General features: G+C 38.5%; 1 protein-coding gene across 2 annotated transcripts; it reads right to left on the bottom strand.

The window, feature by feature from the left end:
* Nucleotides 1–19,320: 19,320 nt before the first annotated feature.
* On the bottom strand, nucleotides 19,321–44,126 carry PBDC1 (polysaccharide biosynthesis domain containing 1). Of its 2 annotated transcripts, XM_072955854.1 has the most exons (9): nucleotides 44,037–44,126; nucleotides 37,022–37,155; nucleotides 31,189–31,304; nucleotides 25,171–25,434; nucleotides 25,022–25,087; nucleotides 23,747–23,806; nucleotides 23,073–23,213; nucleotides 22,023–22,134; nucleotides 19,321–19,709 (listed from the first exon to the last, which is right to left on the bottom strand). In XM_072955854.1, the coding sequence occupies exons 4-9, from the start codon at nucleotides 25,198–25,200 to the stop codon at nucleotides 19,501–19,503; spliced, it is 618 nt and encodes a 205-aa protein (XP_072811955.1). In that variant the 5' UTR covers nucleotides 25,201–25,434; nucleotides 31,189–31,304; nucleotides 37,022–37,155; nucleotides 44,037–44,126; the 3' UTR covers nucleotides 19,321–19,500. The 2 variants fall into 2 exon arrangements, with proteins under 2 accessions (XP_072811955.1, XP_031527446.1); XM_031671586.2 differs by lacking the exons at nucleotides 31,189–31,304; nucleotides 37,022–37,155; nucleotides 44,037–44,126 and having other exon boundaries at nucleotides 25,171–26,294.
* Nucleotides 44,127–72,089: the final 27,963 nt, after the last annotated feature.

The following is a 72,089-nucleotide window of genomic DNA, read 5'->3' as shown; positions in this document are numbered from 1 at the left end:
ATTCTGACTGGTGTGAAGTGATACCTCATTGTAGTTTTGATTTGCATTTCTCTAATAATTAGTTATATTTAGCATCTTTTCATGTGCCTGCTGGCCATCTGTATGTCTTCTTTGGAGAAATGTCTATTTAGGTCTTCTGCTCATTTTTTGATTGGGTTGTTGTTTTTTTTTTTTTGATATTGAGCTGTTTGTATATTTTGGAAATTAATCGCTTGTCAGTCGCATCACTTGCAAATATTTTCTCCCAGTCTTTTCATTTTGTTTATGGTTTCCTTTGCTGTGCAAAAGCTTGTAAGTTTGATTAGGCCCCTTTGTTTATTTTTGCTTTTATTTCTTAAAGGAGAAACAAATTTTAACAGCAGACTTAAGTTCTGAGTTGGCTATTTCAACAGAGAGATGATATCAGGGATCCAATTTCCTTGCATATCATAGAAGTGAGGGCTAACCAAACTTCCTGTATGTGCCACAAATGCAACCATTTCCACTTACTAGCATATGCTCAGGGTGAAGGACAGGTATATACTTTACAGTTCCCTTTTCAGTTGCCTTTTGTCTGATGTTCATGTGCCCCAGTGTTCTCTCTCTGATCAAATGAAGTAAAATTTTAGTTGTACCATCACACTGAGAGTTTGTTCAGAAGCTGAGGCTAGATATGTAAATGAGCCTAGATTTTCTAGGTCTAAAATTTGTAGCAAATTAAAATTCTAATTTTCCATATCACTTGGTTTAATATTAGAATGTTATATTTGCATAAAGATATAATTCTATAAGCAAGTGTGGGGATCCACTCAGAACTCCAGGGTTGATCTGAAGATTATTATAAGATGAAGGCATTTGGGAAGAAGCCTTGTCAGATCTTTCCTTATCTAACTAAAAGCAGAAACTTCTGAGAAATGAAGCTGTCATAAATTCCCTCTTCAGGGCAGCTTTTGCTTCCAGGAAGAAAACCAATAGTAAACCTACACCATAAATTCCCTCCCCCAGTGGAGTTTTATAGCCAAGAAGATCACAAAAAGACCACTCACACTTGCATGAACAAGCATTATCACAAACTTTCTTATATCTCATTTGTTCTTATAGAACTCATTTGTTCTTTCCATGGAGACCTTTCTTTCCTCATTGATTTTCCCTGCTAAATTAAGGTATATAAGTCCCTAACTTTCACTATTTATTGAGCTATTTCTTTTGTATGCTCTTGTATCAGTAAGAATAATTTTTCCTCCTGTTGATCTGTCTCTTATCAGTTGAAATCACAGGCCCCCCACATATGAATTTAAGAGAGTAGTTTTTTCTCCCCAACACAAATGACTGAGTTTATCCTAAACACATATCACATATATACCATACTTCCCTATCCCAAATAAACCCAGGACCCCCCTATAAAGACAATAATGTCGGTGTCAAGGTGGGGCCTAATTCAGCTGAAGGATGCAAACTCCAGAGGTTCAAATTTACATAAATTATTTTGAATACTAAGGCCATATGTTTGTTTAAAAACAGTGAGTCTTAAACCAACAGAGGAGCTAACACTGCCTTTGCCCAGTTATCACTGACTCTAAGGAAACATAAAAATCAACAGTGTGTGGCACCAAATAGGGGAGACTGGACAGGAGCTCATTAAATATCTACCATATCTCACCCCCATTTCATTAAGGTTCTTCTCTTAGGGATTTGCCAGAATACACACTACCACTTTTTCTTCAAATTCTTACGTTTTTTTGCTACTAATTGGTAACACCTGAGCACCCATTTTAAAGCACCTTGCATTCTGAGGCAATCTAAAAACTCAAATAGTCCTTGGTTGTCAGTTACACCGATAGCCTTTCTTTTACAACATAATGCCATGTTCGCTTACTGTATTTCTCAAACTATTGAATCCTTATTTCATACCACATTTTAAAAAATCTCATTTTTTTCTTTTTTGTGAGCTTCATTTTAATAGTTTAAACACATCCTTTGAAAGTAAGTAGGATTTATACTAAATAAGTTCATTCCTTATCTGGATAACAGGTGACATGAAAATAAGAACAGTTTTACTATCTTTACTACTCAATTTGTTGTCATTATAAGCTTCTATACTTATATACAAGTAAAAGTAATATAGCCCTAAAATAAATAACATTTTCCCATATTCAAACTGAGTTTGATAATTGAGGGGATTACTTCAGTGAGTGAGACTGATGAAACAGCATTTCTTCCTGAGGTATTTGTATCCCCTGTACCTTTCCTCTAACAGTTTTATGAAGAACTGGATCAGAATACTCCTTCTAACTTCTAGTGCAAGAGTCTTAACTACATAAAATGAAGAATCCTGAAAGAGGAAGAATTTGATGGAAGCCCATCCATGAATTCTAAGGAAGTGATAAATTAAGCCATCAAGATGTACAAATATCAGAGAGAAGATCTGACTCCACTTTGAAGACACAACTTTAGCCCCAGGAAATGACTACAGAAATCTTGGGGAATATGTAAAGTCAATATTATTTGCTGTGATATCATTTTGAGTGAATAATATCTACTTGAAGGGCAGTATATCGGAGTAATTAAGAACACAGATTCTGAAAGCACATTATCTTGGTACAAATCTTGGGTGAGTCAGTTATAACGTTCAAGGCACTGCAGTTAACACTCCATGTGCATCATGTCATTAAAAAAAAACTATTGAGACAAAGGCTTGATCTCCAGAATATATAAGCAGCTCATATGACTTCATAAGAAAAAAACAAACAACCCAATCCAAAAATGGGCAGAAGACCTAAACAAGCAATTCTCCAAGGAAGACATACAAATGATCAATAGGCACATGAAAAAATGCTCAATATCACTAATTATCAGAGAAATGCAAATCAAAACTACAATGAGGTATCACCTCACACCAGTCAGAATGGCCATCATTCAAAAATCCACAAATGACAAATGCTGGAGAGGCTGTGGAGAAAAGGGAACCCTCCTACACTGCTGGTGGGAATGCAGTTTAGTGCAGCCACTGTGGAAAACAGTATGGAGATTCCTCAAGAGACTAGGAATTGACTTACCATATGACCCAGTCATCCTGCTCCTGGGCATATATCCAGAAGGAACCCTACTTCAGGATGACACCTGCACTCCAATGTTCATAGCAGCACTATTTACAATAGCCAAGACATGGAAACAGCCTAAATGTCCATCAACAGAGACTGGATAAAGAAGTTGTGGTATATTTATACAATGGAATACTATTCAGCCATAAAAGCCAACAACATAATGCCATTTGCAGCAACATGGATGCTCCTGGAGAATGTCATTCTAAGTGAAGTAAGCCAGAAAGAGAAAGAAAAATACCATATGAGATCGCTCATATGTGGAATCTAAAAAAAAAAACATAAATACAAAACAGAAACAGACTCATAGACATAGAATACAAACTTGTGGTTATGAAGGGGGAGGAGGGTGGGAAGGGACAGACTGGGATTTCAAAATGTAGAATAGATAAACAAGATTATACTGTATAGCACAAGGAAATATATACAAGATCTTGTGGTAACTCACAGCAAAAAAATGTGACAATGAATGTATGTATGTTTATGTATAACTGAAAAATTGTGCTCTACACTGGAATTTGACACAACATTGCAAAATGATTATAACTCAATAAAAAATGTTAAAAAAAAGGACACCTCTGCAAAAACATGGTTCTATGCCCACACTTAGATATAAAGAAACCTGGGAAATATAGTTGTTATTCTGTATAGCCATGTGCCTAACATAAAAATCAGAGATTCTCTATAACTATGGAAAAGAGAGACAATGGATATTGAACAATAATCAGCAATCTCTGAAAAAATTTCTACTGTCCATATTTTTATGGATAATTCTCCATTCTAGTTCCCCTTAAATTATTACTCCCAGCATTAGATTAGGATGGCAAAAGCACATCACTAAAGGAAATAAACTCATGTCAGAAACTCTAAGCACATTGTATTTGCACATTGTTTTTTATGTTGAAAATAGATTTTCTTTGCTTGGTTTCCCTTATCATTTTATCCAAGATTTTTATTGGACCTCATCAAAGATACATATTCACAATTGTGGCTTGGGATCAAGAAACCTGGCTTTCTAAACTTGCTCTTCTAATTGATTACCTATGTGGTATTAGGCAAGTCAAGTATTTTAAACCTCATATTTGTCACATACAAAATTGGAGCTGTGTCTTGTGCCCTGCTTATTTCAGTTCACCTCCTGGATGTTGTGAAGATTAAATGAGATAATGAATGCAAAAGTACTCTTTGAACTATAGAGTCCCAAAGTAATGGATTAGAATAAGTACTCTTTTAATGGCTATAACAAAGTTAATGTATTTGTTCATTTCACAAAAGTTTCTGATTCAGCAGGCATATAGAGCTATACATGGTACAGGAAGTACCTTGAAATAAATCAAATCACCTTAATTTTGCAATTACTCCTAACACCTTCAAGCAACAAAGGGCAAAGTATCCATCTAACTGAAATTTCCTGGTGCACGATGGCCAACAGCAGTATTATCTCTGCCAACAGCAATATTGCTAATGGGTCTTGGCATTCTCAGTTAGTGCAGATGGACTGTCTAGGTGACAACTTGGGAGTTGAAATATTTGTAACTAAACCATAAGATCACCTGAAAATCACAGGACATTTTTTGAAGTTGGCTATTGCAATTCCCTCTAATTTATCAAGTACACAAATAGAAATTGTTATTGAAAAAATATTTTGCAATTCAAGGTCATTTACACAGTCATGTTTTATATACAATTAGGACAGTTTCAAAAATATGCCATTAGACTTGCCATGTTATGTCTTAACTTTGGGAAATGCAATCTTCTGTAATGAACAGTGTTCAGCTCAGCCTTTTGGCACACAGTGGTAATCACATAATATTCTTTAGGCCCTGTAGATGCTGGAGACCTAGCACATCTTCATCAGTCTGGATTGGAAATATATTGAATAGGTGTTTGCTCTGCAGATTTTCATCTGTCTGATTACAATCCACTTCATTGATTTCATCAGCCATCAAAATAATCATAGTGCACAGTAAGCTTTAGGCTCAAATTTCAGAATTGTTGAAATTTGTATTTGTATTGTCCACATGCATTGAGTACTAATGATGCCATATGGCTAAATTTGCTTTTGCTCAATTCAGGTCAATATTTGTCTGAATAATCTGTTCTAGCTTATCAAAACTGTTAGTTGGTTGTTTCAGGTAATTTTAATAGTATAAAACAAGCTCTATGAACTGCTTCATACTAAGTTGTAAATAACTTTTTAGGAGGTCCTTTATCTTAACATATAATGCTTGCTAATTACAGAAAATGACCTGATGACTGAACTGCATATTAACATAGATTGTTCTCTTATGGATTTTATTCAAAGTATGAATTTATTTGATTACTACCACTTACTCTACCTTCCCCAAAATGCAAAGCTTTACTAGTAAAGGTACTATTGAACAATACATCTAAGCCAAGCGCCTGAAGACTCCTACTTTCTCCTCTCTTTGCCTTGTATTTAAGAGTTCATTTCCTTAAAAATGCCATAATGATGAAGGTTGTTACTAAGAGAAAGAATGCTAAGCCTTCTTTACCATCCAATTTCAAAAGGAACAGAAAATACATCTCCTTTTGATGCAGTAAATGCACAATGTTAAACTTGGTCCAATTAAATTACTCTCTAGTTCAGAGTTATATAGCTGGTGTTCAAATTTAATGTCTGATGAATTCAAACCCCACATTCTTTTGACTAAAGTCTGGCTTAAACCCTGAGACTACGGGAAGAAAAGGGGGAAAGTGAGAGAATGAGGGGGAGGAAGGAATAGGGGAAAGGGAGAAAGAAGGAGAGAACAGAACATAGGCACCATTCCAAGATTCATAAGTGGCTCCAAAAGCTTAAATGCTACAGGACGACAAAGTTACTTCTCCCTTTATCCCTATCCTTGCTCTCAACCGTCTCAGCCTGTGTCTTGCTCTCAAAGCTGGAACTGAGATTCTCTTCCAGTTTCTCCTGGTCTTGCTGACTGCTCTGCTCTGGGTAACCGTAGTAATAACAAGTGATTGGGAGCACACAGAGCTTTCAATCCCACTGCTAAAAGGACAGAAATTTGATGCAGGAAAGGGGATCCCACTACATTACATTTTATGTTGGAAGAGAATGAGGAATAGTTAAAACAGAGGGAAGATCAGTCCTGACATGTCAAGTTGGAAGTCTGATCACTAACCATTCATAAATAACACACACACACAAAAATAGAGATAAAGAGATAGATAATAGAGATAGTCAGACCATAAAGATTCCTCATTATCCATGCAGATTTAATAAGTGAAAATTTTCAATAAGAGTGAAGTGGTGTGTTGCAATTTCAATAGAACCTTTATATTATTTTTAAAAAACTGTAGACTTACTTGAGCATAATCATTATATTTCTATCTTTCTTTTAATGGAGATTTCTCTCAAATTTTTTTAAATTACTCTTCTTAAAGACTTATTGTATGTTACTGAAATTTTTATTTATTTTAAGGCATTCATTGTTACTATTGGTTGGATCTTGCACTCTAAAAATAACTTATTCTATTCTATTTTTCAATTTACGCCATATAATTGTATGTGGAAAGAAGTAAAGAAAACCAAGACACTTGTTTTTATTTCTTGATGAAAAGATATATGTGATGTAGATAGGCAAATCTAAGCTCATTGGTTATTTGAACAAGCAATCCCTTTCCAAAAAGAGAAGGTTTAAGGAGAGAAAGAGATTCTTTTATAAATCTGAAAGGAATATGAACTAGGAGTTAAACCTGGGTCCTGGTCTATTAGTTTGCTAACATGTCACCTCAGAGAAATCATATAACTTTTTTGATATCTAGTTTCTTCATGTGTGTTTTTCCTTTCCTACTTCAAAAGGTTATTTCTAAATTTAATTTATACTGTGTACATATGAGAATGCTTTGAAAATGATGTAGTATCTTAGAAGGAAAAGCAAAGTAATATTACTATTGAGGTGAGAGGTGAGAAAGTGAAAAATTAGCTGGGACTAGGAAAATAAAAACCTGCACTGCCATTCATCATGCTGGCATAGTAGTCGTGAAATGAATAAGGCCAGCTGAGAAGTTAACAGGAAACAATTATTTCTCCCTAAAGCACATTGCAGCTGAAAAGTTTCATAACAACTCCTTCCTTCAGTGACTACTGCTTTCTTACTTGCTAAGAAACTTTGTCCTGTAAAATCACAGACTATTAGAAATGTTGCTGTTTGAAATTATATCAGAAAGAATAAAGCATCCAGCTTTTGCCTAGAGAATCTAAGTTACTTTGACCAAAAAAGCTGCTATGAAATACAAAACAAGTGCAGAGATTTAGATAAAGAGTTTCTGGACAAAATATCACATATCTTTACGACCTTCGTAGATTCTAAAAAAGTAGAATACTTGGTCAAATTTTGCATGCCAGGACTTGATGATGACCCTTGTACACACAACCCCATTTTGCTTTAAGGCCATCAAGACATAGCTTTCTCTCTCTCAATTTCTCTCTCTTTCTCCCTTTTTACTTCCAGTTTTATTGAGATGTAATTAACATACAGCACTGTCTAAGTTTAAGGTGTATAGCATAATGATTTGACTTACATACATCATGAATTATTGTCACAATAATTTTAGTGAACAGCCATTACTTCATACTGATAAAAAGTTAAAGAAACAGAAAAAAAATGTTCCTTGTGGTGAAAACACTTAGTATTTACTCTCTTAATAACTTTCATTATAACACATAGCAGTGTTAATTTAGTTTATCATGTTTTATATTAAATCCCTAGGACTTACTTATCTTATAGCTGGAAGTTTGTACCTTTTGACTGCCTTCATCTAAATCCACACCCCTCCCCCACCCTGCCTATCATAACCACAAGTCCAGTCTCTCTTTGTATCAGTTTGTTTGTTTTTGAAGTATAATTGATCTACAACACTATTAATTCCTGTTACACAGCATACTGATTTGATACTTCTATACATTTCAAAATGATCACCAATGTAAGTCTAGTTACATGTCACCATACAAAGATACTACATAGCTACTTACTATACTCTCTGTAGTATACATAGCAATTTCTCTCTCTCTCTTTTATATATATATTTTATATATAAAATCACATATATATATATATATATATATATATATGATTATTTTAAGTTGCGGATCTCCTAAGTTCAAACACATTTTAATAATCCTGCATTTTTAGTGTCTCCCCCACATTTAGTGCTTCTGAAATCACGTTTTACTTTTTGTTTTGTGTATCCCTTAACTACTTATTGCAGATAAAGATAATTTTACTACTCATGTCTTTTAACATTCCTTTTAGCTTTATACATGGCTGGTTTACTACATTAACTGTATATTGGCCTTTACCAATGATATTTTTCCTTTTGTAATTTTCATGTTTCCAGTTGTGATGCTTTTTCCTCTCTTTCTGAGAAAAGTCCCTTTAACATTTCTTGTAAAACTGGTTTGATTGTGTTGAATTCTTTTAGGCTTTGCTTGTCTGTAAAGCTATCTCACAGTCCTCTGGTCTCCCAAAAGTAAGCTCCACTGGCCTTCAAAGACATTCTGGTGGCTTGTTTTCTCAGTGCAGGACCTCCAGGCTGGAGAACCCATGTGGAGTTCAGATCACTCGCTCCTTAGGTAGAACCTCTGCAATGTAATTATGCTCCCATTTGTGGGTCACCCATCTGGGGGTTTGGGTATTGACTATACTGTCTCTGCCCTTGTACCCATCTTGCTGTGTTCCTCCTTTATATCTTTAGTTGTAGAATATCTTTTTCGCTAGTGTCTGGTTTTTTTCTCATCAGTATTTGCTCTGTAAATAGTTGTAATCTTGATCTACCCATGGGAGGAAGTGACCTCAGGGTCTTCCTACTTCGGCATCTTGGCTCTGGCTCAGCTTCATTTAAATTTAACTCTATATTTCACCTAAACTCCTATCTCCCCAAATCCTATACTAATTCCATATTTTCCTTTGGAGAGTTGCTCCATGATTCCACTGATGTGCTGTCTCTCTCATTGCATAGGGTCGATAATCCTAACTTTGTCAGGCTACAGGTTTGTTCATGATTGTCTTATGCTGACTGGGCTAAGGCAGAGGTAAAAACAAATGATGATGCAAGTAGAGAACAAAAGATCCTGTAGGCAGAATAAGTGACTGCTTATATCCTTAAGATCACTTTTCTTGGTCCAAGATATAGTCCAAGATGAAGCTTTAGTCATCACATTCTTGTTGCAGGTCATAAAAAGAAGGAAAGACAGAGGGTAGAAGAGAAGCGGAAGGGACCTCAGTGGATGAATTAGCTTCCTTTAAGCAGCTTTCCTAAAAGATCCACAAAACAAAGTTCAGGTTACATCCTATTAGCCAGAACTTAGTCATATGGCTAACCTTAGCAATAATAGAGGTTATTAGTAAATGTCTTTTAATCCAATCACCAATCTGTTCAGCTAGAATTTAGAGTTCTTTCATTAAAAAGAAGGGAAGAATGGATGTTGGATATGGATGTTGGATAGGCAACTCACAGTCTCAGCCACATGCAAACCACTGTCAGGCTTAAGCAGTGCATGACTCCATTAACACAGACTAAAATGTGAATGGCATCCCCTGGAATTAGTTGCTCAATATGGTGGCCTTGGTCACAGAGCATTTATAGATATGATTTGGAAGCCATATGAGTAAGAAGGAAGTAAAACCAGGAGAGGAAGAAGTGAGAAATGTTGCCAAAATTTTAAGCCAGAATGATGGGGAAAAAATTGTTATGAACAAAAGAAAAATGTGAATGCACAAGGAGGCACAAGTTAGGGAAGAGAGGAGAGTAATATGATTGGTTTGAGATAGCACATATACAAGTCAAATGGTTTCTGTGCTGTAGGTATTTTTTAAAAATCTGGAATCATAATCATAGTCATATTTCACGTTATAAAGGTGAGCTCATATACCTAGTGTTACGACTGCAAATTCCTATAGAAAAGTAGGCATTTGTTCTAGTGGATCTTGTTCATGAGGTGGTTTCTCAACTCCTATTGCCCAGTGTGGAAAGACCTTTCAAAATGTAAAATTATTTGGATTTTTTTTTCTTTTCTAACATACCCCTGTTGGATGGATAGAATGACATTGGAAACATTTTGGATATTACTTCAGTCTGATTGTTCAGTGTCTCAACTGTGATCCTAGCATATTGGAATTATGCCTGATATATATAGTAGGTACTTCATTGACTCATCTATTCAAAAATATTTATTAAGATCCTACAATGTTCCAGCCAGACATTGGTATAGGTGCTGAGCATACAACAAACAAAACAATATTCCTGTCCTCCAAGATGGGGGTAAAGGGGATAGTGATGCATTCTAATGAAAAACACAGCTAGGTAAGGGGAATAGGGAGTGCCAAGGGAGGTGTTTTATTTTTTTTAACATTTTTTATTGAGTTATAGGCATTTTTCAACGTTGTGTCAATTTCCAGTGTAGAGCATAATTTTTCAGTTATACATGAACATACATATATTCATTGTCACATTTTATTTTGCTGTGAGCTACCACAAGATCTTGTATGTATTTCCCTGTGCTATGCAGCATAATCTTGTTTATCTGTTCTACATATGCCTGTCAGTATCTACAAATTTCGAATTCCTGGTCTGTACCTTCGCAACTTACCCCCCCGGCAACCACAAGTTTGTATTCTATGTCTATGAGTCTGTTTCTGTTTTTTATTTATATTCTTTTTTTTTTTTTTAGATTCCACATACGAGCAATCTCATATGGTATTTTACTTTCTCTTTCTGGCTTACTTCACTTAGAATGACATTCTCCAGGGACATCCATGTTGCTGCAAATGGTGTTATGTTGTCATTTTTATGGCTGAATAGTATTCCATTGTATAAATATACCATATCTTCTTATCCAGTCATCTGTTGATGGACATTTAGGCTGTTTCCATATCTTGGCTATTGTAAATAGTGCTGCTATGAACATTGGGCTGCAGGTGTCTTTTTGAAGTATGGTTCTTTATGGATGTATGCCCAGGAGCAAGATTACTGGATCATATGGTAAGTCAATTCCTAGTCTTATGAGGAATCTCCATACTGTTTTCCACAGTGGCTGCACTAAACTGCATTCCTACCAGCAGTGTAGGAGGGTTCCCTTTTCTACACAGCCTCTGCAAATATACAATGGAATAAAGACAGTCTCTTCAGCAAATGGTGTTGGGAGAACGGGACAGCAGCATATAAACCAATGAAGCTAGAACACTGCCTTACACCATACACAAAAATCAACTCAAAATGGATCAAAGACTTAAACATAAGACAAAATACAATAAACCTCCTACAAGAAAACATAGGCAAAACATTATCTTGCATACATATCAAAAATGTTCTCCTAGGGCAGCCTACCCAAGGAATAGAAATAAAAGCAAGAATAAACAAATGGGACCTAATTAAACTCACAAGCTTCTGCACAGCAAAGGAAACCATAAGTAAAACAAAATGACAACCTACGGAATGGGAGAAAATTTTTGCAAAAGATGAAACCAGCAAAGGCTTGATCTCCAGAATATATAAGCAGCTCATATGACTTTATAAGAAAAAAGCAAACAACCCAGTTCAAAAATGGGCAAAAGACCTAACAAGCAATTCTCCAAGGAAGAAATACAAATGATCAATAGGCACAGGAAAAAATGTTCAATATCACTAATTATCAGAGAAATGCAAATCAAAACTACAATGAGGTATCACCTCACACCAGTCAGAATGGACATCATTCAAAAGGGAGGTGCTATTTTAAATAAAGAGATCACAAAAGACCTCTTTATTAAGGTGATACTTGAGATCATTGAGAAGGGAAAGAGTATCATACAGATATCTGTGGGAATAGCTTTTCAGGCAGAGGGAAGATCAAGTCTAAAGGACCTGAGACTGATGGTAAGAGCAGGAGAGTAATGAGTCACAGATGACAGTGGCAGGGATCTTGAAGAGAATGATTACCCTTTAAGTCATGGGTAAAGACAATAGGGAAAGGTGTTCATTATGAAGTAATGAACAAATGAATGAATGAATGATAAAATGAACTCCAGGATCAGATGAAATATCTCAAGCTTATCTGAGTAAATTATAACTGTTGGTAATGACGTTGCTAGAACATATCCTTGATGAAAGACATTTCCTTTTATTATATACATAATTGAAATAATTCTATAATGATTTCACATGTTAATGCATTCTCTCTTACACTGTGCTGAACTAATTTAGAATAGATTAAATTTAAGAGTACTAAGTTTCATAGCTGAGGTCCAAGTCTATTCTGCATGAATCTGTAATGTTTATTGTGTGGCGTATAACACTTCCCTACATAAAGGCTGAACCAACCTGTCACTTCTATGATTTGCTCATCTAGCCTATAGCAGGTTTAATGTCCTAAACCTCTTGCAGACTATAAGGGAATGAACAGTCTGTGTCCAGAATGGATGGATTTCTTTTCAACTAAAAATAAATAACAGAGAGATTATAAATTTTAGATGAAAAACACAGTAGTGAGTGACATGTTTTTATTCGAACACAATATATTTTAATCACTCAAAAGTATTGAGTCCAAGGAGCTTGTTATTTCAGACTATATTGACACAGTGTCCTGGACATAGATTCAAGAAGTCAACTGTGGAATCAGGAATTCACTGAGCACCTCAGTCATAGATTGGGAACCTCCTTCTAGAGTCTGAGAAATGAATAAATGGAAAGTAATGAATATGTGTGGGAGAGAACAATAACTATTTACCTGCTGTGGGAGGAGTGGCTAAGGGGTCAATAACTATTTTCTTTCTCATCTTCCTGGGCACACAGCTAGACTAAGTTTCCCACCCTCTCCTGCAATTCAGTGACAGAGGACTGAGTTCTATTTCACAGAATACGAGTAGATGGTATGTATCAGTTCTAGGAAAGGCCAATGAAAGTCAATAAATAATCCTTCACAGTTTTCCCCCCTCCCTGGCAATGTAGTTGGCAATAAGTAATGAATAATTAAAATTTTCTTCTTTGTGGATTCTGATTTTCATATTTTTAAAAAATGAGCATAGGTTTGCTTTTTAATCACAAAAGACACTAAAAGTTCTACCATATATTTCTTTAGCAAACTATATCAACATCTTATATATGTTTAAGTTCCACCTTCCCCATTAGATTATTAAGATCCATGGTGTGTAGGACCCATGCCATAAATATTTAAGCAAATGAATGAATGCAAGAATCAGGTCAAAACAATCAATCCAGAATAAGCACTTAATATTTAACTTATTAAATATAGTACATCGTTTAATCTTCCTTAAGCAGTTTTCATCATATCACTAGCCAAGAATTAAAATAAACTTCCAATATCCAGCCACTACTAACTAAATTAAATCTAAAATCCTTAACCTGGGACTCAAAACTTCTCCAAGCCTAAATTTCCTAATGAGTAAAATACAGTTGATAAAGCCTATATGTTAGGAATAAGATGTATATAAGGCATCTAGCTCAGTATCTAGGGCTAATTATTAGTGCCCATAGTGTGAATCAAATACACATTTTCAACCTTTTCTACTAATTCTCTTATACACACATATATCCTATTACTCATACTTCAGTCAACCTACACTAATCACTATTCCTTAAATACACTTTAAAGGACTATTTCCTGAATCTCTATCATTTGAATATGCATTCACAAATTATTACTACAATTAATTATCAGCTGAAAATCTTATTTATGATTAGTTATCATTGTGATTATATAAGAAAATGTCCATTTTTTAAAATGCACACTGAAATATATAGTAGTGAAGTGATATGTCTGAGATTTGTTTTCAAATGCTTCAATAAAGCAAAAAGGATATAAGAAGCAAACGTGGCAAAATCTTGGTAACTAATCTGCGTGACATATAGCAGTTCATTATACTATTATTTCTACTTTTGTGTGTGTTTAAAATTTTCATGACAAAAAATTTATTTTCAGCTTTACTGAGGTATAACTGACAAAACTGTAAAATATTTAAAGTGCACAATGTGATGATTTGGTGTTATAATGGTGTGTTAACTCCATTGAGTTAATATGTGTCACCTCACGTTTCCTTTTTCTTTTTCTGGTGTAATTTAAGTTCTACTCTCTCAGTAAATTTCAATTATACATTGCAGTGTTACCAACTACAGTTATCATGTTACAAATTAGATCCTCAAACCTTATTCATCTTATAACTGATAGTATGTATCCTTTTACCAAACTTTCAACTATTTTCCCACCCAAGATATTATAATTTTAAAGAATACAATTGAAATATACATATAGTTATATAAAAAATGAAGGACCATTTATATTATTATTGATCTTGTTATGATCCTTGGATCTTGGTTACTTATAGGTTTTTACCCCTTTGGCAGGAAACTAAATAAAAATAATCTCTTTTTGTCTTAAGCTCATTAAATTCTGTAAGAACAGAAAGGAATGACTGCATTTACAAGATCTGAAGATTAAAAAAAAACTTTTATGGTGAAAAAGATATATATAAAATTTGCCATTTTAACCATTTTAAAATATATGATTCAGTGGCATTAGTGACATTCACAATGTTGTGCAATTATCACTTTTCCAAAACTTTTTCATCATCCTAAACAGAAACATTGTAACCAGTAATAACTCCCTATTCTCATCTCTCCCCAGCCCCTGTAACCTCTAAACTATGAATTTGCCTTTCCTAGATATTTCATGTAAGTGGAATCATACAACATTGGTCCTTTTGTGTCTGGTTCATTTCATTTAGCTTATCTTCTAGTTCTAATACATGGTACAACATAGATGAAACTTGAAAAAAGATAATTTAAAAATAAATGTACCACTGGTGAGTATGAGCTTAGTAGAAGTGTCAGAGTTTATGATCTCACCCAGGATTAAGAGGCAATCAACTTATTTCAATGGGTGGGTCAGGGTCGGGGCACAGGGAGAAGGGAGAATTCCCTTTTTTATCTTCCCTAATGCAGAGGACATAATGCAAGTGACTTTAGGGGAGAAAAATGACCTTAAGATACACAAACTTTTTCTTTTTGTGGTGGGGGGAGGTAATTAGGTTTTTATTTATTAATTTTAATGGAGGTACTGGGGATTGAATCCAGGACCTTGTATATGCTAGGCATGTACTCAAGACAGATAAACTTTTTAGAAGCTGTTTTCTTTAATAAAAAGCCAAGAACATGTAAATTTTAAATTACGATTTTGATTTTAAACATAATCCAAATTCTCAGAATTGTGTAAGATTGGCCAGATACAGCTTAGTGTAAACAGAGAGGACATCATAATAATCCTCAATCATGCAGAAACATGATGATTATTTTAAGACTATTTGTTTTCTAGAGGAAAGTGTCCTCTGCAGGGTATTTCTAGGACAATGGGAACCTTGTGGAATGATGTCTTGTGTCGTGTTCTTAGTGTAACAGGAAAGACAATAAATAAATTAATAACAATCTTTACATACATAGAGGATTTTCAACTGGGTAAAGCATATCCTCTAATATTTTATTTTTTCACAGAAAGATGAGATTTTTGAACTAGATTTCTGAGATAGCTTCCAGCTGCAAAGGCTTATTCTCTTATTCTAAAGAAAAATTTTAATTTCCTTTACAATGTAAAAATCAACCAGTATCACATATTAGAGCTTCCAGTGATTTAGCCTGGAAAAAACTTACTTCAGGAAGATAGAGTAAAGCCTCAAAAAGAAGAGAATAATAAAAAAAACTACAAAACATTTGAGGAAAATGTGTCAGTCATACCTCAGTTCATAAGAAAGCTTAAGAAATTAAAATATAAGTTTGAGATTGAAGAAAAATTACTGTGATATAGTAATTATACTACAATGCTTTTTAAGCAAATCACAGTTGCATATGTAAAAAGGAATCTCTTGCAGAGATAGAAGGAAAAAGAAAAAGAGAAACTGAAAATATCTGAAGAGCTTAAATTAGCTCAGTGCATCACTCTAAATAGAATGCTTATGATTGTTGAATACTAAAACTCCTCACTCAAATTATTTGTCCAGTCTAGCAAAAAGCTTATTCTAGAATGAGAATCTGGATTTTGGAAAAACAATGAGATTCATAGTCAAAAGATGTAGATCTGAGTCCCTACACCACCACTTATGTAATGGAAAGCAACTTAATTTATGATTAAATTTGTTTTTTTAATTTATAAAATGAAAACATAAATACTGACTTCAAGAAAATACAACTTATATTGAGGAATTCAGGAAAACCCTGAGTATAGCAGGGAAACCTTAAAGCTAGCCAGTCATATATATGGTCATCACGTGGGAGCCATGGAATTCAGGAGACCAACAATGTGTTCACACTCATAACGCGTCCATAATTCCAGAGACAGAATGTAAGCATAGCAAAATGGCCATTCATGTAACATACATACATGCCTGAATTTTGAGTAATCAGTTAAGATATTGACTATTTATCTGAATAAACAACATATGAAAGCAACTATAGTGTACAAATATGGGGTAGTGAGAATCATCTACACTGGGTGCAAGCAAAAAAAAAGTTGCATTATCTATAGAAAATGTAAAAACAGTAATAAAACCAACAAAAATCTGGTCAGTTTTAAATATCATCATGCTCTGGCCATTTTAAACACTGTCAGTGATAAAACACACCTCTCCAGAAAAATATTTTCTTGGTCCAAGGTCTAAACAATTGATGAAGTTCATATATGTATGTATGTGTGCACATATTCATTAATGAATATTGTATTGTACATAGACGTAAATTTAGAGAACTCCTAGTTATACCAACGGCACCTGACATGACAAACACAGACTCAGCTACAGGAGTTTCTTTGGAGAGTAAGTTCAAAATGGTTTAGAATTACTGAAGCTCACTTTGGGAGCAGTTCATGTCTCCATCTGATACAACATATCCTGATTTAAACTACAGTTTCAAAATAAATAATTATAGTGCAGTGAATGTCTCTACTTTTGGAAGAGGGTTCAGCATGCTTTTTTTAAAATTAGTTTCCTATTTCTGATGTAACAAATCACAAACTTAGTGGCTTAAAATTTTTAAATGGCTGCAGTTTTCCCTTCTATAAATGCAAAAATTAGTCTGTGCTCTTTCCCTACCTCCAAAAGATGTCATAGAGATAACTGGATTGGTACCACACTCTGAATAAATCACAGATATTTACATACTACGTCAAGACTGGCTTGATATCATCTCCCAAATAATTCATTGCAAGGACTCAAATCTCAAACTTCTTGGCCTCTAACCACAATGTTCCCACCTATTAATAGGATCCACCTTCTTCCAGTTTCCAGTAACACTTTCTTTTGATCACTCACCAGCAGCATCCTTAAAGTCCATTATTTCAACTGACAGTCTGCTCAAGGCAATCTGAGCTCTGTCATGCTCAATATTTTTCCAGCCTCCACTCACTGCCTGATTCCAAAGCCATTGCCACACTCTAGGTACTTGTTACAGCAGCAGTCCACTTCCATCACCAAAGTCTGTAGTAGTCTTCTCTCACTCTATAACAAATTACCACATGATCAGTGGCTTAAGACAACATCTATTATTATCTCACAGTCCTGTGAGTCCAGGTATGGCTTAACTGGGTCTTCTGCTAAGGGTCCCACAGGGCCAAAATCACAGTATCAACCAGGACTAAAATCTCATCTAAGGCTTGAGTTCCTCTCCCAAACTCACTGGCTGACAAAATTCAGTTCCTTCTAACTATACTAGTAAAATCATCATTTTCTTGCTGGCTGTCATCCTGGGAGCACTCTCAGCTACCAGTTGCCACCCTCAGGTCCTTGCCACATGGCCCTCTTCTCTTACATATCTGTTTCTTCAAGGCCAACAGAACATCAGCTGCTGCTTCTTGTCTCCTTTAAGAACTCACCTGATTAGATCAGGCCCACCCAGGATATCATCTCTTTTGATTAACTCAAATCAAATGGTTAGTATGAAGTGTTCTGTGTTCTTATTCCCCTCCTTTTCCCCAGTTTTTGTACCCTAGTTCTCACACAGATGCCTCTTGTTTAAAGCAGTCTGACTTTCAACAGTATGTTTCTTATTCTCTGTAAAATCAATCAAAGCAAAAGTTAACACACTAAAACAAGTTCTTAAGTTTAAAGTCCACCTAGTATGTTGAACATCCTCCTAACATTCTAAAAACATTTTTATAAAATGAAAACAGATGTTTCAAATGTTTTTTAGAAATGGCCAAGAGAATTCATGGAGAAACCTATTTGCTTTGTGCACAACTGTTGCTGCTGGCTGTGTGTGTATCTAGCGCAGCTCTTGCCTAGGGCATAACTCATCAATTAAGTTCATTTTTTATTTATCTCCTGTGTCTACTTAGAAAAAAGTCTCATTCTCTCCTGCCCTGCTCTGGTAAATCCTTTCTTGCATGATCATGCTGTGGTTAGACTCTTAAGAGTATTTACTATATGCATGATAAACAGTACAGTTTCCTCTAATTAGTTTTAACAATCAATGTCAGTATGTCTATAGGGATGTGTACATACCCATACATTTGTGAAGATAACTGAAACATGCAATCTGAAAAGTTATTAGATGAGAAGGAGCCTCCCCACATCCATATAAAGTCAATTGGTCTATTTTTGGAGTCTAACAAAATACCATTTAGAAATACATTTGTTTGGTATTAATGTATAAATATGTGCTATTGTCCACAGCATTATAAAAGGGAAGCCACTCTATCAGCCTTCATATTTAATTATTAATTTCTGCTAGCTTTCAGGTAACAACTTGCTTCCAGAGAGAAGCAGGTACTGAAGCCAGTCCAGTCTCCTGCTCCTCTATTGTGAACTGGGCTACATTCACTGTTCTGACAGGTTGACACTGCTGCTGTTACCCTATAGTGTATTTATCCGATCTTTTGACAGATATATCAAATAAAATCAGAAAGCTATAGTCACCCAAATGGCAAGAGTCAATTCTTATGTAAGGACTTCCAATCTAAAACCATGTACAACTTTACAGGTTTGTGGGAATTTCACTACAGGAATAGTGAGAAGCATTGAGAAATAGGCATAAATCATTTTATATAACACATGGCAAAGAGATTATATACCTGAAAAAATCAAGTGTTAAATAATTTTCACAAATATAGGTAGTCATAAGAACCAAAACAAATTTATTTACAAAATTTCTTATTTGACTGAACCAAAAAATAATCACCTAAGACCCCACTAATAGTCTTCAAGACAGCTCACACAAGAGAACAATCATTGCAACTCCTGATGATTAGGCTAGAAAGATGTCCTTCTGCATGTCCTTCCACTGAACAAGGAGATACATTTAACCACAGGGGCCTGTGGAAGTAGCATCATGGTACTTATAGGCTCAGCTGAGTCACATCTTCTAGAGTGCTGTTCCTGTCTACCTTACATAGCTGCTTCACCACTTTTGTTGATTTCTTTTAGGCTTTCTCTTTTTCTCCTCCTTTGTCAGTTTTCTCTTTTTCTCCTTCTTTGTTGGCTCCTTTCTCTTCTTCTCCTCCACTGTCAGCTCCTGTCTCTCCATTATTGGCTCCTTTCTCTTCTTCGTCCTGAACACTAGTATAAACTGCTTTGTTATAACCTTCCCGGTTGCGAGCAATTTCAATGGCAAAAAATTGTATCCTAGGGGCTGAAAGGTGAATAAAACTGATTATTGTTCAAGTCACAGTTACTTCTCTAAACCTACTGGAAATCTATTGACAAAGCTGAACTAACATGCAAATCATTCCAGTATAGTCATAGCTTCAGAGATGTGGAATTTTTTTTATTGAAGTATAGTTGATTTACAATATTGTGTTAGTTTTGGGTACACAGCAAAGTGATTCAATTATATATATATATATTTTTTCCAGATTATTTCCCATTATAGGTCATTACAAGATATTTAATATAGTTCCCTGTACTATACAGTAGGTCCTTGTTGTTTATCTATTTTATATATAGTAGTGTGTATATGTTAATCCCAAACACCCAATTAATTTATCCCTCCTGCTCCCTTTTCCCTTTGGTAATCATAGTTTGTTTTCTATATCTGTGAGTCTGTTTCTGGTTTTGTCAATATGTTCATTTGTGTCATTTTTTAAGACTCCACATATAAGTGATATATAATGTCTGTCTTTCTGACTTACTTCAGTTAATATGATAAACTCCAGGTCCTTCCATGGTGCTGCAAATGGCATTATTTCATTCTTTTTATGGCTGAGTAGTATCCCATTGTGTGTATACACACACACACACACAACTTTATCCATTTATCTGTAGATGGACATTTAGATTGCTTCCACGTCTTGGCTACTGTAAACAGTGCTTCTATGTGTGGAAGCACTAACTTGGGTTAACAAACTTTGATTTGTAATGATTGCTTATAACAAATCATATTCTCACCTTTATGTATTCTCACCTTTATGTAAGCACATAAGAAATGTATAATCAAAACCAATGCTTTCTATATTTGTCTTTATACTGCTACTTCAAAGCAAAATGTCTAAGAGCACAAAAGACTAAACTCTCAATACCAGTCACTACCTTATCTATGGAACTTAGCTCAGTTGCCTTGAAGCTGCTTTGCTAGCAGGAATCTGCTATGAACTGTCTTCTTGCTGTAAAAAGCAGAGACATGCTTTGCTCACTTTGCTTAGTTCGAGGTCATAGATTTAGGGCTGCTTGTGCTTATGGAAAACCATAACTCATTCCTTGCCCTGACTGGCAGGACATGCTTCGCTTATCAGGCATAGGTGGATAGCGTAGGCTGCTCTTGCTCACAGAAGACTGTGACTTAGACCTTAGCTAGGAACAGCTGAGCTGCTTTGCATGCTTAGACGATTTCTGATCAGAGTATGGAGACTCTGTGGTGGTCTGGGTTTTCATTATCAGTTATTCGGAACACTGTAACCTTGCTCATGATTGTTTGAGGCTTAAAATAACCGTCTGTACTATCAATATTGTAACCTTCTAAGTATAAATTAAGATTATAATGTTTCTATTTTTCATGAACTGAAACTGCAAACTGCTGACCTGCATCCCTGCACGTATACCATGCCCCTTACTTATTCCTATGACATATTTCACTTTGATTCTTTGTTTGACTATTCTCAATAAATACAAGAGCTTTGGAGGAGCTCAGGGAGTCAGTCTCCAGCTCCCTCTCACTCTCTTGACCTGATAAAGTCTTGAGAAATTTCGTTCTTCCATGGTAGGACTTTTGCTGGACAAAACCCACGATGAACAGAACCCACATCTAAGAACACTGTGGTTCATGTATCTTTACGAGTTATAATTTTATCTAGATATATGCCCAGAAGTGGGATTGCTGGATCATATGGTAACTTTATTTTTACTTTTTTAGGGAATGACCATACTGTTCTCTATAGTGGCTGCACCAATTTACATTCCTACACCAGTGTAGGAAGGTTCCTTTTTCTCCACATTCTACCATTTATTATTTGTAGACTTTTTGATGATGGCCATTCTCACTGGTGTGAGGTGTTACCTCATTGTAGTTTTTATTTATTTTATTTTTTTAACATTTTTTATTTACCTCATTGTAGTTTTGATTTGTATTTCTCTAATAATTAGCAATGTTGAGCATTTTTTCGTGTGCCTGTTGGCCATCTGTATGTCTTCTTTGGAGAAATATCTATTTAGGTTTTCTGCCCATTTTTCGATTGGATTTTTTTTTGATATTAAGCTGTATGAGCTGTTTGTATATTTTGTAAATCAGTCCCTTGTCAGTCTTCTCACTTGCAAATATTTACAGATGTGGAATTCTAATCCTATGTTAAATGAGGCTGAAAATACTCAGTTACTGAAAAAAACAGTATCATGACCTTTAAAGATATAACAAATAAAATGATTCCCAAACTATCTATGTTACCAATTCATCAGTAAAACCAGATTCCTCACTCTCTTTATACAGAAACGATGCCAGAGGCAAGAAACTCACCAAAGATGGTGTTTTCCTCAGTGTATCCCTGAGAACAATTCAGTCGCAGCAAAGTACCGTAGTTGAAGTCTTCTACAATACCATCAAACTTCAAGCAGAATGGCCTCCACTTCTACAGAGGCAAAAAAGATGCCTTAGCTAAAAAAATGCAGGAGGCTGGTGAAGTTAAGGCCAGGAGAGCAGCTTCCACTTCCTCAGCAAGGAAAATAATCATAGTGAAAGAGACTAGGGTTGAATTGATTGCTAGTTTCACTAGCGGCTAGTTGCTGTGTTATCTATTATATCGTTAGGCTGGTATTTCCCAACATGAACACTATTTTAATCTGATGAAAACTTAAACCTTTGACTAGAGAATTAAAATTTAATTTCTTAAATGGATTCTCTGTTTTAAGTTATTGGCTAATTCAGCCCAAAATAGTTATTCATCTTCAATGAAGCACAAATGAGACAAAGAAGGCAGGAATTTGGCCCAAATTGCTAAGTTAAGAAAGAAGTCCATTAAGTAGAAGTAATTTTCCAAAAATCAGTGACAGCCTGCTAAGAGTTAAAAGCTTACATTCCTCATAAGCCAAGGGTCTATTCTCAAGGAAAAAAAATTCTCTGTAAGAATTTTAGTGCTCTGTAAAAGTATAAGGTAATCAAGTAAGCAATGCAAAACACAAGTTTTAGGGCCTGTGATAATATGAACTTAAATCCAGAGAATCCAAACAAATTTCTGTACCCTATTTGCCAACCCCCCATCTAGACCTTCTGGATAAACTACTCACATAGGTAAATTTATTCCTTCTCCCCCGAAAGGGCTGAGGGGATAGGAATGAAAGGTCCAAGTCAAAAAGGAGAAAAAAATTAATTCAATGAACATGAAAAATCCATAAACCAGAAAAACATTCATTTAATAATTTACTTACAGTTGATTATAACTACGTAAAAGCCCTGGTTTTTTACATGTTTGCTTTAAACCAAAAAAAAAAGTCTAAATGTATAAAAATGTATCACAATCAATAACTGTTTGCCAGATATGAGGCAATATTTAAAAGAGAGAATTCTCACCTCTTTAGCTGATTCTGATTTGAGCTCTTCTGGGTCCAATACATCTATTCTGAGTTTCTCAAAATTTTCCCGAAACTCAGAATAGATTTGGTCATCCACTTTGGTGAGTTTCAGGAGCTGTGGATCAACTGATGAAATCAGCTGCCAGAAAATAAGGCAACAGATGCTATTCTCTAAATTTACTACATTTCTATCCCCCCTTCCCCAGCAAACCCTCATGGTTCTCAAGGCAGAAGAGTTCATTAGCAAGTATAGACAGCCTAGGTCCCAGATGAAATCGTAACATAACTTTAAAGGGCCATAATATACTACAGTCCCTTCCACCAATTCAAACTCCTTTGGCCTTAGTTAGTAATGCCTGGCTATTGCCCTCTGTGAACTGTTCATTCAGTTAACAAACATTTATTTAGTGTCTACTATGGGCCAGGTACCCTTTTTCTGGTTAGCAACAGAAGAACACTGTGCAAAGAAGCACAACTCCTCACTGTCAAAACAAAATTCTCTTTCACGCCCCTGTTCTCTGTGGACAAGATCTCACAGTAATACAAACTATCTCCAAAATACAACTGTTTAACTTGCTGAGAATGGTGATTAGCAGAGCATCATACACTGAATGTTTAATGTTTAAATTAAACATGTTAAATTCTGCTCAATAATGAAGACAGACAACTCACTCTGTAGTAGACTTCGGCATGCTGCATTGCTCTCATGGCCCAAGCCATCTCAATATCAGGCTGCAAAGGAGTGAAGAATGCCAAGTCAGAAATCTCCCAATCTTGCTACCAAAGAACAAATTAAGGAAGTCTGTGGATGTCTAGTTAATACTGAGGAGAGCTACCAAACTGCGTGTTACTGTCAAAGGGTAAAAAGTAGACTAGTACGTTTGGGCCATATAATAATTTTTTTGTCTTTATGACAATCTAAAGAAGCTACCTACACAGTATAATAAACAAAATCAGCCACTAGCCATGTTTTCCCAGCAACTAGTGAAAGCAGAGATTACATGCAGCTGTAGATAAATCACCTTCTCAGGACTGAGTTGAATCATTGTAAAACTGAAATAGCCACATATACCATTGAGTTGTTCAGAAGCCAAAATAAGATAACAGAAGTGAAATTACTCTTCACTTTTAAAACTGTAGTATGTCATAATCATTTGTGTTTATCAGATAGCCAATTCCCTATACTACAACACTTAGAAATGAATCAGTATCATGAAGCAGGCTAGGTTATAATAAGCCATACCAAGTACCTGTTCCATTAGAATCTCCCACTCCAAAGTGACGGATCTATTTCACTAACCCCAGAAAAAAAATTGCATTTTTGCCTCCATGCCTTAGACCATGCCGTTTCCTGACTGCCAAATCATGTCCTTTGTCCGCCTACACTTTGAAGATCCAGTTTAAGATCCACTTACTCAGGGAAGTATTCCTCTACTGTCTGTGTCCTTAGGGGTTTCTTCTTTGGCTAAACTCCTTTGGATCTTATGCCCTGATCCACTAATCTAGCATACATCATACTCCTATTTGAGTGTTATTACTATTTTCATGTTCCTGTGTCTTGTACCTCAAAATACATCATGTGCTTTCTCCTTAAGGATCTAAACCAGATATACCATAAGCCAGTGCAAGTTTACTGCACAATGGAATCACTCAGAGACCTTGAAAAATATTGATTCCTGACTCGGGATGGACTGAGACCTGAACATCAGGATATTTAAAAGCTTCCCAGGTAACTCTAAAGTGCAGCAGTTTGGGAACTACTCCTACTGGCGTTAGTCCTGCGTTTGCGGACCAAAAAGATTAGGATGAACTAAAAGGAGCCGTTTCCAGCAGACATGGAGAGGGTCTACAGAAGACCTCGGGGTAGGAGGTTAGAATTTCGTGGCGGGCCCTGCAGACATCCCAGGATAGCTGGGAAAGTGGGAGCTGTGGGTGAGTCATACTCACATCGTTGCCATAAGACTCGGCTGGGAGAGAAAGAGCGTGTGCCACTGACACTAGTTCCCCGGAAACCTGGAAAAGGAAAAAGGAGGGAGAGTTCAAGGCTCGACCCAGCTCAACCTCCCCACTCACCCGACCCCCGAGCTGCGTCTCACCGGCTCATCAGTTCCACTAGTCGCCTCCATGTTGCAGCTTACGAAGCGTGGCCCCAGTTTCCCGGAAATGACTTTTTTTTTTTCGTGTTTCTTCCGCGGTTAGTTGAAAAGGGAGGGCGGAGCAAGAGTGGCATTCATCCGGCTGCCGCTGCGCCTGCGTGCACCCTCCCTCGCCTGGAGTCAGTACTCCCTGGCCTCTCCTCACCCGCCCATCGCAGACTCAAAGGCGTGGCTTTGTTGCTTAGTTTGGGATACTTAAGGGATCTGAGGTGGTTGAATAATCAGTAATATCGGTTGTGAACAAGGAAAAGACCAAGTTAAAATAATGCAACTGTCACATCCCCGCTGCGCTGAGTGCCCCGTAGAGATTCGAATTCACACTCTCCATTTGTGCCTGCACGCGCATACGGACACATATACACACCAACACTTCCCAATACCCCAAATTAGGCTGTAAATCACCAACAGGCGTGCTGCTAGGCAATGGAGTGAAGAGACTGAAGAATTTAGTCCCTGCCTTGGCAGAACTAGATAACAATGAGGGAGCAGAATAAGTGGTGAGCACATCCTAGCATCATATACTATGGTACACAAACAGGGGATACCCAAGTTGTCATGAAAGGCAATTAGCCAAGTAGCCAAATCAGGTAGGGAAGGACATCCCAGGCAGAGGGTATCTCACGTGCAAAGGCGTTGAAGAATTAAACATGGCATCTTGCTGGAAATTTAAAAAACAGATGGAGTAAAAGTGTAGTCATGTTGATTTGGTGAGGAGCAGAGAGGCTTTGTATGCAGAATATGAGGGAGTTGAGATTTTACCCTAAAAGCAATGGCCTTTAAGTAGACCAGCTTCATGATCAAACTTAAATTTTAAGGTCACCAAAACAATGAGTTTTACAAGATGTTACTGTTACCATTGGGGAGAAACTGGGTAAAGGGTATATGCCATGGTACAACTGCATGTGAATCCACAATTAGCTCAAGATAAAAATTTTAGTTTAAAAACACTTCGAAGAAAATGTAGGAAAATTGTTGATAACTTAGGAGTTGAAGAGACTAGAGCAAGACAAATGATATAGTATTCATTAGAGAAAAAAGGCACAGTCAACTACATAAAATTAACAATTCAAAGTGACAAAAGATAGCATAAACAAAATCTAAAGGTAAATGATTAATTAATAAAATATTTGCAAGTCTATAGCAGGAGTGGGTGTAATTTATATAATGAACAAAGAGTTCTTACAAATTTTGTAAAGTCAACTCAATTTAAAAATATGCAAAGGGTATGAATAGTCCATTCACTAGTTAACAAACTCAAAATGTCCAGGAAGCTTATGAAAAGAAGCTCATTCTAATAGAAGAAAATAAATTACAGCTAAATGTAGCTATCTTTTGGTTCTCTTAAGATTAGCAAAAAGTTTCAAGTGTGATAATATTTAGCTCCTAAAGGGGATGTAGGGCTTGGTGGAAATGGATATCGTTAAATCTCTTTGTGTGTAGGTATGAGAAGTAACCTGGTAATGTATACAACTAAAACTAAGGATACTCTTCAACCCAGGAACCCTATGACTGGGAATTTATTACAAGAACTAAGAATGTTTATTGCAACATTGTGAGTAGTGGCAAAAAAATTAGAAACACAGTAAATATTCATAAATAGGGAAATAGTGAATTAAATTGAAGTGTAGACATACCATGGAATATTTTGTGGCTATTAAAATGAGTGAGTGTTGTGTCTTTGAGGAATTGCTAAGATTCCTCTAACTTGGAGGAATTGCCAAGAGAGAAAAGCAAGTTGCAGATACAACTCAGGTTATAACAATGGTTACCTGGGATTTATTGAAGGACAGGAACAGCAGTAGTGAAACATTTGTAAAGTAACCTCTTGTCTCATAGACCAAATGAGAAGCTTCAAGTATAGGAAAGGCCTAGTTTGCACAGGTTAGTTTAATAGCACATGCTCATATTTCTACCTTCCTAGAAAGTGATCCTCATTCCCAGGCATAAATAAGGCATAATTGAGCATATTTAGAGGACATGCCACTCTGCTGGTGTTCTTCCTGTGGCAGACCTTAGGAAATCCACTTACCAGCTATGTGACCCAGGGCTGAATACTTAACTTCTTGTCTCAGTTTCCTCACATGCAAAATGGGAACAACAGCAGTACCTACCTTATAGGGTTGTTTGAGGATTAAATGCATTAAAATGTGTAATGTGCTTAGAATTATGCCTGGTACAAAATAAATGCTAAATAATAGTTGATACCTGTTGTTGTTGTTGTTTTAATCTGGACTATTAAAATAGTCTTTTTACTCAGTCTTCTTTTGTCTCTCCTTCCATCAGTCTACTATCAGACCTCATAGAATTTGTGTAATGAGGATAGGATCATCAAAGGAAAAGACAGCGGCAAAGACAGACTCCAGGGAGGACCCTGGATCCCTAGGTTAAAGCCCTCCTTAGTTACTCCTTTTTGTCTGCTTCTCTGAGTTTTGTCTGATTCTCAGGGTTAGTACGATTTATCTGATGCCCTTTCCTTTCTATTTCCTGCTTTAAGGATTATTCTATGGTGTTTATAATGTGTGATGGATAATAGGAGAAAGAAGGAGCTCTGAGAGTGAAGCCTCAGGGCATCTAGCTCCAATTCACCAAACATATGGACAAACAGAAGAAAGATAGCACAAACCCTCTATTATGCAAGCTGAGGGAATTGGAGGCTTAGGAAAGACCAGCAAAAGAGAAGTCTACAGCTTTAAAACTTTTCCCCATGCTACTAATCTCCTAGGAAACCACAACACCCACCCTCTAGGATATATTATGGGATTAGCTGGTGGTTTCTAGGATGGAGCTGAAAAAAGTTCTTGTGTTACATCCCTGACTCTGACATAGGTGAACTAGATAGGCAGGTTTACTCTCTGAAAGTGTACCAGGACTAATATATCCCCTGCCTACTTACTCTTCTTGTCTTTGCCTCTTAGCAATGTCCTAAAGTCAAGGGACACAAGGTATGACAGACAAGAAACTAGTTTCTTAGCCTTTGAAATGTAAAAAATTTGTTTTCTACAGATTGATGAACTTCTATAGAAGGGAAGCCCCTGTTTGGAATCAAGGCAAGTGATGAGTATTACCTCTCTTAAAAATCTTTCATAATTTCATAAATAATTATTATCCTATTGCTGTTTAATTGTCTTTTAAAGACTTACATCTGCGGGTTAACATTTTTCTGCCACTGTCTATTGTCTGTTTGGCTGCTTTTTACTTTGAAGTATCTGTTTGTGTACTTCATTCATTTTTCTAGTGGGTTTTATATTCTAAATAACTTTATTATTACTTCCTCTTCATTAAACTAATATGTGGTCATTGTTGAGATTTTCAAAATGTCACAAATGCAAAAGCAAGGGGAAAATCTATTCATGACCACACACTATTATTATTTTGGTGGACTTCAATGGTTTTTATCCAATGTTCATATTCTCTATTAATTACAGGTAGTTTAGATAATTACACACATATGAACTCACACATATAATGAACCCAATATTTCAAATGCAGTGTCGTATTCATGTCATGAAAACTCTTCAAGAATAATATTTCTAATGTTTGTCAAAAAATCCACCTACTAACGATCCATATACCATCATTTACTTACTTTTTAAAACACCTTTGTTGTGGTATGGTTCCTGTAAACTAGATATTTCAGATGTACAATTTGATGAATTTTGATACTTAACACTGATGAAACCACCACCACAATCAAGATAGCTAACATCTCCATCAGTAACCAAGAGGTGCAATTTTCTAATTCCGAATATGTCCCTCCCCAACCTCTTTCCGCTGGTAACCATAAGATTGTTTACTATGTCTGTGAGTCTGTTTCTGTTTTGTAGATGAGTTCATTAGTGTCCTCTATTTTCTTTCTTTCTTTCTTTCTTTTTCTTGAGATTCCACATATGAATGCTATCATAGGCATTTTCTTTCTCTTTCTGGCTTACTTCACTTAGAATGACGATCTCCAGGACCGTCCATGTTGCTGCAAATGGCACTATTTTATTCTTTTTTCTTTTTATTGAGTAGTATTCCATGGTATAAATATACCACAGCTTCTTTATCCAGTCCTCTGTAGATGGACATTTGTGTTGTTTCCATGTCTTGGTTATTGTAAATAGTGTTGCCGTGGACATTGGGGTGCACGTATCTTTTTGAATTAAGGTTCCATTCCCTCTGGATATATGCCCAGAAGTGGGATTCCTGGGTCATATGCTAAGTCTATTTTTAGCCTTTTGAAGAATCTCCATACTGTTTTCCACAGTGGCTGCACCAAACTGCATTCCCACCAGCAGTGTAGGAGGGTTCCCTTTTCTCCACAGCCTCTCCAGCATTTATCGTTCATGGACTTTTGAATGGTGGCCATTCCGACTGCTGTGAGATGATACCTCACTGGAGCTTTGATTTGCATTTCTCTGATAACTAGCGATATTGAGCATTTTCTTAGGTGCGTATTGGCCATCTGTATGTCTTCACTGGAGAATTACTAGTTTAGGTCTTCTGCCCATTTTTGGATTGGGTTGTTTGCTTTTTTCTTACTAAGTTGTATGAGCTGTTTATATATTCTGGAGATCAAGCCTTTGTCAGTCGCATCATTTGCAAATATTTTCTCCCATTCTGCAGGTGGTTTCCTTTGCTGTGCCAAAGCTTGTAAGTTCAATTAGGTCCCATTTGCTTATTTTTGCTTTTATTTCTATTGCCTGGGTAGACTTCCTTAGGAGAACTTTGCTAAGATTTATGTCAGAGAATGTTTTTCCTATGTTTTCTTCTAGGAGTTTTATAGTGTCTTGCCTTATATTTAAGTCTTTAAGCCATTTTGAGTTTATTTTTCTGTATGGTGTGAGGGAGTGTTCTAACTTCACTGATTTACATGCTGCTGTCCAGTTTATCATTGTCTTTTAAAAATTTTTATTGACAATATTGAAAATTATTTTTATTGAAAAGGTTATGTATTGCATATATCAAAACAAAAAAAATATGTTTTAAGTATACAGTGAAACGTGTCCTTCCCAACTTAGTCTCCCATCTACCTAGTTTACACCCCACACACAGGTAATCATTGTCTTTTGCTTCTTCTGTAAACTTCAAGTGTGTGTGTCTTCAGGTAAGACCGTAAGGTCCCACCCATTTTTCCATTATTTTTGCACAGAAGACAGTATACAGTACACACTTCTGTGAAGATTTTAGATCACTTACTGTATCTTTTTCTCTCCATGTCAGTGTATAGAACACTTCCTTGTTCTTTTTTAGAGCATCATTGTATTGTACCATAATTTATTGAGTGAGTGCTCTAATAATGATAGACTTTGGGCTTCACTATTACATAACAATGCCGTAGTGAATACCCTGGCACATATGTTATTTCAAACATGTATAGGTACCGGCGTGTCTGTAGGATAAACTTGCAGAAGAGGAATTGCTGGGTCAGAGGCTTCATGAATTCATAATTTGATACATTTCCGACATTGACTTCAACAGTTGTACCACATTATACACCCACCAACAAAACAAGACAGTTCCCCACAGCCTCACTAATGGAGTATTTTATCAACTTTTGAGAGTTTTTGCCACTACCATTGGTAAAAAACGTCTTCCGTTTCTGTTTATGGGTTTCCAAGTTAAAATGGCCTTTGATGAAGAGTCCTTGGTGCTGGCTCTCCCAACTTCTGACTAAAATAACCCAGAAGAGGGCGAAAGCTTGCAACAACCCTGAAAACTGAAACTAACAATGAACACATTGACAGAATGTGTGAAACACTGCTGCAAACCCTAAAGGAAGTAATGTGGTTCCCAAATACTGAATATTCACTGTATGTGGGAGAAAATATATATGTGTGCCCCGCCCTCCCCACTCCCCACGTATACGTGCACCTATTACTCCCCCTGAACACTTCACAGTGATCCCATCAGTATGGTATTATGAGCCACATGAGACAAGTAAAGAAACTGGCTCAGAGAGCTCAAGGGTTGACTCACCTTAAGGATATATAACAAGAGGCAGGGCTGAGGTTCAAACACAGGCTTCTAGGACTCCAAACTGGAACTGTTTTCAATACTCAACATGCTTTCTCTCGCTCTCACGCTTCTGACTCCTGTTGCAAGAACACAACATTTGGACCAATTAGAAAATTTGCCAACTCAAATTTCATGAGTCCTGATTTCTTTGTTTTATTGAAGTATAGTTGATTTACAACATCATGTTAGTTCAGGTATACATCACAGTGATTCAGCAGTTTTACAGATTATAGTCCATTAAAAATGATAACAAGATACTGGTTATAATTCCCTGTGCTACACAATATGCCCTTGTCGCTTATCTGTTTTAGACATAGTAGTTTGCATGTCTTAATCTCATACCTCTCATTTGCACTTCCTCCCTGCCCTCTCTCCTTCAGTAACCACTAGTTTGTTTTCTAAACAGAAAGTCTGTTTCTGTTTTGCATATACATTTGTCTTATTTTTTAGATTGAGTTCTGATTTCTGAAGTACTAGTTCACAATGCTTTTTCTTCTTCTATCCCATCCCACCTCTAATACCTTCCTTACTACATCCAAACAGAAATTAGAACTTGGAAACTCAAAATATGTGTGCAAAATGGCAGGTTGGACAAAAGGAGGTAATAGCTGTGCGTATAACAGGGAGGGGACCATTGCGTCCTGGCAGATGGAGAAGATATCCAATATAGTAAGAATGGTTAACATTCATTGAGGTTTTACAGTGGGTCGGGGAATATGCTAAGTGTTTTCTAGGCAATAGCTCATTTCAACAGCTTGGCAGGGTACGCACTTTATGATTCCCTTATTGTAGATGAGGAAATAGAAGTGTGAAGAGGTTAAATTACTTGCCCATATCAGTTAAAGATCGATGGAGTGGGGACATTTTGTAAAAAGAACTTTGCTCTGAGACAGGAGATGTCTCTGATGTGGATGCTCACTGACATTGTAGCTTTGTACAAGTGGATTCCCCTCTCCCTATGTCAGTGTCCCAACCTGAAAATCATACCATTCTGTGACTTCTGAGACTCTGAGGTAATTGGGGTTAGAATTCAGAATTTGGAGGCACAGTCAAGCATGGATAAACCTGGAAGAACATACAAAATGTATTTGCTCAAAACACTGACCTCACCTGCACCTCCACATTCACTTAACCTGCTTCAAAGCTTTCCCATTTGTTCCCCTACTCATGGGACTGACTCTCCTTCCTTCCCAACTTGCAGATACGAGTTAAGGTCGACAGAAAATAGATAATGCAGAAAATGAAGGAAATTCCAAAAAGATGCTGCTTTTTGAACCACTAACCTAAGCTCTTTTGGGCTCCTGCCATCTGTGGGAGTTTGAGAGGTGTGGAGAGCCACCCATAACGGCCTGAGGTCAGGGGAAGGAAGCATTATTCTGGTAAGATGCTAAGTTTACCATGAGGGTTTTGTTCTCTTCCACTGGTGTCTAACGCCGCCAAGAATTAGTCACCTTGGATCATGGGCCTGACATCAATCATGATTTGGGGGAAGCTGAGGGACTTCGTATGCTGAATATTAGAGAGTTGAGACTTTACCCTAAAAGCAATGGCGAGCTACTGAAGGCACCCAAGTAGACCAGCCTCACGATCATACTTAAATTTTAAGAAGGTCACTAAAACGCTGTGTGGAAGATAAATTTGAGGAAGGCAAAACTGGAGGCAGAGTGACTAACTTGGAGGCCCTGGGTGATGAAAACCTAAGCCAAGGCACTGACACTTGAGATGGACTTTGATATTAATAAGAGAAAGAGAATCAATAGGACTTTTTTTTTTTTCGACTAATTGGATATGGAGGATAAAGGAGAATGAGGAGTCCAGGATGACTCCCAGGTTTCAGAATAGGATTGGGGGATAAATGTCATTGAGCTAGAAAACACTGGAGGAGGGATGATGAGTTTAGTTAAGGAGTTGAGTCTGAAGAGCCTATGGGACATTCAGAGTTGACTTGTCAGAGGGAGATCTGATCAGAGATGTAAATCTGATAGTTGATACTTCAGGTTTGATTGAGCTGCCCCAGGGAAACTATGAAGAACTATACAGACACAGGGAGCAGCAGGCCAAGGACACAACTATTTATGAAGAAGAAAGGATTATTAAAACAAACAAACAAACAAAACTTAAAGACAGGAGTTTTACCAGTGAGACATCAGCAAAAAGAACCAAGGGAGAGCCTCACAGAAGCCAAACGGTAAGAGAACTTCCAGGAAGAAGGGGTGAACAGTATCCAATACCCTGGGTTGAGTTACCCTAAGCCCAGGAATTTTGCAAGGTCATTGACAACCTTACAAGAGCAGTTTTGGTGGACTGGTGGGGACATCAGTCAGATGGCAGTAGGCTGAGAAGGGAGTGGGAGTTAAAGAAGAGATGACAATGACTGTAGAACGTTCTTCCAAAGACTTGCAGTTGGAAAGAGACATGAGGGACTTTTAAACATTGTGGTAAAATACACAGAACTGGAAAATGTATCATGGTAACCATTTGAAAGTGTACAGTGCAATAGAGTTAAATATATCCACATTGCTGTGCCACAGATCTCCAGAACCTGTTCTTCGTGCAGACTGAAACTCTATACCCATTTAACAACAACTCTTGATTTTCCCCTTCCCCTGAGCCCATGGCCACCACCACCTGACTTTCTGTATTTATGAATCTGACCACTTTAGGTAACTCAGAGAAGTGGAATCATATAGTAATGGTCTTTTTGTGACAGGCTGATTTCACTTAGTGTAATGTCTTCAAGATTCATCCATGTTATTGCCATGTGGCAGTATTTCCTTCCTTTTTAAGGCTGAATAATATTCCATTGCGTGTATATGCCACACTTTGTTTACGCCATCAATGAACATTCGGGTTGCCTCCATCTTTCGAATATTGTGAATAATGTCGCTATGAACATGGGTGTGCAAAGATCACTTTAAGACCCTGCTTTCAATTCTTTTGGATTTATGGACTTCTTCAGAAATAGTTCTGCCTTTAGGGTGCTACTCTCTGTGTCTCCACAGTCCTTCATAGTTTCCCTGAGGCAGCTCAATCAAACCTGAAGGATTGCTGGATCATACGGTCATTCTATTCTTAGTGGTGTGAGGAACCTCGGGGACTTTTTTAAAATTAGTATTTTAGGTTCCAAGAGACTTAGGTGTAACTGGGGAATTGGCCTTATACGAAAGACTGTCCTGGAGAGTGAGCCAGGTGTATCTCCAGAGAAGATGAATGATGAGAGGCAGCATAAACAGGAAATTGAGGTGTTCCCGCCAGGTGCTTTCTGCTTCCTCTATGAAGCACGAGAAGGCAGCTGAGAGTAAGAGGGGATGTGTTAAATTCTGGTCTTGAGAAGAATGCTTTGAGAAGTCCTGCACAGCAGCTCGGAGGAGAAGGAGAACCAATCTAATGAGGAGATGGATGGAAGTTTTCAGGGAACAGCTGAAAATAGAGGACACGATTCTGCAAGGGTAGCCAGTCTATACGGAAGCCAGAGGTCTGAATGTAAACTGGGTCATCCACATGGATACTGAACGTTAGTGAACATGGAGGCCTGACCAGGAGGTCAACAGACAACAGTAAAATGGAGGGATGGGCTCAAGATGGCGGCCAAATCGATGCATGACAAGTGAATATGGATACAATTCCCAGAAACACAACTGGCCTTTTACCTGAGGAAGCACTTCGGTAATTTGCTCTATGTAATATTTTGGGTACACTCATCACCTTTAAATTAAAAAAAAAATCTGTTAAGATGTATAGTATGTGCCTGGTTTGTTTGTTAAGATTATTTAAATTTGTTTTAAATAAGGGAACTTCTCACTACTCAAGTAGTCACAGCCTCAGATACTTGCAGAGACCAGGAATTGGGTCCTCCCGAGATTGGAAAAGCTATCTGCTTCTGTATCCCAAACAGCAGGAGATAAAACTGTCACCCAGATCCTTTCCCATTGCCAGGCAAGGGAATCAGCCCAGGCCGAGGTATCAGAACAAGCACTGGCCTTTGCACCCACAGCTATTGTTTCAGATGGACTCAAAGTAGCTGGATATTAAAATAAGGGGAAGAGGAACGTGCCAGGAACAAAAGGCAGTACATAAAAGGGGAGAGTTGGTGGACTTCAAGAACTCTACTGAGGAAAGACCTTTTGGTGTGGGGAAAGAAAACTGGAGATGGAAGTCCACTGGGACGTTTCTCTCTCTTTTCTCGGAGGGTGCCACTGAGCTGACCTGCAGCTCCCTCCTTAGACAGGTCATGTAGATGCGCCAAGGGTGGAGCCAGAGGCACCTCCGATCCCGGCTAAGGTGCCGAGGTATCTGTAATGCCAGGGATAACAGGGGTGTGGAGAAGATGAAAGCTATGACTGCTGGAGCTAGGGCATCATGAGGTAGACGAAGGCATCTGACATGTAAGGAAGGCATCTCACATTATTGACTGTAACTTCCTCAGTTGCAAGGCAGTTGGGTGAGTGCTGCTATCTGCAGGTGGTGAAGCCATGGAGATATTCCCTAAAAATATGGATCACATGGTCTTGCTGGCTGTCGGACTATATGGGGAAGGCAAATTTGAAGGACCCTGACACTGGTCATTAAAGCCTGGGAGGGAAAAGAGGGCTATGGTCAGAAACCGTGTAAGTTAGTCTATCATGAAAATACAAAATCTGGATGGTAAAAGTGTTTGCTGTGACAGGTGTAGTTCATATAGGGGTTGACTCATGCCATCTTATAAGGCTGTTTCATGTGAAAACAGGATGTCAGAGATGACATCTCAAGTGATCGCATCCACAGGGTGTGTTCTATGGTCAGGAGGAAACGCAACAGTGACCCCAGGATGCCTCCCCAGATTCCAGCTTGTCCCAGAAACCTCGGAGCAACATAGCCTCAAAATACACACAGCAAAAATTGACAGAATTACAAGCATAAATAGGCAAATCCATTAAGAAAGTGAGACACTTTAACACGTCTCTCAGCAATTGACAGCTCAAACAGCTGGCAACTTAACAAGAATTTAGAAGTTTTGAGCCACGTGTGAACAAGCTTGACTTAATGGATGAATCTTGAATCCTGAAACCGACAATTCCATAATCCACTTTATTCTCAAGCATCCCTGTGACATGTACAACAAACATACAATAGAACCTGACAAAGTGTATCCCCCAAAACATAACAGGCCAACTCATGCAGAACAAGCTAGAAGCCACAATTGATATGCAGTAGGGTGTCCCAGGACAATGAGGTCAGTGAGATATAAAACATGAATTGAGATGCAAAGTAGGCAGACTGTCTTCAGGGGCGTGGTTCTTATGGACAGCGTGGCAATTGCACTACAGACACGAAAGCAAGTTGGCCTTGAAACTTGGGAAAGAAAGCTTGGAGGAAAAAAACTGGGGCTGTGGTCAGAAGTTGTGTGCGAGAGTATTTCGTGAAAGCAGAAAACCTGATTTACCAAATGTAACAGGGAACAGGTAAAAGAGCTGGCCTGTGCCATCACACTGAAGCTGTCGCATGTGAGAGCGGTGATCATACTCCGGGACTGTTTTGTGGTCAGGGGAAAGCACAAGGGTGCCATCCTGGCCAACCCGACGCAGTTGTTACAGGAGGTGACACAATGCACTACGTCCCTTTTGACACGGGGCCTCACAAGTGCCTGAAAATCTTGCTCTGTCTTGGGGCGCACTGGCCAGCAGGGGTTGATATCATGACAGAGACACCACCAATACCTGTCCCTTACCGAAAGGTATAGCCATTCACTGCTCTCCATAAGTCCCTCTCAGCTTTGTGTCATGGCCACAATCCCACCTCCACCCTAACCCCTCACCATCAAAGGCAGCTTTATCGTTCCCAGGGGTGCTGGGATAAGATAGTGCTGCCAGACTGGCCATGGACTCCAGCTATGGTTCTTTTGTAGCTGATGAACAGAGGTGCTTCTCAGGAAGGAAAACTGAAGAAAATCTGAAAAAAAAAAGAGAGAGAGAGAGACAATGAACTTATTGACAAAAGAGAAACAGACTCACAGACATAGAAAACAAACTTGTGGTTACCAGTGGTGGGGGTGGAGGGATAAATTGGCAGTTCAGGATTTGCAGACATTAACACTATACACAAAATAGATAAAGAGCAAGGTCCTACTGTATAGCACAGGGAACTACATTCAATACCTTGTAACAGCCTTTAATGAAAAAAGAATATGAAACCGACAACATAACGCCATTTGCAAGCAACATGGATGCTCCTGGAGAATGTCATTCTAAGTGAAGTAAGCCAGAAAGAGAAAGAAAAATACCATATGAGATCGCTCATATGTGGAATCTAAAAAACAAACAAACGAACAAAAACAAAGCATAAATACAGGACAGAAATAGACTCATAGACAGAGAATACAGACTTGTGGTTACCAGAGGGGCGGAGGGTGGGAAGGGATAGACTGGGATTTCAAAATTGTAGAATAGATAAACAAGATTACACTGTATAGCACAGGGAAATATACACAACATGTTATGATAAATCACAGAGAAAAAAATGTGACAATGAGTGTGTATATGTCCATGAATGACTGAAAAATTGTGCTGAACACTGGAATTTGACACAACACTATAAAATGATTATGAATCAATAAAAAATGTAAAATAAAAAAAAAGAAATTACAGAGAAAAAAAAATCCACAAATGACAAATGCTGGAGAGGCTGTGGAGAAAGGGGAACCCTCCTACACTGCTGGTGGGAATGCAGTTTGGTGCAGCCACTATGGAAAACAGTGTGGAGATTCCTCAAAAGACTAGGAATAGACTTACCATATGACCCAGGAATCCCACTCCTGGGCTTGTATCCAGAAGGAAATCTACTTCAGGATGACACCTGCACCCCAATATTCATAGCAGCACTATTTATAATAGCCAAAACATGGAAACAGCCTAAATGTCCATCAACAGGTAACTGGATAAAGAAGCTGTGGTATATTTATACAATGGAATACTACTCAGCCATAAAAACCAACAACATAACGCCGTTTACAGCAACATGGATGCTCCTGGAGAATGTCATTCTAAGTGAAGTAAGCCAGAAAGAGAAAGAAAAATACCATATGAGATCGCTCATATGTGGAATCTAAAAAACAAACAAACGAACAAAAACAAAGCATAAATACAGGACAGAAATAGACTCATAGACAGAGAATACAGACTTGTGGTTACCAGAGGGGCGGAGGGTGGGAAGGGATAGACTGGGATTTCAAAATTGTAGAATAGATAAACAAGATTATACTGTATAGCACTGGGAAATTTACACAAAACGTTATGGTAGCTCACAGAGAAAAAAAATGTGATAATGAATATGTGTATGTTCATGTACAACTAAAAAATTATGCTCTACACTGGAATTTGACACAACATTGTAAAATGATTATAAATCAATAAAAAATGTTAAAAAAACAAAAAAAAGAATATGAAAAGGAATGGATGTACACGTATAACTGAATCACTACGCTGTACACCAGAAATTAACACAACATTGTACACCGACTGAGCTTCAATAAAAAAGGAAAAACAAGTGGGAATAAACAATTCCATGAAGAAAGAAAAGAAAGAAAGAAAGAAAGAAAGACAGACAGACAGACAGACAGACCACTCAGTGTACATAATACCAGCTAGTGATAAACTTAGACCTTGAACTGAAGGCTTAATTCCTCTATTTAGTGTTTTTACACGGGGTGTCTTTACTTTCTTTCTTTAAAAAAAAAAGTATTGAATGGGAAGAAAAATACCTAACTTGTGGAGTTATTCTGAGATTAGTGGTATAGTATGTGACATAACCTAACTTAGGAGAGCTGTTCAATTTATGGAAACTATGCTCTTATTTATCATTATATTAAGCAGCTGTATAAAGAAATGATGGGCTGCTCCCTGCTGCCACCTGCAGCACAACCAAGGGTCAGAAGTCCTGCATGAGTCCTGGACACTGTGCCAGGGACCACGAGACAATTCAAGCTCCTTGTCCAGAATAAAAGGGGAAAAAAAAGATGGAAAATTGAAAGCAGCAATGTCTTATAAATGAATGGAATCTTCAGAATATGGGATGGGCCCCATCAACAGAATTCACAGGTAAAATCTGCTGTCTCTAAGGGGAGCTGGCAGGCAAGGTGGGCCCTTCAAACCTTACGTAGTTAGGAAGCATGTAGGTCTGGAAGTAGCGACACTTTTCCTGTGTAGGTGTTGGGGATCCAGAACTTCTAATACTTTGAGCAACAGGCAATACAGTCATGAAAGAGATGAGGGAGGTAGCCGTGCAGACTTGTGCGGAAAGAATGTTCCAGGCTGAAAGAACAGATGGTGCCAAAGCCCTTACTTTAGGAGCAGAAAGGATGCCACTGTAGCCAAAGGGGAAAGAGACAGGAGGAGAGTGAGGAGAGTACTAGGAGGTGAGGTAAGAGAGGTAACTAGTGGCCAAATCACATATGGCCTTGTGGACAATTTTAAGGAGTCTTAATTTACCGTGAATGAAATGAAAACTGCTGGTTTTGAGCAGGGGCATTATATGATCTGATTGTATGTGTTAATAGCATTATTCTGGCTGCGGGACCGATTATCAATGGGGCAGTTTGGTGGGCAGCAGGGAGGCTGAACAAAGCAGGGAAAGAAGTCAGGAAACAATTCCAGTGATGTAGGGGAAAAACTGATGGTGGCTTGGAGCAGGATGGTAACAGTGGAGGTGGGGGGAAGTGGTCCGATTCTGGACATATTTTGTGAAAAGAGTTCATGGATTTCCTGACAGGTGGAAAACGAGGGGTGAATGAAAGAGCAGGGTGAAGGAACACTCTCAAGTCTACGGCACGACAAACTGGGAGGAGAGGAGAGCACTGCCATCGCCCTGTGATGGGAAACGCTGCAGGTGAAGGTTTGTAGGGGAAGATGGGGGAGTTCAATTTTAGACTTGTTAATTCGGGTTGACTCTTGTGCAATTTTCTCAATAAAAAACTGAGAGTAGGTCATCGGCTAAGAGTGAGGATGGAAGAGGCGGTGTTGGAAGTTTGAAGAGAGAAAACAGGTTGTGAAATAGGAGAGCAGGCAGGGCTAGGGGCATGAGAGAAATGAGTCGTTTGAGGATTTGGACTCACAATCTGGCGGAAAGATGTTTTAGTTCAAACAGAGACACTGTGTGTTCCAAGTTCAGACAACGTTCATTCTCTATGATCCAGGTATCTGAGTCGGCAAGTGGAGGGGCTGCCCTCCTCACCAGTTCCCCAATGGGTAGGAGATTACATCTAGGATCACGTTAATACTGTTCGGTCTACCCGAACATCGGTACTTACTCAATGTAGTAAGTACACCAGGCAATGTCTTCCTCCATTCCACCCCCAGATGGAGAGACTGCCTCCCTTTTACCTGAATTCCATTTGCCAGGGAGGCTGGACACTCTGCAACAGTTCTGAGCCTCCCCTTAGAGCTCCTGGCATCGTATGGAGAATTAAAGAGATGTTTCTGTCTGTCTGCACTGCTGTGAGCTGCAGCGGTGGCCAACCTGAGTTTCCTGTAGTTTCCCTCTTCCTTGAGCTCCATAGCGCACCATGCTTCCTAATCACTATTCCCATCAGCAATCCCTGGAGCAGAGTTCCATGTAACCACTGAACCTCAATGAGGATAATTTAAAAATTTTCCTGAGAATCAGTGGGGTGCATCCTGTTGGTGGTGACGACAAAGGCTATCTTTGGGGATACTGGTTGCCCCACAGATTCCACAGAGGCCTTACACTGCTGGAACCTACGGAACTGAAGTTTTAGACACACTCTGGCCAGAAGGGCTGGAGTTTAAGGAGCAGCATTCACACTCCTGTACTGCCTGGACATGCTGCAGGTATGATACCTCCTCTAGGTGTACATGCTACTCGTTGCCTTCTCCATGAAGTTTGGGAAGATAACAAGGGCCATGGAGGGGCCTGGGCACTCCCTCGATTCAACAGAGTCCCCTACCCACACCTCAGTCAATGGTCGGACACAATTTGTTTCCTCCTTAGCCTTTTTGCCAAAAATATAATAAGGAACACACCCCACACATCTTACAAAGTAAACAGGAAGCTTCCCGGCAAGAAGCCCCGTATGTCAAAGAAACCAGCAGTGTGTGCTCTTTAATAGTAGTTTAGTCATTCAGCACATATGGTATTTTACAAACACAAAATTTTAGGCCACCCCCCGCCACACACACCCCCACACCACATTTGGAGAGCCACAGTGACCTTATTAATTGGCAGTTTAGTAATATGATCACCCAGGAAAGTCATTCAGAACAAAGCAATCTCCTCCAACATTTCAGAAGATTGTTTTAAGTTATTAAAGGTGATCATATGCTGCTGCTCCCCTTGGTCACTGAGTACATGCCATTCAGGCAGAGAATACCATGAGATTGTCCCTTGGCTCTCTTTTCACTCAAGAAAGAGAGCCTCCAAGTTCAATCTGTCCAGACTCAGCATTTCTGGAATGGTACTCAGGAGGAAGAAATGGAGTCTGACACAATTTCTCTCTTCATCACCGTTACATTCAGGCAAGTATTTGAAAAAGATAAACAGAGTCAGGGCAATTTAGAATTCTATAGCCTGTCAGCTCTCAGGAGTCGGGACTTTAAAGACCCTAAAGCTGCATCGAATCAATAGCTCTGCTCACCTAGGACACATGGAAGTGCAGTATAGAGCCTTGGGACTCAAAGGACGGTCCACGGATCAGCCTGGCTGTATTTGTCCAAACTCAAGTAAGTCTCTTAAACTAAGCCCTAGTTTCCTCATATGTAAAATGGAAGTAGAGTGCCAGTGTTCCCATGTTACTGTGAAGATTAAATGAGGGAACATGAAGAAGGCCCTTGGCACAGGGGCCCGCCACATGGTAAACCCCGAATGGATGTAGCCAATTATTGTTGCTGCTGTTGTTACTATGTAAATCATACCATGGTAGACATTTCATCCTCCTCTAACCTCCCTTCCCCCCTGTCTCTACAGAGAATTCTGTCTCTAAAATAATGTAGCTAAGTTATATGCAGAGTATGGATAACCCTAAAGCTCAGTGCTCGGAACATACAGGACGAATCCTGTCATGGCCTGTATTGGGAGAAAAGGCAGGTGCTGATCAAAAAAAGAATCGACAGTCATAGTCACCTGCAGCCTGCCATCCAACACAAGAGGGCTAAATCTTGCCACTACCCTGGCCTAAACCAGCCAGAGTCCTCGATATTCCCCCTCAAGTAGGTAGGTGCCCTCTAACAGGGCATCAGGGACTCTTTTCAGTATCTATCTAACACTACAGCAACCAGTCCCACACTCTCCACCCCCCCCCGCCCAGCTTGAGACCCTCAGGATATTAGTTTGGTAGTAAAACTGGATCTCATTGTGGCCATTCTCTCTGAAGTCCTACTTTTCCAATTTCCCTTCACTGCGCACCTCACATCTACAAAAGGAGAACCAGAGCTAGTGATGAGTCTATAGCCTTTCAACTCCCCTCTTTCCTCCAGACCCAGAATAACTGAGGAGATCCTACTGCTGTCTACCACAGAATATGCACCCATGCACGCATGCATTCTTTCCCTCAGTTTGTGATGCGCTTGTCAACATGGTTTCACCTTCATGCTGACTACACGATTCCTTAAAATATCACAGTTGTGGTCACTACATAGGACCTACTGCATACTCTGGGCCCATTCCAAACTCTTACCTGGAATCAAAATTCCACTGGCTTTCCAGTGATAGTACTGCAGGTCTGTGACATACTCCACCATTACAGCAAAGCAAAGCCTCTTACTGACCTAATCTGGAAAGATAAGATCCTAGGACCCATAGAGAAAGGAGACCAGGAGGGAAGGCAGGCCACAAAGAGGAAGGGAATCAGGCTTCTCCACCCTCTGTACTCTTCGGCGTTCAGTGGAAAGGGGACTTCAATTAATCTAGGTGCTCAAGGCACTACACTAGCAGCCGTTGTCCAGGTCCTGACCCACTCAGGCCTTCCATCAGAATTTTATATTCTGATTCTACTTTTGAGAGTCTAGGAGCTACTGCAGGGAATGAAGCAGCAAAACAGATCCATATTTTGTGTTCATCTAAGCCTCTGTATTAATAAGGCATGGAACAATGTAAAACCAGGAAACAGCTTTTATCCTTATCAATGCCATCAAAGCCATACAGGACCACTCCTAATGTCCTCAACTGTCCTTTCCTTGAGGAGGCCGAATCCGGCCACCCAGTGAAAACGACTACACATCCACCACATTTCTCTCCGGCATATCGCCCCGTTTTATTTTCTTACTGTCACTTATCACCACCTGGAATTAACTCTGTAACTTATTTAATGTCTCCACCCACTAGAAGGAATGGCCCCTGAGAACAGGGCCCTTGTGTTCTTAAGCGTCTTGGGTCCCCAAGGTCTAAAACTGTCTGGTACATAATGGGTGCTCAATGAATATATCTGCGTTATGAATGAACAGATGGCTGGCTGGCTGGCTGGCTAGATGATACCCTTAAAGGGGGTTCCGGGATAGCTGGATGTCTCTTTCTCTCACTCAAGCAAGCACCCAGGCTGCGACCCACAAAGTCAAGGAAAAGCAGGAACCTCCCTCAAAATAGCTTGAAGGAAGGCCTAGACCACACAGCTGGCTTGGAAAGTCCGTACAGCACTAATGGCGCATGTCCACACGGTACTGACCGCCTCCATCTTCGCATTCCTCCTCTAGGTGACTCTTAGAATGGGTCCGAGGGCTAAATCCTCCTCCTCCTCCCCCTCCCCCTCCCCTCCTCCTCCCTCTCAATCTTCCCAGTAATGTCCGACACACGGGGAACATAAGAAACTGTCCACAAAATAAACTCACGCCACGGGTACGGAAGAGCAGACCGAATTCCGTACAACCCCAAGACGAACGACCACACTTCCCATCAGCCATTGGCGCGCTGCCGCCCCGGAACGCCGCGCTTGAACAGCCGGAACTTCCTGCTGCTGTTGCTATGGCTTCGGGGGCGGGACTTCGGGAGACTGCTCTCCCACCTCTCAATTGCGAATGCACTTCCGTGGTGCGCCCCCCGCAGTGACTGCTCCGTGGGCTCCTAGCTCTAGCAACTATCGCTTTTCCCTTCCCGTTTATCTCGCTCAGGTCCCTTAGGGGACTCCTCCGGGTCTAAGAACGGAAACTAGGCCGCTAAGAGAACGTCCTCTCAGGCCTTCTTTGTCGCTCAGTGAAATTTTGGCCGCTTGATGGCAGCGTGACTCCGTGCCCGCGCGCCACTCCGCTCTTTCCCCGCCCTACGTGTTTGAAAAAGAAGTGCTCCTCAGAGTCAAAACAAAAATTCTTTCTCTACTGTGGCAGGGCTGTGTTAGCGCGGCCTTGTAGTCCCACTTCTTTCCGTAAATCTCTGTGCCAATCTGATGGACAGAGAAGAGTGACAGTAAAATAGCTTTAATGTGAGTTTCTTTGATTACTAGCCTCCTTGTAAACGTTCTCGTATATGCCTTTTTTTTTTTTTAAAGCCATTGTGTTAAGTCTCCTGTAGGGCTTATGTTAACTTTCTTTTTTGTTCATGAAATGAATCTCAAGATGCTGAATGTATAAATGTTGAAAATTCAGAAAATACCAATAAGAAGGTAAACATCACCCCCACTGCACTACCCAGAAACGACCACTACTAGTTTCGTGTATTGCCTTTTATACCTGGTAGCATTGTTTTTCTTTTTGGTAGTATTTTCCCATTCATTAAGAGCCCTTCACAAACAATGTTTGAAAGAATTTCGTCTTATTCTGCATTATCAAGAACATGCCGTATCGACCACTTCGTACACTGATATTTTAAAAGTCTCCAAAACCATATGCTTTAAGCTTTCTCCTCTTTTCTCTTTCTTTTCTTAAGCTTTCTTCTCTTTCCCTTGGGGAAAAATTCCTAATAGTGTAACACAACTGTTTTTCTTCAGTAGAGTAGAACCAAGTACTGAATATAACAAAAAAGAAAGAGGGTCATAGGTATAGAAAACAAACTAGTGGTTACTAGTGAGCAGAGGGATTGTGAGAAGGGCACTATAGGGGTATGGTAATAAGGGGTACAAATTCTTAGGTATAAAATAAGGTATAAGGATATGTTGTCCAGCATGTGGAATATAGCCAGTATTTTATAATAAGTATAAGTAGAGTATAATCTTTCAAAATTGTGAATCACTCTATTGTACACCTGTATTTCTTCACCCTGTACCCCGTAGCTGATTCTTTATACACATACAAGTTAGAGAAACAGTGTCCTAAGGGTATTGCTTTCTTATTGAAAGCATTGTTAGTGATCTTGGCAAATGATTTAGACATCTGGAAAGAGGTTGTGCAATAATGAGACAGAAAGACAAAGCTTCATGCAGAAAGACATTTTAGTATTTTTAAAAGCAGAGATATATAGGAAAAATCTAAATGCAAAACAATGGATGAATAGGTCAGTTCATGTCTGCGGACGAATAAAACAGGATATTATGTGATCATGGATCATACTGATAAAACCTTCCTTCATCAAACTTTAATCAGGCTCCTCTGAACTTCTTCCACTAGACCTCCACCTTGACCTAACTTTAGCAAGAATCCTAAGTATAAAATTTTAGGGAGAATTCCTGGACTCTTGGTATCTGATGCAGTTCCTCATCCCCCACCCTTGATGACTAAATCCTTACCATCCTTAAGAGGAATCCTTTTAGGCCAGTTTAGCAGGAAGCTTCCTAACCTCAATGTCTTCTCTTAGTAATTTTCTGTCAACTGACCCCCTCACTCTAATTGTTTGGTATAAATCCCCAGCTCTGTTTGCCATATTCAGAGTTGAGCTCAATGTCTCTTCCCTAATGCAGTAGAATTGACCCCCTACTGCAAGAGTCTTGAAGAAAGTCTTCCTTACAGATTTAACTAGTATCAGAATAATTTGTCCTTAACACTGTGAAGAAATCAACAACCCACCACACTGGTATCATGATTACTTCATAGTGATAACATGTGAGCTACATAATATGCAGAAGGGAAAAGGCTTAGGACATACACACTCCATAGTCAGAATGTGGGCCATCTAGAAAGGTCAGCAGGAGAGAGACCAAGAGGTGTGGGGTGTTTAAAGTAAAAGTACATACATACTCCATAGACAGAGTGCAGACCTTCTCAGAAGGCAAGAGACAAAGACAGAGAGACAGAGTGACCATGAGGTGCCCCTTGTTAGGTTTTATGAGGTCCATAATTTCAAATGCTAACGAATAGGATTATTCCAACTACTTTGGGGAAGGGGATAGGGTTTCCAGGAATCGCCATGCCACCCCCCCCACCCCGCCGACATTCTGACTTTCATGGTCAGCCTAGGAATTATCAAGGTGCCTATGGGTGCCCCGTGAGGTTCAAGGTCTATAGGAATTCAAATCTTCCTCCATCTTGGTTATAAACAGTTTGTCCTGACCTCAATTGCTGTGTCATTCCTTCAATGGTTGTGCCCTGCCCCATTCCCTCCCACTTCAGTTAGAAAAATAACAAGAATAAATTCAAGTAAAAATCTTCTCAAGGCTATAACAAATCTTGTCAAACAATGAAGATGAAAAACAGTTGTGTTACACTATTAGGAATTTTTCCCCAAGGGAAAGAGAAGAAAGCTTAAGAAAAGAAAGAGAAAAGAGGAGAAAGCTTAAAGCATATGGTTTTGGAGACTTTTAAAATATCAGTGTACGAAGTGGTCGATACGGCATGTTCTTGATAATGCAGAATAAGACGAAATTCTTTCAAACATTGTTTGTGAAGGGCTCTTAATGAATGGGAAAATACTACCAAAAAGAAAAACAATGCTACCAGGTATAAAAGGCAATACACGAAACTAGTAGTGGTCGTTTCTGGGTAGTGCAGTGGGGGTGATGTTTACCTTCTTATTGGTATTTTCTGAATTTTCAACATTTATACATTCAGCATCTTGAGATTCATTTCATGAACAAAAAAGAAAGTTAACATAAGCCCTACAGGAGACTTAACACAATGGCTTTAAAAAAAAAAAAAGGCATATACGAGAACGTTTACAAGGAGGCTAGTAATCAAAGAAACTCACATTAAAGCTATTTTACTGTCACTCTTCTCTGTCCATCAGATTGGCACAGAGATTTACGGAAAGAAGTGGGACTACAAGGCCGCGCTAACACAGCCCTGCCACAGTAGAGAAAGAATTTTTGTTTTGACTCTGAGGAGCACTTTTTTTTCAAACACGTAGGGCGGGGAAAGAGCGGAGTGGCGCGCGGGCACGGAGTCACGCTGCCATCAAGCGGCCAAAATTTCACTGAGCGACAAAGAAGGCCTGAGAGGACGTTCTCTTAGCGGCCTAGTTTCCGTTCTTAGACCCGGAGGAGTCCCCTAAGGGACCTGAGCGAGATAAACGGGAAGGGAAAAGCGATAGTTGCTAGAGCTAGGAGCCCACGGAGCAGTCACTGCGGGGGGCGCACCACGGAAGTGCATTCGCAATTGAGAGGTGGGAGAGCAGTCTCCCGAAGTCCCGCCCCCGAAGCCATAGCAACAGCAGCAGGAAGTTCCGGCTGTTCAAGCGCGGCGTTCCGGGGCGGCAGCGCGCCAATGGCTGATGGGAAGTGTGGTCGTTCGTCTTGGGGTTGTACGGAATTCGGTCTGCTCTTCCGTACCCGTGGCGTGAGTTTATTTTGTGGACAGTTTCTTATGTTCCCCGTGTGTCGGACATTACTGGGAAGATTGAGAGGGAGGAGGAGGGGAGGGGGAGGGGGAGGAGGAGGAGGATTTAGCCCTCGGACCCATTCTAAGAGTCACCTAGAGGAGGAATGCGAAGATGGAGGCGGTCAGTACCGTGTGGACATGCGCCATTAGTGCTGTACGGACTTTCCAAGCCAGCTGTGTGGTCTAGGCCTTCCTTCAAGCTATTTTGAGGGAGGTTCCTGCTTTTCCTTGACTTTGTGGGTCGCAGCCTGGGTGCTTGCTTGAGTGAGAGAAAGAGACATCCAGCTATCCCGGAACCCCCTTTAAGGGTATCATCTAGCCAGCCAGCCAGCCAGCCATCTGTTCATTCATAACGCAGATATATTCATTGAGCACCCATTATGTACCAGACAGTTTTAGACCTTGGGGACCCAAGACGCTTAAGAACACAAGGGCCCTGTTCTCAGGGGCCATTCCTTCTAGTGGGTGGAGACATTAAATAAGTTACAGAGTTAATTCCAGGTGGTGATAAGTGACAGTAAGAAAATAAAACGGGGCGATATGCCGGAGAGAAATGTGGTGGATGTGTAGTCGTTTTCACTGGGTGGCCGGATTCGGCCTCCTCAAGGAAAGGACAGTTGAGGACATTAGGAGTGGTCCTGTATGGCTTTGATGGCATTGATAAGGATAAAAGCTGTTTCCTGGTTTTACATTGTTCCATGCCTTATTAATACAGAGGCTTAGATGAACACAAAATATGGATCTGTTTTGCTGCTTCATTCCCTGCAGTAGCTCCTAGACTCTCAAAAGTAGAATCAGAATATAAAATTCTGATGGAAGGCCTGAGTGGGTCAGGACCTGGACAACGGCTGCTAGTGTAGTGCCTTGAGCACCTAGATTAATTGAAGTCCCCTTTCCACTGAACGCCGAAGAGTACAGAGGGTGGAGAAGCCTGATTCCCTTCCTCTTTGTGGCCTGCCTTCCCTCCTGGTCTCCTTTCTCTATGGGTCCTAGGATCTTATCTTTCCAGATTAGGTCAGTAAGAGGCTTTGCTTTGCTGTAATGGTGGAGTATGTCACAGACCTGCAGTACTATCACTGGAAAGCCAGTGGAATTTTGATTCCAGGTAAGAGTTTGGAATGGGCCCAGAGTATGCAGTAGGTCCTATGTAGTGACCACAACTGTGATATTTTAAGGAATCGTGTAGTCAGCATGAAGGTGAAACCATGTTGACAAGCGCATCACAAACTGAGGGAAAGAATGCATGCGTGCATGGGTGCATATTCTGTGGTAGACAGCAGTAGGATCTCCTCAGTTATTCTGGGTCTGGAGGAAAGAGGGGAGTTGAAAGGCTATAGACTCATCACTAGCTCTGGTTCTCCTTTTGTAGATGTGAGGTGCGCAGTGAAGGGAAATTGGAAAAGTAGGACTTCAGAGAGAATGGCCACAATGAGATCCAGTTTTACTACCAAACTAATATCCTGAGGGTCTCAAGCTGGGCGGGGGGGGGGTGGAGAGTGTGGGACTGGTTGCTGTAGTGTTAGATAGATACTGAAAAGAGTCCCTGATGCCCTGTTAGAGGGCACCTACCTACTTGAGGGGGAATATCGAGGACTCTGGCTGGTTTAGGCCAGGGTAGTGGCAAGATTTAGCCCTCTTGTGTTGGATGGCAGGCTGCAGGTGACTATGACTGTCGATTCTTTTTTTGATCAGCACCTGCCTTTTCTCCCAATACAGGCCATGACAGGATTCGTCCTGTATGTTCCGAGCACTGAGCTTTAGGGTTATCCATACTCTGCATATAACTTAGCTACATTATTTTAGAGACAGAATTCTCTGTAGAGACAGGGGGGAAGGGAGGTTAGAGGAGGATGAAATGTCTACCATGGTATGATTTACATAGTAACAACAGCAGCAACAATAATTGGCTACATCCATTCGGGGTTTACCATGTGGCGGGCCCCTGTGCCAAGGGCCTTCTTCATGTTCCCTCATTTAATCTTCACAGTAACATGGGAACACTGGCACTCTACTTCCATTTTACATATGAGGAAACTAGGGCTTAGTTTAAGAGACTTACTTGAGTTTGGACAAATACAGCCAGGCTGATCCGTGGACCGTCCTTTGAGTCCCAAGGCTCTATACTGCACTTCCATGTGTCCTAGGTGAGCAGAGCTATTGATTCGATGCAGCTTTAGGGTCTTTAAAGTCCCGACTCCTGAGAGCTGACAGGCTATAGAATTCTAAATTGCCCTGACTCTGTTTATCTTTTTCAAATACTTGCCTGAATGTAACGGTGATGAAGAGAGAAATTGTGTCAGACTCCATTTCTTCCTCCTGAGTACCATTCCAGAAATGCTGAGTCTGGACAGATTGAACTTGGAGGCTCTCTTTCTTGAGTGAAAAGAGAGCCAAGGGACAATCTCATGGTATTCTCTGCCTGAATGGCATGTACTCAGTGACCAAGGGGAGCAGCAGCATATGATCACCTTTAATAACTTAAAACAATCTTCTGAAATGTTGGAGGAGATTGCTTTGTTCTGAATGACTTTCCTGGGTGATCATATTACTAAACTGCCAATTAATAAGGTCACTGTGGCTCTCCAAATGTGGTGTGGGGGTGTGTGTGGCGGGGGGTGGCCTAAAATTTTGTGTTTGTAAAATACCATATGTGCTGAATGACTAAACTACTATTAAAGAGCACACACTGCTGGTTTCTTTGACATACGGGGCTTCTTGCCGGGAAGCTTCCTGTTTACTTTGTAAGATGTGTGGGGTGTGTTCCTTATTATATTTTTGGCAAAAAGGCTAAGGAGGAAACAAATTGTGTCCGACCATTGACTGAGGTGTGGGTAGGGGACTCTGTTGAATCGAGGGAGTGCCCAGGCCCCTCCATGGCCCTTGTTATCTTCCCAAACTTCATGGAGAAGGCAACGAGTAGCATGTACACCTAGAGGAGGTATCATACCTGCAGCATGTCCAGGCAGTACAGGAGTGTGAATGCTGCTCCTTAAACTCCAGCCCTTCTGGCCAGAGTGTGTCTAAAACTTCAGTTCCGTAGGTTCCAGCAGTGTAAGGCCTCTGTGGAATCTGTGGGGCAACCAGTATCCCCAAAGATAGCCTTTGTCGTCACCACCAACAGGATGCACCCCACTGATTCTCAGGAAAATTTTTAAATTATCCTCATTGAGGTTCAGTGGTTACATGGAACTCTGCTCCAGGGATTGCTGATGGGAATAGTGATTAGGAAGCATGGTGCGCTATGGAGCTCAAGGAAGAGGGAAACTACAGGAAACTCAGGTTGGCCACCGCTGCAGCTCACAGCAGTGCAGACAGACAGAAACATCTCTTTAATTCTCCATACGATGCCAGGAGCTCTAAGGGGAGGCTCAGAACTGTTGCAGAGTGTCCAGCCTCCCTGGCAAATGGAATTCAGGTAAAAGGGAGGCAGTCTCTCCATCTGGGGGTGGAATGGAGGAAGACATTGCCTGGTGTACTTACTACATTGAGTAAGTACCGATGTTCGGGTAGACCGAACAGTATTAACGTGATCCTAGATGTAATCTCCTACCCATTGGGGAACTGGTGAGGAGGGCAGCCCCTCCACTTGCCGACTCAGATACCTGGATCATAGAGAATGAACGTTGTCTGAACTTGGAACACACAGTGTCTCTGTTTGAACTAAAACATCTTTCCGCCAGATTGTGAGTCCAAATCCTCAAACGACTCATTTCTCTCATGCCCCTAGCCCTGCCTGCTCTCCTATTTCACAACCTGTTTTCTCTCTTCAAACTTCCAACACCGCCTCTTCCATCCTCACTCTTAGCCGATGACCTACTCTCAGTTTTTTATTGAGAAAATTGCACAAGAGTCAACCCGAATTAACAAGTCTAAAATTGAACTCCCCCATCTTCCCCTACAAACCTTCACCTGCAGCGTTTCCCATCACAGGGCGATGGCAGTGCTCTCCTCTCCTCCCAGTTTGTCGTGCCGTAGACTTGAGAGTGTTCCTTCACCCTGCTCTTTCATTCACCCCTCGTTTTCCACCTGTCAGGAAATCCATGAACTCTTTTCACAAAATATGTCCAGAATCGGACCACTTCCCCCCACCTCCACTGTTACCATCCTGCTCCAAGCCACCATCAGTTTTTCCCCTACATCACTGGAATTGTTTCCTGACTTCTTTCCCTGCTTTGTTCAGCCTCCCTGCTGCCCACCAAACTGCCCCATTGATAATCGGTCCCGCAGCCAGAATAATGCTATTGACACATACAATCAGATCATATAATGCCCCTGCTCAAAACCAGCAGTTTTCATTTCATTCACGGTAAATTAAGACTCCTTAAAATTGTCCACAAGGCCATATGTGATTTGGCCACTAGTTACCTCTCTTACCTCACCTCCTAGTACTCTCCTCACTCTCCTCCTGTCTCTTTCCCCTTTGGCTACAGTGGCATCCTTTCTGCTCCTAAAGTAAGGGCTTTGGCACCATCTGTTCTTTCAGCCTGGAACATTCTTTCCGCACAAGTCTGCACGGCTACCTCCCTCATCTCTTTCATGACTGTATTGCCTGTTGCTCAAAGTATTAGAAGTTCTGGATCCCCAACACCTACACAGGAAAAGTGTCGCTACTTCCAGACCTACATGCTTCCTAACTACGTAAGGTTTGAAGGGCCCACCTTGCCTGCCAGCTCCCCTTAGAGACAGCAGATTTTACCTGTGAATTCTGTTGATGGGGCCCATCCCATATTCTGAAGATTCCATTCATTTATAAGACATTGCTGCTTTCAATTTTCCATCTTTTTTTTCCCCTTTTATTCTGGACAAGGAGCTTGAATTGTCTCGTGGTCCCTGGCACAGTGTCCAGGACTCATGCAGGACTTCTGACCCTTGGTTGTGCTGCAGGTGGCAGCAGGGAGCAGCCCATCATTTCTTTATACAGCTGCTTAATATAATGATAAATAAGAGCATAGTTTCCATAAATTGAACAGCTCTCCTAAGTTAGGTTATGTCACATACTATACCACTAATCTCAGAATAACTCCACAAGTTAGGTATTTTTCTTCCCATTCAATACTTTTTTTTTTAAAGAAAGAAAGTAAAGACACCCCGTGTAAAAACACTAAATAGAGGAATTAAGCCTTCAGTTCAAGGTCTAAGTTTATCACTAGCTGGTATTATGTACACTGAGTGGTCTGTCTGTCTGTCTGTCTGTCTTTCTTTCTTTCTTTCTTTCTTTTCTTTCTTCATGGAATTGTTTATTCCCACTTGTTTTTCCTTTTTTATTGAAGCTCAGTCGGTGTACAATGTTGTGTTAATTTCTGGTGTACAGCGTAGTGATTCAGTTATACGTGTACATCCATTCCTTTTCATATTCTTTTTTTTGTTTTTTTTAACATTTTTTATTGATTTATAATCATTTTACAATGTTGTGTCAAATTCCAGTGTAGAGCATAATTTTTTAGTTGTACATGAACATACACATATTCATTATCACATTTTTTTTCTCTGTGAGCTACCATAACGTTTTGTGTAAATTTCCCAGTGCTATACAGTATAATCTTGTTTATCTATTCTACAATTTTGAAATCCCAGTCTATCCCTTCCCACCCTCCGCCCCTCTGGTAACCACAAGTCTGTATTCTCTGTCTATGAGTCTATTTCTGTCCTGTATTTATGCTTTGTTTTTGTTCGTTTGTTTGTTTTTTAGATTCCACATATGAGCGATCTCATATGGTATTTTTCTTTCTCTTTCTGGCTTACTTCACTTAGAATGACATTCTCCAGGAGCATCCATGTTGCTGTAAACGGCGTTATGTTGTTGGTTTTTATGGTTCCGTAGTATTCTGTTGTATAAATATACCACAGCTTCTTTATCCAGTTACCTGTTGATGGACATTTAGGCTGTTTCCATGTTTTGGCTATTATAAATAGTGCTGCTATGAATATTGGGGTGCAGGTGTCATCCTGAAGTAGATTTCCTTCTGGCTACAAGCCCAGGAGTGGGATTCCTGGGTCATATGGTAAGTCTATTCCTAGTCTTTTGAGGAATCTCCACACTGTTTTCCATAGTGGCTGCACCAAACTGCATTCCCACCAGCAGTGTAGGAGGGTTCCCCTTTCTCCACAGCCTCTCCAGCATTCGTCATTTTTGGATTTTTGAATGACGGCCATTCTGACTGGTGTGAGGTGATACCTCCTTGTAGTTTTGATTTGCATTTCTCTGATAATTAGTGATATTGAGCATTTTTTTTCATGTGCTTTTTGATCATCTGTATGTCTTCCTTGGAGAATTGCTTGTTTAGGTCTTCTGCCCATTTTTGGATTGGGTTGTTTATTTTTTTCTTATTGAGTCGTATGAGCTGCTTATATATTCTGGAGATCAAGCCTTTGTCGGTTTCACTTGCAAAAATTTTCTCCCATTCCATAGGTTTTCTTCTTGTTTTACTTCTGGTTTCCTTTGCTCTGCAGAAGCTTGTAAGTTTCATTAGGTCCCATTTGTTTATTCTTGCTTTTATTTCTTCTAGGAGAAAATTTTTGAAATGTATGTCAGATAATGTTTTGCCTATGTTTTCCTCTAGGAGGTTTATTGTATCTCGTCTTATGCTTAAGTTTTTAATCCATTTTGAGTTGATTTTTGTATATGGTGTAAGGGAGGGTTCTAGCTTCATTGTTTTACATGCTGCTGTCCAGTTTTCCCAACACCATTTGCTGAAGAGACTGTCTTTATTCCATTGTATATTCTTGCCTCCTTTGTTGAAGGTGAGTTGACCAAAAGTTTGTGGGTTCATTTCTGGGCTCTCTATTCTGTTCCATTGGTCCATATGTCTGTTTTGGTACCAATACCATGCTGTCTTGATGACTGTAGCTGTACAGTATTGTATAAAGTCTGGGAGAGCTATTCCCCCAGCCTCTTTCTTTGTCTTCAGTAATGCTTTAGCAATTCTAGGTCTTTGATGGTTTCATATAAATTTTATTATGATTTATTCTATTTCTGTGAAGTATGTTCTGGGACATTTGATAGGGATTGCATTAAATCTGTAGATTGCCTTGGGAAGTGTGACCATTTTAACAATGTTGATTCTTCCAATCCAAGAGCATGGAATATCTTTCCATTTTTTAAAGTCTTCTTTAATTTCCTTCACTAATGGTTAATAGTTTTCCATGTATAAATCTTTCACCTCCTTGTTTAGATGTATTCCTAGGTATTTTATTACTTTGGGTGCTATTTTAAAGGGGATTCTTTGCTTTCTTTTTCTTGTGATTCCTTAGTGTGAAGAAATGCAACTGATTTTTGAACGTTAATCTTGTAACCTGCTACCTTGCTGAATTCTTCGATCAGCTCTAGTCGTTTTTGTGTGGACCTTTTAGGGTTTTCTATATATAGTAATACGTCATTGGCATATACTGACACTTTTACCTCTTCTTTTTCAATTTGGATCCCTTTTATTTCTCTGTCCTGCTGATTGCTGTGGCTAGGACTTCCAAGTTTATGTTGAATAGGAGTGGTGATAGTGGGCATCCTTGTCTTGTCCCATATTTTAGTGGGAAGCTTTTGAGTTTTTGACCATTGAGTACTATGCTGGCTGTAGGTTTGTCATATATAGCTTTTATTATGTTGAGGTATGTTCCCTCTATACCCACTTTGGCGAGTGTTTTTATCATAAATAGGTGTTGAATTTTATCAAATGCTTTTTCTGCATCTATTGAGATGATTATGTGGGTTTTGTCCTTTCTCTTGTTGATGTGATGTATTACATTGATTGATTTGCATATGTTCAACCACCCTTATGTCCCTGGGATGAACCTCAATTAGTCATGATGTATAATCTTTTTTATGTGCTGTTGTATTCTATTTGCTAATATTTTGGTGAGGATTTTGGCATCTATGTTCAGCTGTGATATTGGCCTATAATTTTCTGTTTTGGTGGTCTTTGCCTTCTTTTGGTATCAGAGTGATGATGGCTTCACAGAACGAGTTTGGGAGTATTCCCTCCTTTTCAGTCTTCTGGAAGAGTTTGAGAAGGACTGATATGAGTTCTATTTTGTATGTTTGGTGTAATTCTCCGGTGAAGCTGTCCGGTACTGGACTTCTCTTTGTAGGGAGTTTTCTTTATTGCTATTTCGATTTCGTTTCTAGTGGTCAGTTTCTTCCTGATTCAGTCTTGGTGGACTGTATGTTTCCAGAAACTTGTCCATCTCCTCTAGGTTATCCAGTTTGGTTTCATATAGTTTTTCATAATATTCTCATATGATAATCTGTATTACTGTTATTTGTTGTGATTTCTCCATTTTGTTTCTTATATTGCTGACTTGTGCTCTCTCTGTTTTCTTTGTGAGTTTGGCCAGAGGTTTTTCGATTTTATTTACTTTTTCAAAAAACCAGCTGTTGGTTTGATTGATTTTTTCTATGGTTTTTTAAATCTCTATTTTATTTATTTCCTCCCTAATCTTTGTAATTTCCTTCCTTCTGCTGCCTTTTGGGGTTTTTTTGTTCTTCTTTTCCTAGTTCTTTTAGTTGGTGTGTTAAATTGTTTATTTGAGATTGTTCTTCTTTTTGAGTAAGTCCTGTATCGCTATAAACTTCCCTCTTAGCAGTACCTGTGCTGTGTCCCATAAATTTTGTGTGATTGTGCTTTCATTTTCATTTGTCTCAAGGTGTTTTTTAATTTCATGTTTGATTTCCTCTTTGACCCGTGGTTTTTTAATAGCATATTGTTTAATCTCCAGGTTTTCCTTTTTTTCTCCTTTTTTTCTCCGTTGTTGAATTATAGTTTCATGGTTTTGTGGTCAGTAAAGATGCTTGAGATAATTTCTATCTTCTTAAAATTGTTGAGGCTTCTTTTGTACCCAAGTACATGATCAATCCTAGAAAATGTTCCATGTGCACTTGAAAAGAATGTATATCCTATTAATGGGGGGTGTAATGCTCTGAAAATATCCACAAAGTCTAATTTTTCTACTGTATCTTTTAATTTCTCTGTTGCCTTATTTATTTTATGTCTGAAAGATCTATCTAGAGATGTTAATGCATTGTTAAAATCTCTAACTATGATTGTATTCCCATCAATATCCCCCTTTATCTCTGTTAGTAATTATTTTATGTACTTAGGTGCTCCTATATTGAGTGCATATATGTTAATGAGCATAATATCCTCATACTGTATCACACCTTTAATCACTATAAAATGTCCTTCTTTATCTTTCTTTATGGCCTTTTTTTAAAAGTGTATTTTGCCTGAAATCAGTACTGCAACACCTACTTTTTTGGCTTTTCCATTTGCATGGAATATCTTTCTATCCCTTCACTCAATCTATATGTGTTCTTCTCCCTAAAGTGGGTCTCCTGTATGCAGTTTATTAAAGGTTGTTGCTTTATTATCCAGTCTGCCACTCTATGTCTTTTGACTGGATCATTTAGTCCATTAACATTTACAGTAATTAATGATAAATGTGTGTTTATTTCCATTTTGAACTTATCTTTGCAGGTGATTTGATATTTCCTCTTTGTTCCTTTCTTCTTCCTTTTGTGGTTTGGTAATTTTCCTTTGTATTATCATGGATTTTGTTTAGTTTTTGTGACTCACTTGTAAGTTTTTGGCTTGTGGTTACCCTTTTTTGTAAGTCTATTAGCCCGTTACTGTAACTGTTTTTATTAAACTGATAGTAACATGATCTCAAACCCATCATACTGAGAACAAAAAATTTAAAAAAGAAAGAAAAAATATTCTATATTTTCCTGCCTCCTTCTCCCAATGATTTAGATGTCTTATTTTCCAATTTCGTGTTCATTTGTAATTCATGAGTTATCACCTTTCCAGTTGTGAGTTTCTCATTTCTGTACCATCCTCCTGCTTTTCTTTTTTTTATAACATTTTTTATTGATTTATAATCATTTTACAATGTTGTGTCAAATTCTAGTGTAGAGCACAATTTTTCAGTTATACGTGAACATATATATATTCATTGTCACGTTGTTTTTTCTGTGAGCTACCATAAGATTTTGTATATATTTCCCTGTGTATACAGTATAATCTTGTTTATCTGTTCTACAATTTTGAAATCCCAGTCTATCTTTTCCCACTACCTACCCCCTGGCAACCACAACTTTGTATTGTATGTCTGTGAGTCTATTTCTGTTTTGTATTTATGCTTTGTTTGTGTGGTTTTTTTTTTTTTTTTTTAGATTTCACATATGAGATTCCTCAAAAGTCTAGGAATAGACTTACCATATGACCCCTGGATTCCCACTCCTGGGCATATATCCAGAAGGAGCCCTGCTTCCAGATGACACCTGCACCCCAATGTTCATAGCAGCACTATTTACAATAGCCAAGACATGGAAACAGCCTAAATGTCCATCAACAGACAGTTGGATAAAGAAGTGGTGGTATATTTATACAATGGAATACAATCAGCCATAAAAATCGACAACATGATGCCATTTGCAGCAACATGGATGCTCCTGGAGAATGTCACTCTAAGTGAAGTAAGCCAGAAAGAGAAAGAAAAATACCATATAAGATCTCTCATATGTGGAACCTGCTGCTTTTCTATTTAGAGAAGACCTTTCAATATTTCTTTTATCATGGGTTCAGCATTGCTAAACTCTTGTAGTTTTTGCTTGTCTGTGAAATTCTTTATCTCTCCTTCTATCCTAAGGGATAGCCTTGCTGGATAAAGTATCCTAGGCTGCGTCATCTTTTCATTAAGGTGTTTGAATATATCTTGCCACTCCCTTTTAGCCTGTAGTGTTTGTGTAGAGTAATCAGCTGAGAGCCTTATGAAGGTTCCCTTGTAACTCACTGTTTGCTTTTCTCTTGCTGCCTTTTGGATCATTTCTTTATCCTTGACTCTGGCCATCTTGATTATGATATGTCTTGGTGAGGGTCTGTTTGGGTTCTTCCTGTTTGCATCCCTCTGAGCCTCCTGTATTTGTATATCTGATTCCTTCTTTATGCTTGGGAAGTTTTCATTAATGATTTCTTCCAATACCTTTTCAATCCGCTTTGATCTTTCTTCTCCTTCTGGGACCCCTAATATGAGAAGGTTGGCACGCTTTATATTATCATTTGTATTTATCATTCATTTGTTTTTATTTGTTTATCTTGTAGCTCTTCTGATTGGGTGCTTTCTGTTTTCCTGTCTTCTAGGTCACTGATTCTTTCCTCTGCATTATCTAGTCTGCTTTGCACAGCCTTTAGATCTGTTCTCATCTCAGCAATGAGTTTACCAATTCTATTTGGCTCTTATTTATAGCTCCAATTTCATTTTTGACATATTTTATATGTCTAAACACTATCTCTTTTAGTTCCTTCAGTACTTTCATCACTCCGTTTTTGGAATCTTGATCTAGTAGGCTATCGATGTCTATTTCAGGGGAGTTTCTTGTTCTTTAATTGGGAATCGTTTCTCTGCTTCTTCATCTTGCCCATACCTCTCTGGCACTGTGGTTTATGGAGTATCAATTGTCTATTGTGGTCCTTTTGGAGTTTATTTCTTTATCTATCTAATGCCTATGTAGGAATACAGTTAAAAAAAGAGAGAGAGAGAAAGAGAATTTTAAAAGAATGAAGAAAAAAAGGTTTGAAAACCGTGTATAATGAATAATAGAAGAGCAAGTTGAAGCAGAATAGGAATCGGGTTGAGACGTCTTTTAAAAACCTTTAAAAAATGACCAAAGAGGGAAAAAATGTATTTGAAACCTGTGTATAATCAATAACAGGACATCAAAACCAAGAGTAATAATAATGAAATTACTTGGATTTTTAAAAATAATAGAAATATTTTTTAAAAATTTAAAAGGGATTAAAAGTGGGAGTATATTTAATTGTTTAATAAGTAAAAATTGAAAGGGTAAGAGAAAATAGAACATGTAAAAACAGATTTAAAAAAAAAGGGGGGGTGTTCTCCTGGAGACTGTGTGCTCTTAATGTGAATTCTTTCTGTCTTCACCCTGTTTTGGAAGCTCAGCTTGCTGTTTCCAGAGGCCCTCCATTGGCGCCTTCTTTTGTGCTGCTCCCAGTGCCTGTAGGCAAGCAGATAGCACCCCCTCCCAACACTGGGTCAGGTGCAGCTATCCTTTGCTGTGGGTGGGCGGGTCACTGCCCCTCCCGATGCTGTAGTCAGATGTTGCAGACTGGCCAGGTAGGAGTGGTCAAGTCCCCTCCCAGCACCTCAGTCAGGGGCTGCAATCCTGCCAGAAAGCAGGGGGCTGCTCACCCTCTCCAGGCGCTGCTTGCTCCGCCGTTCTGTGCTGCTGCGTGTTCTGTAGGCGGGTTTGGGAAAGACCGAGAAACATCCCCATCCCTGCTCCGGGCCAAAACCCAGCTCCTTGTTTGTTTTGGCTGAGCAAGTTCTCTGAGGGATCAGGACGGAAGGATCCTATCCGCCTCGGTCTGTAGACAAGTCTCCATCTGGCCTTTGACGCTGCTAAGTCCTTAGGTGCAGAAGCAGGTTTTGCCCCTGTCCCTTCCTGGGTGCTCAGGGCCAGAGGATATGGTGGCTGTGCCTGAGCCCCACCTCTCTTCACCCAAAAACTTTCCACAGGTTTTCAGAGATGGGGGTATGCACCCTTCACCCCAGGGCACATCAGCCGTGTTGTTTTATGGAGGGCTGATGTTGTTCTGCCCTGTGCACCCACACCAATGACCCCAGCTCCCTGCAGTCCCACAGGGGTGCCTCAGTGCAGCCGTCCCCTTGCTCCGCCCGGCTCCAGCAGCCTGGCCCAGCCCCCAACTGCCAGCCCGAGTCTCAGGCTGGGTGTCACGTGGATCCTCTGTGCCCGTTTAACTTAGTTCTGTTGGTCAAGGGCTGCTCCCATACAGATCCGAGACGTGGAGGCTCCCCCTCCGTCCAGCTGGCGTCTCGGATGGAGAGGGGAAACCCAGCAAATGAGTGCCAGTCCTCATTTGTTGCTTCCTTCCTGCAGGACCCGCCCTGCACTGTTTTGCCTTTTCTTTCTTTTTTCCTTTTCTCCTACCAGATTTTTGGCTACTCTGTCTTTTGAAGAGGACGATGTTCTTTTGGAGTTCTGCAGGTGCTCTGGTTGGCTGAGTGGTCTGTGGATGTGAGTCTTGGTGTATTTGTGGGAGAGGGTGAGCTACGAGTGTCCTTCTACTCCGCCATCTTAGCCTCCTCTCTCGAAAATGGCTTTTTCTTGATTGAATATTTGCACGGTTGTTGTAAACCTTTGTGGTCCAAACTCTGGCAAGGTTGATTCAGACCATTCTTGCTTGTTTTACTTTTCCCTTTGATGCTTTTGTTGGGAAAAGGGGCTTAGAACTTTCAAATCCATCATTTTGCTGACAGTAGGCAATACTTGTACTATTACACTGCATTGAAAACATTCATTCTTCGGATTCTTCTTCTTTTAGCACAACCTCCTTTATGTTTTGCTTCCTGAGCTACCTTTATAGGGTTTGACACTTTATTCATTATCATGCTATCACCCTCAAAATGGCTGAAGAGCAGAGAACCTAGGATATAATCCTTATGAACACCAACCTTTGTAGAGGAGGAAAGGGAACATGTGGACATACTGAAAATGAACTTTCAGTGGAGTATGAGGAAAATAAAGTTACAATGTCAGCAAATGGAGCATATTGACCCTCACTGCATTACAAAGTACTCTACATCTTCAACTTTTATACAGTGAGCTCTCTCCATCTCCTTGAAATTACAAAAAAAAAAATCTAGTTCTCCCCTAAGGAAACCTGAATTACAGTTCTTTGCACCACCAGGATAAACATCTTAACAAAGGTCTTAACATCTGAGTAAAATCAACTGGGGAAAAAAAAGTGTATTATTCATCTCATTAGCTTCCTGTAGATGGCAGCAGTGCTCTCAAATGGAACTTTCTATACTCCCTGCTGCATTACCCTCCCCTTTCCTCCAAACTTGGAGGAAAACATGTTTCCAAGCAAAATAGATATAAAATGTTTTTCTGCATTGTTGCTTCTTTTAAATAACTTTCTCAATGTGATAGGTGAAAATTTGCATCTCAGAATTGTTTTAATATGCACTTTTTTGATAAGTAGAGAAACTAAACCAGTTGCTATGTTTCATAGAATTTCTATTTTTTCTTCCTTGAATGATATTCATATCCTTTACCCTATATTTATATTGGGATTTTATTTTATAGCCTTTATTTTTTATTGTAAAAATAATATGTATGCAACGGAACATCGACATTAAAGCCACTAGAGACAATTTTAATGTTTAGATGCATTTTCACTAACTTTACCTCATCTGTGTAGTTATTTGAATTAAAATTTAATGTCATTTTACTTTGTATCTTCTTTTTTCATGTAAGTATATAGTGATTTTTCCCCATATCAATAATAATTGGTGTGTAAATGTTTTTTAAAAAGCTTTTCTTTATGATTTAAAAAGCAGTTCTTGAGCTCTGCAGACAACTTGGGAAATATGAAAAATTTAATAAGAAAAGTCGTATAAAATCTCCTAAACCAGAGATAACCATTATTAAACTTTTGGCATGTTTTCCCAACCATTATTCTGTGCAATTATTTTCATTCCATTGACATCATATACTAATGTACATATTAATTTTTATATAAGTATTACTTCATTTCATATATTATATGCCACTAAAACTATTTTTAAAACATTATTTTAGTGGTGATATAATAATCAATTGTTTAATCACTTAAAGAGTCTACTGATATGGAACATTAAAACTTTCCCCACTATGCCAAAATAAATTTTTGAGTACAAAAATCTCATGCATTTATGATTCTTATTAAACAGCCCAAGAAGTAGATTACTGAGTAAAATGTTATGATCATTTTATAAAATATGATAGTAGTTTAGATTTATGTAAATGGCTCTTTCCTTGAGTCCTGGATAACACTGGTTTTATTCTTACAATTTACTCCTTCTTAAGGTGAAAAGTGGTACCCTAATATTGTATTACTTTTAACTTATAAATTATTAATAGATTTTATTTATTTATTTTAACATTTTTTTATTGAGTTATCATCATTTTACAATGTTGTGTCAAATTCCAGTGTAGAGCACAGTTTTCAGATATACATGAACATACATATATTCATTGTCACATTTTTTTTTTGGTGTCAGCTATCACAAAATCTTGTATACATTACCCTGTGCTATACAGTATAATCTTGTTTATCTCTTCTGCATATGCCTGTCAGTATCTAAAAATTTTGAAATCCGAGTCTGTCCCTTCCCACCCCACGACCCCTTGGCAACCACAATTTTGTAATCTATGTCTATGAATCTGATCCTGTTTTGTATTTATATACTTTTTTTATTTTTTATTTATTTATTTTTCTTACATTTTTTATTGATTTATAATCATTTTACAATTTTGTGTCAAATTCCAGTGTTCAGCACAATTTTTCAGTCATTCATGGACATATACACACTCATTGTCACATTTTTTTCTCTGTGATTTATCATAACATTTTGTGTATATTTCCCTGTGCTATACAGTGTAATATTCTTTATCTATTCTACAATTTTGAAATCCCAGTCTATCCCTTCCCACCCTCTACCCCCCTGGTAACCACAAGCCTGTATTCTCTGTCCATGAGTCTATTTCTGTCCTGTATTTATGCTTTGTTTTTGTTTGTTTGTTTGTTTTTGTTTTTTAGATTCCACATATGAGCGATCTCATATGGTATTTTTCTTTCTCTTTCTGGCTTACTTCACTTAGAATGACATTCTCCAGGGACATCCACGTTGCTGCAACTGGTGTCATATTGTCGATTTTTATGGCTGAATAGTATTCCATTGTATAAATATACCACCACTTCTTTATCCAGTCATCTGTTGATGGACATTTAGGTTGCCTCCATGTCTTGGCTACTGTAAATACTGCTGCTATGAACACTGGGGTGCAGGTATTTTTTTGAACTAGGGTTCCTCCTGGATATATACCCAGAAGCAGGATTCCTGGGTCATATGGTAAATCTATCTTTAGTCATTTGAGGAATCTCCATACTGTTTTCCACAATGGTTGCACCAAACTGCATTCCCACCAGCAGTGTAGTAGGGTTTCCTTTTCTCCACAGCCTCTCCTGCATTTGTCATTTGTGGACGTTTGAATGGCAGCCATTTTGACTGGTGTGAAGTGATACCTCATTGTAGTTTTGATTTGCATTTCTCTGATAATTAGTGATATTGAGCATTTTTTCATGTGCCTATTGATCATTTGTATATCTTCCTTCGAGAATTGCTTGTTTGGGTCTTCTGCCCATTTTTGGATTGGGTTGTTTGCTTTTTTCTTATTCTGTCATATGAGCTGCTTATATATTCTTGAGATCAAGATTTTGTTGGTTTCATCATTTGCAAAAATTTTCTCTGATTCTGTAGGTTGTTGGTTTGTTTCACCTATGGTTTCCTTCACTGTGCAGATGCTTGTGAGTTTAATTAGGTCCCATTGTATATTCTTGCTTTTATTTCTATTCTTTGGGTAGACTGCCCTAAAAGAACATTTTTGAGATGTATGTGAGATAATGTTTTTCCTATATTTTCTTCTAGGAGGTTTATTGTATCTTGTCTTAGATTTAAGTCTTTGATCTATTTTGAGTTTATTTTTGTGTATGGTATAAGGGAGTATTCTAGCTTCATTGCTTTACATGCTGTTGTCCAGTTTTCCCAACACCATTTGCTGAAGAAACTGTCTTTATTCCACTGTATGTTTTTGCCTCCTTTCTCGAAGATTAGTTGACCAAAAGTTTGTGGGTTCAATTCTGGACTCTCTATTCTGTTCCATTGGTCTATATGTCTGTTTTTGTACCAATATCATGCTGTTTGGATGGCTATAGCTCTGTAGTATTGTTTGAAGTCTGGGAGAGTTATTCCTCCAGCCTCTTTATTTCTCTTCAGTAATGCTTTGGCAATTCTAGTTCTTTTGTAGTTCCATATAAATTGAATTATGATTTGTTCTAGTTTTTTGAAATATGTGCTGGGTAATTTGATAGGGGTTACATTAAATCTGTAGATTGCCTTGGACAATATGGCCATTTTAACAATATTGATTCTTCCAATGCAAGAGCATGGGATATCTTTCCATTTTTTGAAGTCTTCTTTAATTCCCTTCATCAGTGGTTTACAGTTTTCCATGTTTAAGTTTTTCACCTCCTTGTTTAGATATATTCCTAGGTATTTTGTTTCTTTTTGTGCTATTTTAAAAGGGATTGTTTCTTTACCTTCTTTTTCTATTGATACATTGTTAGTGTAAAATAATGCAACTGATTTTTGAATGTTAGTCTTGTAACCTGCTACCTTGCTGAATTCTTAAATTAGTTTTTATGTGGACCTTTCAGGGTTTTCTATATATAGTAACATGTCATCTGCATATAGTGACACTTAAACCTCTTGTTTTCCAATTTGGATTCCTTTTATTTCTCTCTCTTGCCTGATTGCTGTGGCTAGGACTTCCAAGACTATGTTGAATAGGAGTGGTGATAGTGGGCAGCCTTGTCTTGTCCCAGATTTTAGTGGGAAGCTTTTGAGTTTTTCACCGTTGAGTACAATGCTGGTTGTAGGTTTGTCATATATAGCTTTTATTATGTTGAGATATGTTCCCTCTATACCCACTTTGGTGAGAGTTTTTATCATAAATAGGTGTTGAATATTATCAAATGTTTTTTTCTGCATCTATTCAGATAATCATGTTGTTTGTTTTCTTTCTCTTGTTGATGTAATGTATTACATTGATTGATTTGCATATGTTGAACCGCCCTGGGACATACCCCACTTGGGTATGATGTATAATGTTTTTTATGTGCTTTCAGATTCTATTTGCTAATATTTTGGTAAGGATTTTGGCATCTATGTTCATCAGTGATATTGGTCTGTAATTCTCTTTTTTGGTAGTGTCTTTGCCTGGTTTTGGTATCAGGGTGATGGTGGCTTCATAGAATGAGTTTAGGAGTATTTCCTCTTTTTCAATCTTCTGGAAGAGTTTGAGAAGGACTGATATGAGTTCTTCTGTGTATGTTTTGTAGAATTCCCCAGTGAAGCTGTCCAGTACTGGACTTTTATTTGTAGGGAGATTTTTTTATTGCTAATTCGATTTCCATTTCTAGTGATCGGTTTTTTCAAGTGGTCAGTTTCTTCCTGATTCAGTCTTCTTGGACTGTATGTTTCCAGAAACTTGTCCATCTCCTCTAGGTTATCCAGTTTTCTTCCATATAGTTTTTTATACTATTCTCATATGATATTCTGTATTTCTATGTTATTTGTTGTAATTTCTTGATTTTCCTTTCTTATTTTGCTTATTTGTGCTCTCTCTTTTTTTTCTTTGTGGGTTTGGCTAGATGTTTGTCAATTTTATTTACTCTTTCAAAAAGCCAGCTTTTGGTTTTATTGTTTTTTTTTATTGTTCTTTTAAACTCTATTTTATTTATTTCTCCCCCTGATCTTTATTTCCTTCCTTCTGACCCCTTTTAGGGGTTTTTGCTCTTCGTTTTGTAATTCTTTTTGCTGGTGGGTTAGATTGTTTATTTGAGATTGTTCTTCTTTTTTGAGGAATGCCTGTATCACTATAAACTTCCCTCTTAGCACTGCATTTGCTGCGTCCCATAAATTTTGTTATGATTGTGTTTTGATTTTCATTTGTCTCAAGGTATTTTTTAATTTCAACTTTGATTTCTTCATTGACTCATTGGTTTTTGTTTTTACATTTTTTATTGATTCATACTCATTTTACAGTGTTGTGTCAAATTCTAGTGTTCAGCACAATTTTTCAGTCATTCATGGACATATACACACTCGTCACATTTTTTTCTCTGTGATTTATCATAACATTGTGTGTATATTTCCCTGTGCTATACAGTGTAATCTTGTTTATCTATTCTACAATTTTGAAATCCCAGTCTATCCCTTCCCACCCTCTTCCCCCCACCCCGGTAACCACAAGTCTGTATTCTCTGTCTATGAGTCTATTTCTGTCCTGTATTTATGCTTTGTTTTTGTTTGTTTTTGTTTTTTAGATTCCACATATGAGTGATCTCATATGGTATTTTTCTTTCTCTTTCTGGCTTACTTCACTTAGAATGACATTTTCTAGGAGCATCCATGTTGCTGCAAATGCCATTATGTTGTCGGTTTTTATGGCTGAGTAGTATTCCATTGTATAAATATACCACTTCTTCTTTATCCAGTCACCTGTTGATGGACATTTAGGTTGTTTCCATGTTTTGGCTATTGTAAATAGTGCTGCTATGAACATTGGGGTGCAGGTGTCATCCTGAAGTAGATTTCCTTCTGGCTACAAGCCCAGGAGTGGGATTCCTGGGTCATATGGTAAGTCTATTCCTAGTCTTTTGAGGAATCTCCACACTGTTTTCCACAGTGGCTACACCAAACTGCATTCCCACCAGCAGTGTAGGAAGGTTCCCCTTTCTCCACAGCCTCTCCAGCATTTGTCATTTTTGGATTTTTGAATGACGGCCATTCCGACTGGTGAGAGGTGATACCTCACTGTAGTTTTGATTTGCATTTCTCTGATAATTAGTGATATTGAACATTTTTTCATGTGCTTTTTGATCATTTGTATGTCTTCCTTGGAGAGTTGCTTGTTTAGGTCTTCTGCCCATTTTTGGATTGGGTTGTTTATTTTTTTCTTATTGAGTCGTATGAGCTCCTTATATATTTTGGAGATCAAGCCTTTGTCGGTTTCACTTGCAAAAATTTTCTCCCATTCCGTAGGTTTTCTTCTTGTTTTATTTCTGGTTTCCTTTGCTCTGCAGAAGATTGTAACTTTCATTAGGTCCCATTTGTTTATTCTTGCTTTTATTTCTTCTAGGAAAAAATTTTTGAAATGTATGTCAGATAATGTTTTGCCTATGTTTTACTCTAGGAGGTTTATTGTATCTTGTCTTATGTTTAAGTCTTTAATCCATTTTGAGTTGATTTTTGTACATGGTGTAAGGGTGTGTTCTAGCTTCATTGTTTTACATGCTGCTGTCCAGTTTTCCCAACACCATTTGCTGAAGAGACTGTCTTTATTCCATTGTATATTCTTGCCTCCTTTGTCGAAGATGAGTTGACCAAAAGTTTGTGGGTTCATTTCTGGGCTCTATATTCTGTTCCATTGGTCTATATGTCTGTTTTGGTACCAATACCATGCTGTCTTGATGACTGTAGCTCTATAGTATTGTCTGAAGTCTGGGAGAGTTATTCCTCCAGCCTCTTTCTTTCTCTTCAGTAATGCTTTAGCAATTCTAGGTCTTTGATGGTTCCATATAAATTTTATTATGATTTGTTCTAGTTCTGTGAAATATGTCCTGGGTAATTGGATAGGGATTGCATTAAATCTGTAGATTGCCTTGGGCAGTGTGACCATTTTAACAATGTTGATTCTTCCAATCCAAGAGCATGGAATATCTTTCCATTTTTTAAAGTCTTCTTTAATTTCCTTCATCAATGGTTTATAGTTTTCTGTGTATAATTCTTTCGCCTCCTTGGTTAGATTTATTCTCAGATATTTTATTACTTTGGGTGCTATTTTAAAGGGGATTGTTTCTTTACTTTCTTTTTCTGTTGATTTATCGTTAGTGTAAAGAAAGGCAACTGATTTTTGAACATTAATTTTGTAACCAGCTTCCTTGCTGAATTCTTCGATCAGCTCTAGTAGCTTTTTTGTGGACCTTTTAGGGTTTTCTATATATAGTAACATGTCGTCAGCATATAATGACACTTTTACCTCTTCTTTTCCAATTTGGATCCCTTTTATTTCTTTCTCTTGCCTGATTGCTGTGGCTAGGAATTCCAGGACAATGTTGAATAGGAGTGGTGATAGTGGGCAGCCTTGTCTTGTCCCAGATTTTAGTGGGAAGCTTTTGAGTTTTTCACCATTGAGAACTATGCTGGCTATAGGTTTGTCATATATAGCTTTTATTATGTTGAGATATGTTCCCTCTATACCCACTTTGGTGAGAGTTTTTATCATAAATGGGTGTTAAATTTTATCAAATGCTTTTTCTGCTTCGATTGAGATGATCATGTGGTTTTTGTCCTTTCTCTTGTTGATGTGATCTATTACATTGATTGATTTGCGTATGTTGAACCAGCCTTGTGTCCCTGGGATGAACCCCACTTGGTCTTGATGTATAAGCTTTTTTATGTGTTGTTGGATTCTATTTGCTAAAATTTTGGTGAGGATTTTGGCGTCTATGTTCATCAGTGATATTGGCCTATAATTCTCTTTTTTTGTAGTGTCTTTGCCTGGTTTTGGTATCAGGGTGATGGTGGCTTCATAGAATGAGTTTGGGAGTATTCCCTCCTTTTCAGTCTTCTGGAAGAGTTTGAGAAGGACTGGTATGTGTTCTTCTTTGTATGTTTGGTAGAATTCCCCAGTGAAGCCATCCGGTCCTGGACTTTTATTTGTAGGGTGGTTTTCAATTGCTATTTCTGTTTCCTTTCTGGTGATCGGATTGTTCAAGTGTTCAGTTTCTTCTTGATTCAGTTTTGGTGGACAGTATGTTTCCAGAAACTTGTCCATCTCCTCTAGGTTATCCAGTTTGGTTCCATATAGTTTTTCCTAATATTCTCGTATGATATTCTGTATTTCTATTTTATTTGTTGTAATTTCTCCATTTTCCTTTCTTATTTTGCTAATTTGTGCTCTCTCTTTTTTCTTCTTTGTGAGTTTGGCCAGAGGTTTGTCGATTTTATTTACTTTTTCAAAAAACCAGCTTTTGGTTTGGTTGATTTTTTCTATGGTCATGTTAATCTCTATTGTATTTAATTCCTCTCTGATCTTTATTATTTCCTTCCTTCTGCTGCTTTTTGGGGCTTTTTGTTCTTCTTTTTCTAATTGATTCAGGTGGTGGGTTAACTTGTTTATTTGAGATTGTTCTTCTTTTTTGAGGAAGGCCTGTATCGCTATAAACTTCCCTCTTAGCCCTGCCTTTGCTGTGTCCCATAGGTTTTGAGTGGTTGTGCTTTCATTATCATTTATCTCAAGGTATTTTTTAGTTTCAGCTTTGATTTCCTCATTGATCCATTGTTTTTTCAATAACATATTGTTTAATCTCCATGCTTTTCTTTTTTTCTTCTTTGTTTCTCTGTTATTGATTTCCAGTTTCATGGCATTGTGGTCAGTAAAGATGCTTGAGATAATTTCTATCTTCTGAAATTTGTTGAGGTTTCTTTTGTGTCCAAGTACATGATCGATCCTGGAAAATGTTCCATGTGCACTTGAAAAGAATGTATATTCTATTTTTGGGGGGTGTAATGCTCTGAAAATATCCACCAAATCTAGTTTTTCTATTGTAGTATTTAATTTCTCTGTTGCCTTGTTTATTTTCTGTCTGGAAGATCTGTCTAGTGATGTTAATGCAGTGTTAAAATCTCCAACTATGATTGTATTCCCATCAATATCCCCCTTTATCTCTGTTAGTAATTCTTGTATGTACTTAGGTGCTCCTATATTGGGTGCATATATATTAACGAGTGTAATATCCTCATCTTGTATCACTCGTTTGATCATTATAAAATGTCCTTCTTTATCTTTCTTTATGGCCTTTGTTTTAAAGTCTATTTTGTCTGAAATCAGTATTGCAACACCTGCTTTTTTGGCTTTTCCATTTGCATGAAATATCCTTTCACTCTCAATCTATATGTGTCCTTCTCCCTAAAGTGGGTCTCTTGTAGGCAGCATATTGAAGGTTCTTGCTTTATTATCCACTCTGCCACTCTATGTCTTTTGACTGGAGCATTTAGTCCATTAACTTTTACAGTAATTAATGATAGATGTGTGTTTATTGCCATTTTGAACTTATCTTTGCAGTTGAATTGGTATATCCTCTTTGTTCCTTTCTTCTTCCTTTTGTGGTTTGGTAATTTTCCTTTGTATTATCATGGATTTTATTTAATTTTTGTGAATCCCTTGTAAATTTTTGACTTGTGGTTACCCGTTTTTGTAAATCTATTAACCTATACCCGTTTTTATTAAACTGATAATAACATGATCTCAAACCCATCCTACTGTTAAAAAAATTTAAGAAAAAAAAGAAAAAAAATTCTATTATTTCCCTGCCTCCCTCTCCCACTCTCAGTGATTTGTATGTCTTCTTTTATAATTTCGTGTTTTGTTTGTTTGTAATTCATGAGTTATCACCTTTCCAGTTGTACGTTTCTCATTTCTGTAGCATCCTGCTGCTTTTCTATTTAGAATAGCCCTTTCAATATTTCTTTTAGCATTGGTTTAGTGTTGGTAAGCTCCTGCAGCTTTTTTTTGTCTGTGAAACTCTTTATTTCTCCTTCTATCCTAAAGGATAGCCTTGCTGGATAAAGTATTCTAGGCTGCATCTTTTTTTCATTCAGGGCTTTGAATATATCTTGCCACTCCCTTCTTGCCTGTAGTGTTTGTGTAGAGAAATCAGCTGAGAGCCTTATGGGGGTTCCCTTGTAATTCACTCTTTGCTTTTCTCTTGCTGCCTTTAGAATCATTTCTTTATCCTTGACTCTGGCCATCTTGATTATGATATGTCTTGATGTGTGTCTGTTTGGGTTCTTCCTGTTTGGGACCCTCTGAGCTTTCTGTACTTCGATATCTGATTCCTTCTTTAGGTTTGGGAAGTTTTCATTCATGATTTCTTCCAATACCTTTTCAATCCCCTTTGCTCTTTCTTCCCCTTATGGAACCGCTATTATGTGTAGATTGGCATGCTTTAAATTATCCCATAGGTCCCTTATATTGTTTTCATTGGGTCTTATTTGTTTTTCTCTCAGCTGTTCTAATTGGGTGCTTTCTGTTGTCCTGTCTTCTAGGTCACTCATTCCTTCCTCTTCTTTAGTCTGCTTTGTACAGCCTTTAGATCATTTCTCATCTCAGCCAATGAATTTACCAATTCTGCTTGACTCTTCTTTATAGCTTCAATTTCATTTTTGACATATTTTATATCTCTAAACATGCTCTTTTAGTTTCTTCAGTACTTTGATCACTCCTTTTTTGAAATCTTGATCTAGTAGGCCGTCAATGTCTATTTTTTTGATCATTCTTTCAGGGGATTTCTCTTGCTCTTTTAATTGGTAGTGGTTCCTCTTCTTCATCTTGCTCATATCTCTCTGGCTCTGTGACTTATAGGGTATCAGTTATCTATTGTGGTCCTTAAGGAGTTTATTTATCTATCTAATGCTGATGCAGGAATAAAACTTAGTAAAAAAGAGAGAATTTTAAAAGAAGGGAGGAAAGAAGGGTTTGAAAATAGTTTATAATCAATA

This window comes from Vicugna pacos, chromosome X, assembly GCF_048564905.1.
Source record: "Vicugna pacos chromosome X, VicPac4, whole genome shotgun sequence".
Lineage (NCBI taxonomy): Eukaryota > Metazoa > Chordata > Mammalia > Artiodactyla > Camelidae > Vicugna > Vicugna pacos.
The sequence above is the reverse complement of the archived record's forward strand: the minus strand, read 5'-3'. Positions and strand labels throughout refer to the sequence as shown.

Coding starts and splice junctions, on each gene's coding strand:
- PBDC1 (XM_072955854.1), bottom strand. CDS start 25,200: ATGGAGGCGACTAGTGGAACTGATGAGCCG. Junction 23,807..25,021: donor CCGAGTCTTATGGCAACGAT/GTGAGTATGACT, acceptor ACTCCTTTGCAG/CCTGATATTGAGATGGCTTG. Junction 19,710..22,022: donor TGAGGAAAACACCATCTTTG/GTGAGTTTCTTG, acceptor TTCACCTTTCAG/CCCCTAGGATACAATTTTTT.